The 64964-nt window shown below is 46.6% G+C and overlaps 1 protein-coding gene and 2 long non-coding RNA genes across 4 annotated transcripts; 2 read left to right on the top strand and 1 right to left on the bottom strand.

Annotated features, from left to right (window-relative positions):
• Window positions 1-9126: 9126 nt before the first annotated feature.
• On the bottom strand, window positions 9127-12612 carry FOXI3 (forkhead box I3). Its single transcript, XM_055797780.1, has 2 exons — window positions 11842-12612; window positions 9127-10683 (listed from the first exon to the last, which is right to left on the bottom strand). The coding sequence occupies exons 1-2, from the start codon at window positions 12542-12544 to the stop codon at window positions 10094-10096; spliced, it is 1293 nt and encodes a 430-aa protein (XP_055653755.1). The 5' UTR covers window positions 12545-12612; the 3' UTR covers window positions 9127-10093.
• On the top strand, window positions 12093-35063 carry LOC129783942 (uncharacterized). Of its 2 annotated transcripts, XR_008746133.1 has the most exons (8): window positions 12093-12235; window positions 14222-14352; window positions 14473-14679; window positions 15055-15142; window positions 30422-30542; window positions 31286-31335; window positions 32495-32754; window positions 32870-35063. It is a non-coding gene; the product is annotated as an uncharacterized LOC129783942 (long non-coding RNA). The 2 variants fall into 2 exon arrangements; XR_008746132.1 differs by lacking the exon at window positions 14473-14679 and having other exon boundaries at window positions 32495-35063.
• A 1428-nt stretch (window positions 35064-36491) lies between these two features.
• On the top strand, window positions 36492-45245 carry LOC114013080 (uncharacterized). Its single transcript, XR_003555926.2, has 5 exons — window positions 36492-36626; window positions 36718-36840; window positions 38695-38842; window positions 40371-41612; window positions 42525-45245. It is a non-coding gene; the product is annotated as an uncharacterized LOC114013080 (long non-coding RNA).
• Window positions 45246-64964: the final 19719 nt, after the last annotated feature.

Below are 64964 nucleotides of genomic sequence, written 5' to 3'. Positions count from 1 at the left end.
ATTTGAGATTAACACATACAGTACATTTCAATACAGGTGGTGGGACAATTAGAAATGTAGTTAATCTTTGGATAATCTTTATAAACCTGGAAATGATTTAAGTCTGAGTGTGATTTGGTGGGCTCAGCCCTGATTTTTCTAGACGAGCCAAGTGTTGGAAACACAGTGTGAAAGCATGGTTAGGGGGCTCTTCTTCCACTTTGTTGAAAACCTTGAGGAGAGGGAAACAGAGGGCGCTGCCCCCAGTGGCCCCTGGAAAGCATGAAGGGAGATTTTCCCTTTACCTCCTGGGAATGGTGGTGATGGACTCCAAGCAGCAATGCTGGTGGAAAGCCTGCACAGGTCAGAATGTAAACCTGCCTGTGTCCTGCCGGTGAAACACAACTAGAGCGACTCACTGGTTAGGGGGGGCCCATGCAAGCTGTTTCTTTTCACTGCCTGAGTGGCATTTAACAATCAGAGCTATTGAATTCTATTTCTCAGTGTCAGTCAGTCAACCTGGGCCCAGCGTGGCTCCCTGTGCTGCTTGCAGAGCAAATGAAGTTGTCTGTACTGTGAATAGCAGGATGCATCCAGGGGAATTTACATCAGAAGAGGGACTTGGCCTCACTCCTTCAACAATCTGAGAAACACAGTAGTTTCTCTGGGTGTTAGAGCAAAAGAAAAAAAGACCTCTTCCAAGGGCAGTGAAACAAATTAATAGTTCCTGATGAGTTTGTCTTATCTTGCTTAACCCCTCTCTCATTCCATATCTCCCACCGGCATGGTCAGAAGGCCAGGGCTGATGAATTATAACTGTTTCCCTGGGGAAGGCACTAATTTGGGTCTCTTCCCTCCATGGCCTTGATGGCTTTCATGATATTTGCAGTACAGTGGGGAGGGAATTGATCCGACCAAAGCAGATCTACCCCTCTCCATTTGCAGTAGAGATCTGGGGACCAATTTACCCATTCCTGAAGGAGACCTAAGAAAAAAAGAAAAAAAAAGGAGAAAAAAAAAAAAGCAGGTGCATCACTCCAATTTCTCTACTTCAGCCCAAAAGGGAGACAAGGGTGATTAGCTCAGTTGTAGGCATCTGTGCTGGAAACACCTGAAGGTGGTGAAACTGATCCCACTCTTAGAAAGAGTTGATGAGTTTTGGTGAGGATCTGACAGCCAGACATGTAGGTGGGCAGAGAGGGCAAGACGCAGCTTGCAGCTAAGACACTGAATTGTATGTGTCTGCAGGTGGGCGTCTATAAGTGAGCAAGGTGTCCAAGTCCTGTAAGAAGCAGGGGAAATACACTCTGTACAGTCAGAGAAGTCTAGGGAGTGAGTCACGCAGTGAAATGTCTGACGCAAAGTGAGCTGTGGCAATTCCTCTGCTGCAAATTGACATGCGTTTCTAGACTTATTGAACCAATACCTCCGAATAGCTGAGGATCTAGTCGTGGTGGCTTGGCTAGTTCAAGGCCACTTCTAAGGTCAGCTCAGAAGTCATCCTTCCTCCTGGTTCCAGCACCCTCCCCACAAAGGCACTGAGCATCACTTTCTCCTGGTGGAAACAGATTGCCAGGAGCAAGGGGGAAAGCAGCATTCCTGCATCCAAAGTGTTTCATGAAACCAGAGGTCAGGAACTCATCTGTCCACAAAAAACTGGGGAAAAAACTTCCCCCACTCCCAGGAACAGGGAGAGCAGATGTTCTCAGTGCATTTCGGCAGCTACATGGAGGTGCACCAGTGCAAGCAGCACGTGTTACACGGGGAGCAAGGCTGCTACTTGGAGAGAGCTCAAACTGGGTGGAATCAGATCCATATCACTCCTGGATGCAAACACCATTGCACTGGGGGTAGAGAAGGGACCTGAACTCCTGTAATTAGATTATCAGATCTTGAAAGCAGGATTCAACTCATAACACATTTTAACCCTTTCTTTTAAGATTGTGGCATTCAAACTAAACGTTCCTACTATAAAACCATTTGTAATGCATGGAAATGGATCACAAGTTTCAGGTCAATGTGGCTCCCAGCTGCTGGTATTATTTCTGGCAAGTTAAGCACATTTCCAGTTGTCCTGTGGTTAAGAACAGGTCTTACACACTATGAAAATCCCTTGGGAGAGAACCAGTCCCTGGCTGCAAGGGTGACTTGTGGTGTTTGGAGGGAGCAAGTTTAAATGCTACTGGATTCCCTAGGCAGGACCAGCATTTCCCTAGCAGCGCTCATGCTCCTGTGTAAAGCAGCTGTAGGTAAGATTTGGGTAAGCAACGTTGTGATCCATTGTGCTTTCCTCTAAGAGTGCCAAGGAAGGGTGAGTTTGCAGCCATGCTAGAATGTGTCAGGCTGACTCAGCAGGGACAGTTATGTGTGGGAGGCATTGGGAAGTATGGATTTGACACCTAACTTTGCTATAGTACTGTGTGACCTTTAGCAAATCACTTTCCCATGATGTTCCTTGACTCCTTGCAGTAAAACAGGGCCAGTAACACTTCCTCAGTCATACTTGTCTCTTTGGATTGTCACCTTTCCAGGGTAGGGAATGAGGTTTCACACTGTGACGAGCAGCTGCTGTCTGGAAAGAAACAGCATTCAGAGTTATGATAAATGACCTTAACATTCATGACATGCTCGTTGCTCTAGTCTTCCCACTACTCAACTATTCCCTGACAGGGACAGTGAAAATAAATACAGTCTGTTGTTCAATTATAATAAACACATTCCTTGATTCTTTGACAGGTCTCCTTGGTTTCTTGTCAGGTCTGCTTCCCTGCCATGCTGCCAAGGATAAGCTGCAAATGTTGGAGAGGAAGAAGGCATTAATTTTTTCTCCACCAAAGTATGAAAGCTCTTATTGTCTTTTGACAACATGTATCTCCATTTAGGCACAGGCTGCCTTAGCTACCGAACCCAGCTGCTCTTCATTAGCTTGTATGGGTTTACATGCAGCCAGTTCCCGTGAGCTGAGAGCTCTGTCTGACAAGGCTAGGGTTTGTTTTCACTTGGTAACTTGTGGGAAATCCACAAACTCACATCGTCTTCCCTAGGATGTAAATCCATTCCCCTGAACTTGAAGATGAGCTCTGGTCTAATGAAGGACCCTGATGAAGCTTCATCAGTGCAAGACCAGGGTGTCTTGCCCTAGCTCTGTCACGAGTGTTGCTCTCCTGTTGGCCAGCAGAGGTTGTCCAACTGGCTGCCACTGAGACATCTGATAGTTTTGATGCTACTGATCAAATAATGATTTGTGCTCAAAACTTTAAAACTGCTGCCCCAGGTGCTGGGGACAGCTTAGGGTGTGGTGGAGCTGCAATTCTTGGTGCACCACAAATCTTACCTCCTTCCTTCTCCAGCAAGGCTGCCCTTTGCAAAGAGCTTTTTCTACAAGAAAAGCAGAGCAGCCTGGACATCTAGGAAACAATATTCCCCTGCAAAACCATAAGCTTTACTCTTCATGAGCAATTTTTGCAGGAAAGAGAGAATACATATGACATATTGATCATGCTGCACTGCTGGAAAGTGCCTACACTGATTAGGGCAGTATGTGAACAAGAATACAGTGTGTAAAAAAGCTCATCAAACCTTTCTGCACCACCTCAATGAAATTCTCTGGCTCTTTGCAGAACCGAATGAACCAAAGCAAGGCTGAGATGCTGCTGTGTCAGAGAAAGAAAGGCTATGCAGGAGTTTTCTTCTCATGTACCTCTCCTATAACTAAGTAGGCTGACCTATGGATTAGGTTTGTGTCTTGCTTTGAAACCTTCTTGGACTTCTCCATCTCTGGTGGCCATGGTACTAATCTGTAACCAGATGTAAGACCACACATGACAGATGCCCCATACCTCCAGATAACCAAGCACTCCTGCCCTGAGGGAGATCTAAAAGCTTGGCCTAAATTCGCTCTCTAGGCTTCCTCTGCATGGCATGGAGAGAAGCAGGCACCTGCAGAGAGCAACTCATCTGCTCTAACTTAGCCAGCTTTCATTTAGAGTGAGAACTGCTGCAGCAAGCTGAGTGTCTTCAGTGCTCGTGAAAATCAATAGGATGGGCCAGAGCTCTGCATCAGCCTGTACTAAGATGGAAACTTGAAATGATGCTTTTAACTACACTACTATAAATACAGGAACATAAAAGGGCTCTGTTGCATCAGACTGTCAAACTCACCATCCTGCCTCACAGTGCCAAAAGGTGGTTGCCTAGGGAAGGCTATCCCATACAGTGGTACTTTCCCAAAATATATTTCCATGTGCCAACACTTTGCAGTTCAGGAACTTTCTACCTAAAGGTGGGGGTCTTTGCATTTCCTTAACCCCTGCTGCATTTCCTTTCTATGAATGTGCCCTTCCATCCTCCTGAAGTAAGGAGATCCCCAGGGCATCTCTACAACCAGTGAGGCACCTCCACCTCCTCTGGTCTGTTTTTGAACCTGTTGCCTGGTAGCTTCACTGGATGTCCTCTGTCTAGGTTAGAAGAACACTTACATGGGTGTAAATATCATTTCCCCACACATGCAATATAATCTGGCCCCATGTGAGCATCATTTGCTTTGCTGAAGGAAGTCCAAGCTTGGTTCTGCCTAGGTGTTAGCTTTGAGTCCTTCTGCTTTCTTGGAGTTGAGGCACTAACCCTGTGTGTTTCAGGATCACTACTTGTGGTGGACCCAAAGAGGCAGGTTCTGCCACCCTCCGAACTGGCTTGGGAAGGAAATGGCAGAGCTCAGCTCCACTATTTACTTTAATTAGATAAAAAATCAGCGCCACTTGAAGGGTCCAAGGGCAGATTAACCATCAGTCCTGACCTGATTTGTCACTGTTTATTGCAAACGTGGACTGGCCGCATGGTGAGAGCTTTGCGTTGCCAATAAATCCCGGACACAATGGACTGCATGGAAAGCGAAAATGATCCGAGGAGCCCAGGCGGATGGGGGAGAGAGCTCCCACTCTCCTATGGCAACCAATTGCCTGGATCAGGCCTATGATGTTTAATTCACAAATCTGCAATCTTTAGCTCCTTTCACGTGTCCCCAGGCAGTCTCGTAGACACCACCTGAGGTATATGAGAGGCTGGCTGATTATGGGTCTGCTCCAAAGCCCTCTGAAGTCAGTGGGAGTCTTTCCCCTGACTTCACTATGTTTGGGGCAGGCCCTGGATGAATATCCCTCAGGTTAGACAGTTTAATCATCCATTCAGCAGTACACAAAGCACATCACATACACTTTTAGCCTGCATTGTATGGTGTTATGAAACGAGAAGATTATTTGATATGATTCAGAGATAGCTCAAGTATAAGGTAAAAAAACCCCACACCTTTGATGTTTTACATTACACTTCAGTTATTCCTTGAGGGGCAAATTCTCATCATCTTACCCAGGTGAATATTGCACTTGGTAATTTGGTCAAAAACATTCCATCAGCCTTCTTTTTAATAGAAAATGTTCCGGGGGGTGGGGGGGCTGGGGGCGGAGTTCAGCTTGATGGAGATTTCTGCAAAAGAGAAGGGAAAAGAAAAGGTAAATCCATGTTTTTCTTCTTTCAATAATTGGAATAATTTCAATAATTGGAAATAAAAACCTGTTTTGGAGGGATTTTCTGACAGGACAATAAAACTGGTCTTTTTTTTTTTTTCCAAAGTCTAAGGAGAAACAACAATTTCCCAACAATTGCAGTCTCCATCTGGCAGAGGCAGAGGTCTATCTAGCTGAAGCATCAGCCATCCATGTACCATAAGCTAGGCCTGATTCTCATCTTAGATCAAGCTACAAGATGAGGTTTTGTCCCTCCTATTTTGTGTGCTATCAAAACAAGACTGACAGGACCACCTTCCATAAATGAGCAGGGAAGAACTGAGATACATCACACTGAATGTCAGGCGAGACCTGTGGGGCTTGTGGGGTCTTATCTCAAGAAGTCTGATGAAGGTTTTCCATTACTAGAAATACAGAGAGGGCAAGGGCAGGATATCTGCAGTTTCCTTGAATGCTACTATATTTTTTAACTATTCCTAAAGATTTCACAGAAAAATCACCCTCAACAGGGCAAATCAAAAGCTGCCTCCTTCAGAGGAGATGCAAACCACAGTCCATGGCCAGTGGCAGTAATTGAAGCCCTATTTCCAAAAGAGTTGGCGGGCGATGAAACCCAGCGCGGGTGGCTGTGTTCTGCCTCTTGAATCCCCTCCCACCACCCCGCAATACATTCGGTGTTGCTGGGGGTGGGGGCTTTAACTTTACTGGCACAAGAGTTTCCTTTGTTGATGGGAGCTGGGTCTCCTTTAGGGGACTGGGCTGATCCAGCTGTACTGGCAAAGCCTTTGTACTGTGGAGTAGCTCAAGTGCAGACCTGCAGTGGGTGCCTGCCTGAACCTTTGCTGGCATGTCGATAAGGCCAGCGCTGAGCAAAATTAAACGACCCCATCCTGGAGAAGTGCCACATGTAGGAGCCAGCAAGCATCTGTGTTACCGATCCAACGTGTCTCTTGAAATGCCTTTGGACTGTACTTCTTTTCAAGGAGGGACTGCCTTTTTTAGTAGTTGTGTGTGCTGGAAGAGCCACAGTCCCTGGCTGGGAGTGTTGGAGGGTACGGGCAGCACAGGGCAGAGGTACCAGGCAGCTTTGCCTGCAGTCATCAGCATGACCGTGGTTTCACATTGAGTACCACTGCACTGCGTCAGCCTTGCCCGGTTGAGGTGGCATCTTTCTAGAAAGAGTGGAGAAAAGAAGATGAGACTTGCTGCAACACTTAGCTTTAGGGTCCAGCAGCTGGGATCTGCGGGCTCCCAACTACCCTCCATGAGAACACTGCTCCCTCGAAGATGTCACTTTACAAGGGGATTCCGATGGCTGCCAGAGCAGAGAGGATGGAGTCCTGAAGTTGGAGCTTCTCTCCAAGGGAAGGACATTTCTCCACTGACTTCCTTGGGAGCAGGCTATGCCCTGGGCTGCTGGGCTACTGCCTGACCCAGGCTGGGAAGAGGCTCATTGTCATGGAGAATCCATCCCAGGCACGGCCTTGGCATTTGGAGGGGAGCAGGGGCTCTCAGGGTGGGACCAGCAGGCTAATTGCCTTTGTTTTATCCCTCCTTCAATGGAGGAATCACAGCAAACCCCCAAAGCCCATGACAATAGCCCTGCTGCTTTTAAGTGCCTTTCATTAAACTCAATCTTCTTGCCCTCCCTCTCCCAAGATTTGCTAAAAGAAGTGTCTCTTTTAATGACAAAAGGAAACCTAAAAGGCTGCCATTAGCTCATTCACTTGGCTCCTCCCTGCAGACTGGGTGTCTATTTGCTGAAACCTGCTCTCAGGTGTCCCTTTGGCAGAATGCTTTAACTGGAGCACACCAGCCTTTGGGGTGGTTGTGTCCGCAGCAGGGACCATGGGACCTGCTTCTAGTGAAGGGCTCACTTTCCCTGGAGGGAGCAGGATCTGGCGCTAATGGCAGGAAAGGTGCAACTGGGGACAGCTAGATGTGCCAAAACCTCCCCAAAGCCCACCACCATTGCTCAGGAGCAGGGCTGGAGCACTGCGGTGGGTGAATCCCCTCCCTGGCTGTGCTCTGGTAGGTTCTGGCTATGCTACCACCCAGCTGATGTGGCTTGAGAACGTTTATTGAGCCATGGGATATTTGCTGAGGACATGCTGCCAGAGGCAGAGCACACAGCAACACCGATCTGCCAGTGACTTGGGATCCTCAGGAGCAAACATGGGTACTGTCTGTAGTAACACACAGCTGATGGAAGTGGCAGAGGATAAATCCTGAAACAAATCCAGGTGGAAGAACATGAACTGGACACATGCAAGTGTCCCACATTGGCCCACTGCTTGCTAAGGTCTGACAACAGGCTGGTGGAGCAGACAAGGGGTGCAAGGGCCGCTTAGACGCCTGAGTAAGCAGTTCCTGGCTTACTTGAGGACTGGCTCTAAATCTTTTAAAGGTGTTGGGAATCCCTCTGCCCCTTTTAGATCAAACTCGGCAGTCTGAAATCCAAATAAAGCTATTCCACACCTGGTGCAGGACAAGACTGCCCACCTTGCCTTTTTGCTAGTGGCAGTCTGCCTTTTCCCTTCCATTATCACTACCACTGCATCACCTGAGTCACAATCAAAAATCAAGACATGGAGGAATTACCCCTAAAGCCAAAAAGATGTTATCTGTGCTGGGAAGGGGTGAGCGAGAGGGGGATGAGGCAGGAGTTGCCACCCACCCACTGGTCTCTGCTATTGCATAAATGGCGGTTGGCCAGGGCTGGGGCAAGTACTTGGTCCCACTCCCAAGCGCATGGAAGTCATCTGATGTTTCGTCACATCTTCATTGTATTTTAGATCAGGCCAGTGGTTTGTCTTGCATCACTACCCTGTATGTTATGCAGGTAGCCAGTGAAGAAGCACTGCCAACAATTTTGTTTTCTGAATAGCCTGCAGGGATGGCCTTACATCATGGCAGATGCATATATGTTAAACAGCTGCGATTTCATGCTTAACTTCATTATTGATGCTACATTACTCATGAAGACATACATATTTACGCTCTACCCACACACAGTGCCCAACAAACAGCTTATGCAAAGGGCAAGAATTGGGAGTTGATCGTTTGGCATAATGGCTGCTGTAGGACAGATTCTCCTTTCCTAGCAGCATGAATCAGGGAGGATTCTCAGGAGCACCTGTTTATAGCGCCTGACCCACTAGCTCACAGGTCCAACTTCTCGACTAGCCTGCCATTTTAAGCAGGTGCAATCCTATTAGAAAAACTGATTTGCAAAATGGATCGAGCCAACAGTCAAGCTCAGACTTCATATCTCCTGCTAGCTGGCACCACGCTGGAACCAGCCCCGCTTCTTTTACTTTTGGAAGCTTTTTTTCCCCTCCTCCCACCAAAGCAGGCTGAAAAAGGAAAGCTGTAATTCAGGCCATTGACAAAAACAAACAAAAAAGCCCAGAGTGCCCACTCCGCACAGTGAGACAATGAGAGGCTGCAAATCAGCTCAGATGTGTCTCCTTTGGGCCCAGAGCAGGTTTTTTTCTGTCCTACTGCGCAGATGAAATTGTTCATAAATCTTTGCACCTTTTATCCCAAACCATGTGAAAGCAAAACCTGTCTCCCACAGAGTTTTAAACTACCTCAAACATACTGAGGAACAACCAAGCAAAAATCTAACAATTGTTAACATTTTATTCCCAACAGCTGTTCAGCCTGAAAAGTTTCACTAATACACTAACAAAACCAAAACCAACAAAAAAATAAAAACAAATAAAAAAAAAAACAAAAAAGAAGAGGAACAAAGTAAAATAAACTTTAACAAAGTTTAAAACACATTATAAATAAGTACAGCTCCAGAGCATAATTTACAAATATAAAACCACATAGAAACATATGTACAGGAGAGTTACATTACATACAAATATGTATAAAAATACCCCAGTGTTTATTCTCGTGCTAAAGCTGCATGGCTAGAGTTATCTTTGGTACTAAGCTCAGGGAAAAAGATCGTTTTACAAGACACGGCCCTGGCTGTACAATATGTCATACACAGGAAGACCAGAGCAAACTTCCGTGGATTTCGAGGAGGTTTTGGGTGGGTGTTTACCCACAGCATCTCCCCCTGTGCATTACATATTGCAGGATCAGGGCAGAAAGCAAGGGCTTACAGAGGCAATTGCTGGCAGAACAGTTTTTTAATACATTGTACAAGGCACTTCATAAGAAATCTCTTCATTTTTTTTTCCTGTTCTCTTCTAAGACTCACTGGATGTCTACACTCGGCTCTTGCTGATACCGCTTTGTGGTTATAGTTCTAAAACTTCTTACTCTACATTCAGGATTAGAAACCTCTCGAAACATTGATTCAGTTTGCTTTCATCTGCAGAACCTAGATGGAAAGCCACCTAAACCACCTAACATTTTCCAGGACGGGGAAAAGACTTTGCATCTGCCTTCTGCTGGTGCTTAAGGGGTTGTTCTTATTTTGAAAGGTGAGAAGATCTGTCTTCCTGGAAAAACTCCTGGGAAGTGTCCACATTGAAATGCTGTTCGCAAAAGCATATGGTCCTCCGTGCTGCCAGATACACCTGCAACTCCCATTCCCTTTGCAGTGGTCACCAGCCAACTGCCCCAGCATCCTACACCTCCGTTCCATCCCGGGTGTAGATGAGGCTATTAACCGTGAAGTTGTAGTAGTGATTGTACTGGGCTCCCTGGCTGCTGCTGTTGGGATGGAAGGAGCTGTAGTAGGCAGGGGAAGGTCCTGCAACCCGCTGCAGCTGGTCTGGTGAAGGCACCTCCTGAGAAGAGCTGCTGGAAGGGGTGAAAGTGCCACTGCTCAGCTGTCCAGCAGAGAAGTTCCTGTGATGCAGGTCACTGCCAAGACCCCCTGTCAGCCGGCTGCCTCCACCGCTTAGGGAGCTCATGCCACTGAAGAAGGTGCTGAGGCAGCTAGGGGTGGATGAAATGATACTGGAGGGAGAGGAGCTTTTGGGATGGTCCCTGGCAGAAGGCGAGGGGTCCAGCTCTGGGGGTGGGCTGTTTCCACAGGGTTTGCCTGCAGCTGGGATGGGTCGCTCTTCCTCAGCCTTCAGGCCCCCCAGAGAGGAGGCTGCAGACACAGTCGCGGGGGTGTTGGGCTCAGAGCGCCGTTTGCGTTTGCGACGGAAGTTCCCATTGTCAAACATCTTCTCACAGTTGGGATCTAAGGTCCAGTAGTTTCCCTTCCCTGGTGGAAAACGGGAGAAACAAGAAAGTAAGTCAACTTTGGTGACAGACAGCCCCACCGCACACAGATGAGCAATATCTACATCTTGTCTGATCGGCACAGAAGGCACATCTCCCCTACACTTGTTCCTCCTCTATCTGTTGTTCAGTACAAAGACACAAAACCTGGCTCTGGGACATCATCACCTCCACCCCTTCAATGCTCAAATGAAGGCCACCCAGAGAAGAACCTCCCCATCACAGAGTGTGAACCTCCCTGGAGGATCTGCACTTCTGCCTCAGACCTGGCCGAAGGAAATGTGAAGCAGGGCAGCAGTCTCAGCAGTAGGTGACACGACAGTGCCTCTGCCATGGCTTTTCTTAGAGGGGCTGAGGGAAAGGCGGGCTGGTGCACCCAGGTAGGCTGAGGGGCCAGCAGCGCTGAGTGCTGGGGGCTGCAGACAGGCTGCCCCACACCCAAGGATTAGCATGAGGGGGCTGCGGTGGCACTAGCTGTCCCCTGCCCATGCCCGGGCCTGACAGAGGCAGTGGCCCCACCATGTCCGCTCCCCGCCGGGCCGGGCCGGCACTGTCCGGGCGCGCCTCCGCCCACTCCCGCGCACCGGCTGTGCCCCGCGGCCAGGCCGGCAAGCGCCGGGCAGGGAGGGGCGCCGTGAATCACGGGCGAAGGAGCCGGGTCTTGCACAACCGGCCTGCTCGGGGAGGGGGTAAGGGCTGGGGCCGGCCGCCCCTCGCCCACACCTCCCGCGGGGGCCAGAGCCGGGCCAGGCTGGGGCGAAGGGGGACGGTCGCCTGACAGCGGCCGGCCTGAGGGGACGACGAGGCAGCCCGGTCCGTCTCCTCACGGCGCCGGGCCCGAGGGTGGCGAAGGGGGACGGTCTCCTCACAGCGGCGGCCCCGAGGGGACAATGCAGCCCGGTCTCCTCACAGCGGCGGGCCTGGCTGGGGCGAAGGGGGGCAGCTCTCCTCACAGCGCCCGGCCTGAGGGGCCAAGGCAGCCCGGTCCCGCACAGCACCCGGCCTGAGAGGACCAGGGACCCACCGGACGAGGGCACCGCTGCCGCCCGCTCTCCTCACGGTGGTGCCGGCGGCCCCGCGGGCCCCGCGTCCGCCGCCCCCCCGGCCCAGCCCACCCTCCCGCTCGGCGCGGCGGCCTCACCGGGGTCGTCCTCGTCGCGGGGCACCTTGCGGAAGCAGTCGTTGAGGCTGAGGTTGTGGCGGATGCTGTTCTGCCATCCCGCCTTGCTGCGCTTGTAGAAGGGGAAGTTCTCGGCCACGTACTGGTAGATGTGGCTGAGGGTGAGCTTCCTCTCGGGGGCGCTCTGGATGGCCATGGCGATCAGCGCCGAGTAGGAGTAGGGCGGCCGCACCAGCTTCAGCAGCTCCTCCTGGCTGGCCAGGCTCAGCCAGCTCAGCTCCGCGCCGCCCGCCGACGGCGAGCCGGGCGCCGAGGGCGAGCCCACCAGCTGCCCGCCCCGCGAGCAGCCGTACGAGGCCGGCGGCAAGAAGGGCGCGGCGGCGGCGGCGGCGGCGGAGCCGGGCGGGCCCTGCAGGTAGGGCGCCGGGCTGTTCATGCCCCACAGGTAGCCGGCGTTGGCGGGCGCCCCGTAGTCCCCCAGCGCGTACCCGCCCGCCCGCTGCCCCGAGGAAGCGGCGGCGGCGGCGGCGGCGGCGGCGGCAGCGGCGGCGGCGGCCGCGGCGCCGGGCGGGTGGAGGCTGGGCTGGGGGTAGACGCTGAAGTTCTCGCTGCAGTACACCGCCATGTCGGGGGCTTCCTGGGCGCTGCGGGGCTGCGGGGGCGCAGGGGCGGCTGCCGGCGCCGAGGCTCTGGGCTGCGCCTGCTGCAACTCACCGGCGCTCATAATCCCTGGCCATGCAGGGCGGCCGGCGCTCCCCCCCCCCGCTCCCGTCCTCTCCCGCGGACAGGATCCCCCCCCCCCCGCGGCCCCAGTGGCCCCAGACCAAAAAATCCCGGGGGATGCGGCGCGGTGCCCTTATAGGCGCTGCTGTGCGCCCGGCCTCCCCGCCCGCGGCCGGGGCTGGGCGGGCGGCGGCGGCGCGCAGGGAGCAGCCAGTAGCGCGGCTCCGCGCCGGGGCGGGAGGCGGAGGGGGGCAAGGCCGGGCCCCAAAAGCGGCCATGGGGGAGGGACCGGCGGGGGGAGCTGCGGGCGGCGCCAGAGATTTGGCTGCCGGCACGGCGGGGATAGCATCCCCGAGCCTGCCGGCCCCCCCTAGCCCTGGCTGCGCCCCCGTCCCGGGGGGGGGGGGGGGGGGGGGGAGCTCTCCGCGCTGCCCCGGCGCCCTCCGCCCCGGGCGCCCCCTCACCGGGGCTCCCCGCGCTGACCCAGCTCTCAGGGATCCGATCCCCCTTTCCCACGATCGTCGCTGATCCCTTAAACCGGCCCCGAAATTGAGGGCTGGAGGAGATTAGCATCGCTGCGGTTGCCCCGACGGGAACGCGAAGGCTGAAATTCGCTTGAACGTATTTATGTGTAATTTTGCCGCCCGTCTCACACGGCCGGGGCTGAGATCGCAGTTAATTAGCTTCGGATAAGGGAATTGTCCGAAATTAAACAACCAACCAACATCGGCATGTTCGCTCCTAACTGCGGGAGGGAAGGGCTGACAGTCGCGGGGCGCGATTTAATGAATAAAAGTTGATTTTCGCCTTGGTGCTTCGGGGGAGCTTGAGGGCAGGCGCATCCTTGTGCCGAGCAAAAGCTCTCGGTGTTTGTCACGATCGCGACACCCCGGGGCTTCTAGGGCGACCCGCTCCGGCAATTCCTTTTCCTCCGGGGCAGAGCACTCGGTCGGACCCACACGTGTAACAAGAAAAATACGGTTAAAGGTGCGGGACAATTTGGAGAGTCTTTGTCAGTCGCTCAGGAGACGTAAATCCCCGGGTCTTAAAGGGAATTGTTGCTCAGTTTTTTCCTGGTAAAAATGCCTAAAAATTCCCTTTCCAGGTACAGACGCGAAGTGCTCTCCCCGGGGTTGCAAGCGCCGGGCGTCTTTGTTTGACATGGGGATTCGGGGGAGAGAGGAGCCTTTGGGAACAGTCTTGGTGTTTTATGTCTTCGATAAAATAATGCACATATAAATTAGTGAAGCTGAATCGGGGCAGCTTTCCCAGACTACCTCCAATCCCAGGTTTTCATCCCACTTGTGATCTAAGCAGGGATGTAATGACTGGAAGATTGTCACCATTATATTTCGTTTTAAAACAAGTGTCAGATAATTTGGAGTCAGAACACTTAGAAGTGAGTGTGATAAAGAATTAATATTTTGGGTTTCCTCCTTTCATCATAAGGGGAGGTTTTGGGGTTTTTCTTTTTTGGGGTTTTGGGGGGATTGGTGGTGGGTTTTTTTCCTGTTGTTATTTTGTTTCTGTCACTATTGCTGCTGATTATTTTATTTTGTGTCTTTTGGGGCAAGAGCTTACTGTGTGTATTTGGATAGCCAGAACAACAGGACAAAAAATATATATTATGTTTTGCAAGGTGACTTTTCCCTTCTCATCTTCCTTGCCTCTATAACAGCTGTGCATCTCTTTCGAGGAGGGTGGCACTGGAAGATGCTGATTTGAAGTCTGACTGGACAACAGGCATCTAAAACAAGCAGTCTGAGGGGAAATCACAGCTGGAAAGGACATTTAAAGGACAAGAAGCAGGTAGATTTTTAAAAAGCAGGTTCCCTCTCTGTTTGAAGAGCTAAGCCGAAAATGTTATTCTCTAAAATTACAACAAATCTGTGTTTATCCGTTTGCTCAAAAAACCCACATTCGTTGCAGGAGGGAGAGGAGCAGTCAGTGGTATTGCCTTATCGCTCGAAATTGCTATTTTTGCTGGCGTGATTTGCTGTATTTGGGCAAAGGCAGAGCCATCTAGAGGAACAGTCCAGCTACGGCGAGGCGGGGAAGGCAGTTTCCCTCAGAGGCATGGTATGCTGCCTTCGAGTTTTCTTTAGTTGATTTCTCCTCTTCCAACAAAGGAAAAGGGTGAGAAAATAATGCTGAATTAGCTCTAATAAAAACGCGTGTCCTCAGAAAACTCGTTTGCTTTACCAAATAGTAAGGAACGTGAAACAAAAATAGCTTTTACAGAGGTTATTGCATAGCTGGGACGGCACGAATATGCAAACCAACACCTAATTCAAAGAGCAGAGAGAATAAAGCTTTGATGGTGTGACAGCTGTAAAAATGTTTAATTTTCTTAATGCATTTATCCTGCAAGTAGCATGCAGTGTTGCCTCAAAACATCATCAGCTCTCACTACAAACCTGTTGCTGCTCCCTTCTGCCGAGGCATGAGGAGAGCAGTGTGAACAGATCCAGCACTCTGCCTGTCCGCTTTCTAAATGCTGCTTTTTTCCAGAGAGCTCCGGGAAACATCTGCCTTTCAGAAACGCACCAAGAAGCTGGCAAGTGAGGTGCCAAAACGCAAAACTGAAATCAGTTTCAAGGTAAGAGTCTGAGGCTCCTGTCCATCACTGCAAGCAGATTTGGGGTTGGGCTTGGGCAAAGCTGTGAAATTACTCTGTTATTACTGAGTTGCTGGGACATTCCTTAGCATTGGCATTGCGAATGTGGTAGCGATGTCTGCTGGTAGAGGAGCCCATGGCACCCGGGAGTTGGGGTTGAACCATATCCCCAGCCAGCTGCGATTATGTGCAAACCTCTCCAGCCAGCTGCCCTGGAAAGTGTTTCAAGGCTTCCTGAGGAAAAGTGCTGCAGTTAAGCAAGGTCCTCCTCATCCTTGCCTTGTGCTAACCACATCATTCACATTGGTGTTGTGCTTGTCCTTGTCGTGCATGTGGCAGGCACTTTTCTGCCTCCTAGGAAGACACTGTCTTTGCCTCTAAGGCCCTGCTCCTCTGAACATGTAGGTACAGGCTTAACTTTCCTGTTGCGAATCTCAGGTGTGTACGGCTGAACACGGAAACCTGAAAATGCTTCAGACCTGAGTTCCCAGACTCGCAGTGGGAACCAATACCTGCAGCCACCTGGGTCTCTCTCCGTTTCCTGAGGATGCTGAGTTCTAGGCACAGGGAATGTGCTGGAGAATTGGATGTAATAGCCCATATTGGCTTGTACTGACTTTGCCAGTAGGAGAGACTAGGATCCCTTCAATGGGCTCCAAACTGCTGCAGTGAAGCAGGTTTGTTTTGTTTTGACTGCATTTGCAATGTAAGTCTCCCTTTTTCCCCAGGGGTGGCAAGAGGCAAGACAGTAACTCTGTGGCCCCCATACAATCTGCACGTGAATTCTTTTATGTCTTTCTCCAGAGTAATCAATGAAATGGAGAATGAGTTCTTCATCCCCAGGGACAAGATGGGAGAATTATCTTTTCGCTTGCAGTGGTCCAGTACTGTGGCTCCACTCTTGAGAATATCAAGGAATTGACTAAGAACAGCTCAAATTAAGTTTAAACTCTAGTACCACTCCCTTATTTACAGCTAAACCTATTCCTTCTTAGACTGGGCACTTTCCATCTATTAATATGCTCTAAGAAAGGCTTTCTTTTTGCTCAACCTCTGATTTGTCCTGCAAATGGGTAACAGAGAATTCCTGATGCTGTGCAACAGATACTTCAGTGCCATGAATTTGGGAAGGGTGTTCTGTGTACGTATATACAGGTTGAAGTAATTTTTATCCCTTAGCTAAGAAGAATAATGTATATTCCTCCCTACCTGTATCTAGTTATCTATTGGACTGAAGTTCTGGCAATCAAATTTTGCCAACTTACCTTAAGATAAGATCAGAGGTTTTCAAACCTTTCTTGAATTTTCAGACCCTACGACATTTCCTGGGGAGGTGTCCTCATTCCACGATTTTCAGGCTTCCGACAACAGTCTTTGTTTGGTTTTGTTTCTAGTTCGTGGTCTCTGGAAAAACACTGCAAGGCTGCAAACTGAAGGTTAGCATTTTGGAATAGCAAATATTTCCCCAGTGTGTTTATATGGTGCTGAGCGTGGTGGAGCCCCTGGACTCTGCCACAAAGCAAGGAATAAATCATAGTTTATCACAAGCTGTAGTTACTCCAGCACTTTAGGCTGTCATGAGTGAACACCATCGCTGAAAGAAGCAGTTCTGTTCTGTGTCCACTCCTGGCTGCTTTTTCTGGCTGCTATGCTTGCACAAGTGTTTCTGTGGCTGTGGACTGGGGCACTGATCCAAGTTGAGAGGAACACCTCTTCTCAGTCCTATTTTTTTTCCTTTTTTCCTTCTTTTTACCCCCTCAGGTTAGTTTTAGCCTGGACCTGCCTAGCCCCTTCCTGAACGAGAGCTTGTTAGCAACTGATTAGCTGAGGTTTTCATAAAAGCTTCATTGTCTGTAACCTCTGTAAACTACCCGGAGCTGTGCTCCTAATAGAAGTGGGATTAAATAGACACCTTGGGAGTAAGGCCGTTGCAAGTGGGAATTTTAGAGTTTTAGGGGGACAACGGGATGTGGCCAGGCTTCAGTAACTGCATATCAGAAGTGATTTTACCAAAACTGGGAAAGAAGTCTGACTTTTGGATTTTGGAGGAATGAGGAGCCTGGTGGGAGACAGAAGGAAGTCAACTGTTTGCAGGTGGATTAAGCACACACTCCGGGTGTTTGGAAACACATTTTCAGAAGCTCTCAGTGCCCTGCATTCCTCCTGCCTCTCCTTGGGCTTAAGATTCATAAGAAGTGTTTAAATATCCCCACTCTGATCCCACAGATTTAATCCTTCCTCATTTTATTTTTGCAGCGATAAAAAAGTCCACCTGACAATGAGGTGTGACTAACTTGGTGCTATCGGATAGTGTCTTTGGGAAAGGGGTTAAGCAGGGGGCTTCATCCCGCCCGCTTAAAGCCACAAGCTGATCTGGGCTGAAATAAAACAACATCTTTGTGGTTTTTACGTGTTTTTGATGTGTAATGGAGTATTTGAAATGGAGCTTGTTGCTCTGGGCTGGTTGCCCTGTAGTGATTGCTCCTATAGAATAAGGTAAAGGCCAATGTCTTTTGGTCTTAATTAATCTGAATAGGCCACCTCTGCCCCGGAATGAGTAATGGAAGTAGAAAAAGCATAAAGATAAGTTTATGGTCAACGAAGGTGAAAATAATCTATACTAGGAGTAGATAAAGTCAGTAGCTGCCATCACCACCACCACAAGGAAACAGAGGAGTATTAAATTAATATTTCTTTCCTATGTTTGTCTGGAGGACAAAATCAGATAGTGTATTAGTATCAGGTTCTGGTGAAAGAGCATTTTTGGCTCCATTAATAACTATGAATTATGTTAAATAACAACCACATGAATTAAATACTATCAGCCAGTCCTGGTAATTCACAGCCAAGAGTTTCAGAACTCTCGAAACCAGGAACATATCTTGTGGGCCGTTAATGCTGACTTTTCGTTTTGGGACACTAGAAAGATTTTAGAAGACTAAGAAAGCTGATATTGGCTGATTATTTAAAAAGATTGGGCAAATGATTTGGGTAATATTAAGACTGGCAGACTGTCACTGTTAAAGACAAGAAATAGTGGGCACATCACTTAGTTAATGAATTCTTAAAGGAAGGCAATGAAATTAATGCAAATGAGTGTGCTTGTATAGAAAATAGGCCTTGTCAAATCAATTTGCTGTTGTTCTTCAGTAAGAATTAGCAACTCTTGATATAACTGATTTCTGAAGGTATTCGGTTAATACTGTCTTGGAGATGAAATTTTTAAAAATTCTGTAAAATCAACATGGTGCAAATTAAATGGCTCTAACTGGTTAAACAGAGATCCCAGGATGTCACTGTGAAAAATAAATCCTTGAGTCTCTTTGCAGAGAAATCCTGTAGAAAATAGTTCATTATTCTGTTTCTGTCATTGATTTGGGGGTAAAGAATCATTCTCTACCAAATGTATAAGAGTGTAAAAGTGGGGCTATGGAGTGTTAAATAATGAAGAGAACGGTTCACTGTCACAGAGCTACCTCAATCGCTGCATGGGAACTGGGAGCAAATGGGCAGGGTGTATTTTGATATGGAGAAGCAAAAGGATACATTCAGGACAAAAATCTGAGATTATTGAGTTGATGGAGTCCTTCTCAGAAATTTAGATTTTAAAAAAAATTGTTTGGGTTCTTGTGAATATTCAGCTGTTCCTTGTTGTGATCTTGGGGTGAAAGAGGTATAAGAATAAGGAATTATGATAATGTCATATTAGTACTGTATCAAATTACGATAGCACCTATAAAACTGTGAGTAGTAGGGTAGAGTAACAGGGATGAAGTTTGCTATCCAGTCAAATACAAGAGCTACAGGACACCAAATAAAACTGGTAGAAACCACGTTCCTGAGAAGATGCCACTGAACACAACTTGCAGCTATGCCTTGAAGCTTCTCAAGGAACTCTCTTTGATTACTTATGGGAAGGAAATATTGTTTGCAGTCTGTAAATATCTATGCAAGAGCAGAAGCATGAGGATAAAGAACGAAGTCAGAACAGGAATCAGTGGCCGAAATTGGAGCAGGTCAGGTAGAAGAGGCTCAATTCATCTGCTCACACAGGGCTAGCTAGGGCTAGTTGAGGTGCTTTGCAGTCTCCAGTGGTCTCCCGCTGGTAATGTTTCAAATATGTCACCTCAGATATCCTAGGGAACATCAGAGAGCTTTAAACACCCTGGTGTACAACTGAATTAAGTACAAAGTATTATTTTTACTGTCCTGCGTAATTACCGGAACAACTTACCAGGACTTACCGGGGATTCTCCACCAGCTTTAAAATCAAGATGAGACTTTTTTTTCTAATACATACTTGAAAAAAGACAGCTACTAAGAGAAACCTTCACCTGGATCCTTCTGCATGCATGTGGGCTGTCCACAGTGGTCTCCCATGTTCCCGTTTCCCACCAGCAGTCCTACCTTGAACACTGCACACTCCATACTCAAAGTTTTCCTCAGTTGGTTTGCTGTGTTTGCACTGTGCTTAATTTTACCCAGTACAGACAAGTTCAGTGATATGTCTGCTCAGGTTTTATTGCCCACCCAGGCAGCTGATTTTGGTAGTCCAGATACTGCTATGATGCCTCAGTAAGAATTGCTCTCTGTTGGAAGTATGACTCTTATGAGAAGGGCTGAGGACCTTGTTATCACCTAAGCCAAAAACCCACTCACAAGAAGTGCTCAAAAGATGCAGAGCAATATGTGCTGAGCCCCACAGGGCCATGTCTGCCATGAAGGCTACTGGCAAGAAACGTTTTGAGGTCTGTTCAGTCTTCTCGGACATGTAGATGCTATGTGATATCTGTAACTTGGCCAGCATATAATGAGGGGAAGTGGTCCAACAAAAGGAAGGATTGGTGCTAATGGAAGCTTGGCCAGGAGAAACAGGAATCTGATATCACTTTGGGTAAAATCTCACTGCTAATGAGCAAGTTAGAGATCTACCAGCATGATACTGTATGGCTTTTGAAAATCAGGTGGACAGACAAGGTAGTGATGCCATATGGGGAAACCTTGTTTTCAGGCAGTGATGCAAAACACAGGAGAGGCATCAGCAGGATTCACAGTAGTAAGAAGAAAAACGTGGTCATCTTGAGATTTGTCACTTTTCAGAAATCGGCCCTTCCATTTAGGGCTGTGGAATGGGTTCTGTAGCACTTCTAGATGTATGGGCTCCTATGACAGATACCAAGGAAGAATTTCCTTGATTTCTTTGAAGAATTTGAAGTGATTCTGCTACCAGTCAAGACATGCCTAAGCTCTACCTCAGGAGTGAACCATTCATGTACCCAGTGGCTGATGTTCGTGACTGACACACTCTAAAGATTGGCAAAGACAATAGTAATCAGGAGCAAATATGGCAAGTGCCTGCAAGCTTTCATAGGGCTCTACAAACTCTACTTATGCAGAAAGAGGTGCAAGTGCAAACTAAACAGGCAACAGAGCTGAAAAGCTCTGACTGGCATTTAGGAAGACCAAAATTAGCAAGTAGGGGAAGAGCAAGCACTGGGTATCCCCTGGAGCAGTGGTCTTGTGCTGTTATAACCTCATCATTTGTCTCAGCTATTTATTTTACATAGCTTGGTGACAAAGAAAGCAGGCAACCACTGAGCCTGGGTGTTGGAAGACATTCTCTACCTGGCCAGCGCTAAGCAGAATGCAAAGGTGAAAAGACATACCCTGAGCAGGCGTATCCAGAGCTGGGAAAAAGTCAGATAGCAAAGGCACTCAAGGAAAATCGGTTTAAAAAGCAAGGCAGCATTAAAACATTCTTGTGAAAGTCCAGAAAGAACTAGTGTATCCTCCACAACATTAACGTTGAAGAGAGCTCCCTGCTTTCAGAGAAAGACAAGCTGAAGAGATGGGTGAAATATTGCCAGAGTTTTTACAGACCACCAATCAAGAGATGAAGAGATTCTCAGGGTTTGGGAGATTATAATGCTTCAGGAGCAGTATGACGAGAGGAATCTTGCATGCAGAGGCTGCAGAGAAGATTCAGTGGTCTGAAAAAATCTGAGGGGCTGAGAATGGATCGATGGGGCTGTAGGAAGGGTTATTGACCCTGAACAGGCAGTTGCATGTTATCAGGAAAGAAAAGATCCCCTAAACAAAGACAAGTGGATCCTAGTAAGTGAATTCCCCCAATGGTGACCTTCCAAATTCTGTGTTTCCTGATACCTAAGCAAATTCCGCAGTGTGTTCCTTGCTGGAGGATTCAGAAGGTAGATTCAGTTTCCACAAAGCAAGAGGGACAGTATAGCAAAAGCAGTGCAAGAGACTGGTCACTGACAAGTTCAGATATATCAAGAAGAACTTCAGTTGCACAATTTCAAAAAGTCATTTGACCCGGTGTGTTGCAATAGGTGTGTGGAGTGTCCTAGGGCTATATGATATGTGTAAGAAGCTGCTGAAAAACATCATGAAGAGGTGAGGTCAGCAGTCCTGGTCAAGAGCAAGCTGAACAACTGGTTCAACACAATGACTGGTAGCAGATGGGGTGACTGGATAATTTGCAGCAGCTTCTGGAGCTACCTGTAGAAAGTGAATGATGGAGTTACAGTCACCAAAGACTTTGGGCAAAGTCAGACAGGGAGATCAAAAGCCTGAGGATGATCACATCTTCAGTGGTGGTGCCAGTTCATCAGATGTGCCAAGTCAGGTTGCTGTGTCCGATGGAGAATGATGCAGATCAAACATTGACATGAGCCAGAAAAAGACCAGGAGGAAAGGGAGGAAAGATGAGAACTGTCCAGGCAGGTAGCAGCCGGGTGGACAAGATGGACACCCCCATTTATCTGAGAAGTTTCACCACACAGAACAGCAACAGATCCCTCTACAGAGATCTGAAGGAGGATGTAGCTGGCACATGTGGGCATAGGTCATGTGAGAGTCATGAAAAGACGCGGACAAATAATGGAAGCAAAAACCAGGCTACTCAGTAGGTCCCTGTCCTTGCTCTATGTGCAAATAAATGGATTGTCAGGAAGGCAGAAGAGAAGAAGACAGCTGGTCTTTTCAATGAAAAGTTACAGATTGTGAGGCCATGCTAGAAATGGGACAGTCAGCAGTAGGATGTACAAAAGGGACAGTCATCTGTGAGAGGAAACTGACTGCTGGCTAGCTGGATAATCACTTTCAAGGTACCATGTTCTTTGTTCTGGTAAAGGGGAAAAGATTAAGATCCTGATGGTAGGAGAAATGAGATTACTGGGTTTCATCTTGATTTTTTTTGTTTGTTTTACAATTTTCTCAACAGAAGTGTAGACCCCTAAGTACTGAATTTACACCTGCCTCTCCAAGCTGCTACTTCTTAACCTTCCTTCATAGACCCTTTGGGTCTGCAGTCCATGGATTGAAGGGGTGGATGTCATAAGACAATGAGTCTGCATTTGCTGAACACAATGGAGCACTTGAGAATGACTTCTAACTGTCCTTTACGGTCATTGGTCCACAGGACAAAAAAATAAAGGGCAAACCTCTCTGAAAATGGAGATGGTAAAGGCAAGAGAGCTGAGAGGGAAAAGGGGCAAAAAGAAGATTGTTGCATGCAGCAGTTTCAAGTTCATCCTCGAGGAATGAAGCCACTTTGAGTTTCCAAACACTGGACCTATGACACCAGATCACTGTAATGGGCCAGGCAGACAGCCCTGCCAAACAGCAACCAGCACCAAGAGTGCAGAAGAACAGGCAAAATCCAACTCAAGTTTCTACACTCTCCTCTTGAAGGATAATGTGGCACTTTACAAGTCAGGAGGTTTCTAGCAGAGTGGTGAATTCACATTGCATAGTCCCAAAGTTTTGGATAGGATCCCTAAAACATGAAATAAAATAAAATGTGCAGGATAGAGAGAACCAGATGATTTAGTCTGGGTTGTAGGAAGGGTGAGTGAGATGGAGGTGATTGAGCAGCATCAAAGGGTGACAATCAATTTGAATTTTCCCAGAAGTGATGTTGATGCCTGTGTTGCTTCTCTCTGTGCTTTTTCTTTAATTAAATACCAAATGTTCCATTAGTAGTTGGAATAACACACTGTTCTTGGGGAAAAGAAAACCCAAGTAATCCCTTTATCTGCTAAAATAGATGATTTCTAGTAGATTAAACAATGGCCTTTCAGCTAGCAGAGCATAGTTCAGGCCATAATTGAAGTCATCTCCTTGGCCTCTCCTCGGTTCCTCGCAGCCAGTAGTCCGTAGAGCCCCATCATCAGAGATAACCTCGGTGACTCTTGTCTGCAGTGAGTGTTTCTTAGATGAGGAGATTAGTCAGAGATAAAGCATATTACCTGAAAATAATAAGTGATTATGGTCCCGGACTGTCTCTCCACATTCATTTCACGCTGGTTAACCCTTGCAAAACTGGCTGCTGGTAGGGTTTAGGTCTTTAAAGAGGAGGGAGGGTGAAGGAAGGTTTCCCATGTCTGAGCGGAAAAGGAGAAATTTTGCCTTCTCTTTTCTGTTTCTTGCCCTGGGTGGGTATTTCTGGGCTTGGCAGGAGGCATCTGGCTCCTGGCATTGCTGCAGCTGGTGGTCCATGGAGGAGCCAGAACTGTGCCTTGCAGTGTTCTTGCGGGATGCTATCAGCCTCTGCCTCCCCATGCTAGTCAGCATGAAGCTGTGAGGTCTTAAAACTCCCTTAAAAGTCATCTGACATTTACTTGATAGCAACATAGAAAAATACTGGATGTGCCGTAGGTACATGCTGGCTGTATTTCCATTTCTGTATTAAACAGGACCAGGTTGTGGGCCCAGCCACTGACCGGCAGTAATCCATGCTGTTAAATTATTAGCATGGACCAGGCATGTTTTGGGGTTAGCAGTACTCTCCCATGCCCAGGCATGGCTCAGAGGCTATAAACGTCTCAGCTGGGAGTTTCCATGGGACCAGTCTGCTAAGGGGAGTGCTGGCTGGGCTGTGTGATGTGAGCTCAAGGCTAAGAACAGTCCCTGGTATTTTTTCCAGCATGGATGTAGCTACTTTGACTTGACAACACAAAACCATTTGTGGCTTTCATTTTCATCATCAACAGGAGATCCAGAGAAATACGAGAATCTAGCAAGGTTTTTATAGCAAATTACCGACATGTCTAGGAGAAAAAAGTTAACATATTGTGTGGTCTTCTAGAAATTCAGGTTGGCCACCTAGGTAGGATGGAGAGAAGAAATGTAAAAGAAAATTCAGGTTGAAGAAATGCCTTGAAATCTGGTTATGGGGCATTGCTGTTGTTATCACTGCTGGGAATGAGCTCCTGTGCTGCAGAAAGCAAGTGTCCTGATGGGAAGATCTTTCCCTTGGTCTCCCTGCAAATACAGGTTAAATCCTGGCCCTTTTCAAGTCACCGGGAGTTTTGTTAATGACTTCATTAGGACCACTGCTGCTTCATTCATAAAAGGCATCTTCCCAGCTCTCTGTGCCATTACTACATCTTCTGTCTGTTGTCAGACTGGTCTCCACGAGTGAGGGACGAGCGGGTTCATCCTTCTTCCTCTAAATGCCTCATCAGCCCTCCCTTGAAAACTGTAAATAAAGGCCGCTGGGGATAGCTTTTCTGCTTGACCCCTCACCTGAAATGAAAATAAAGGTGCCTGAATTTCATCCTGATGCGGAGCTCCTTCCTGGGATGGCTCTTTCCCGTAGCTGTTGACAGTTACCTGCCAAGCCCCATGGTTACCTTTGATTTTGCCGTAATGACATCTCAGTACTTAGGATGGCTCTGGGACTGTAATCCTCTCTGCAGCCTTAACCAATTTATGGGGTAACCTGAGACCAGGCTCTCACTTCCCTGTGATTTGGCCTCTTGTTAGCACTCACTGAAGGCATCAACAAGCTAAATGCAGAGCATTTATTTTATTGTATGCCCAGGGCTGGCAAATATCTCCATGCATGCATGCTGTAAACCTCTGCTTTTAGAAGGTAGCTGCATGTGCTTGCCACATTACAACTGCACAGTTTTTCATTTCCCCAAAGTGTGCTGCTAAAACAAATGCTTTGTTAGTGAAAACCAGGCAGGGCTCCAAGGGACTGTTAAGAGCAGAAGCAAGGATTCAGTGAAGTGGGATTTGTGCACAGTTTTGCCACAGATTTTCAGTATGATTTGTAGCTTTCTTTGTCCAGGGTGCTTCGTCTTTAAAATCCTTCAATTCGTAGTCCTTTGTCTGTCTCCTGTGTTTAGACTGTAAGCTCTTCAGGGCCAGGGCTTTTTTGTTTGCATAACAGCTTTTATAATAACTCTCCCCTGATCTTTAGAGGACCTACCTGTGCGTGTATAATACACTTATAAAAGAGCAGTTGCAGTTTCATAGTGGTGAACAACGCTGGCGTAAGAAGAGGACATGAGTCCTGATCCCTGCTCCCTAACCTGTATTAATTTGCTTTTCTAAAGGAAATTTCAGGGCAGATGATTTACGTGGCAGCGGAAGCAGGAGGGGGATCCCCGGGGAAAGCAAACACTTGAGTCTTCAAGGTGGGATGACTTTGGTGGCACACTTCTCTAATGACCATCTGATCCAGGAGGTGCCCGCTTCCTAAGCACAGATCAAAGACAAAAGGTGACTTTTGAAATGACATGCAACCACCTTTCACATTGTTTAAATTCTCTCCTCCTGCTAGCGTTTGATCTCACTTTACTTTTCCTGTCACTAGAAGCAGGTGGTTGCTTTATTCTCCCCCACAAGTTTGTGTCAGCTGAACAGCTAATGGCTGCAATGGGAAAATTTTCCAGTTGCATACCCAGTCCAAACCTCGGTGCGGTCAATGGGAAGACTCCTCTTCACTGTAGTCAGTTGTGGATGAGGTCTAGATGAGCTGATTTGGAGTGGTTTTTATCCTGCCAAAGTTGGCTTTAAGAAGTAGATGTGATTGTATTGTGAGGTGAGACTCAAGGAAATTCCAGCTGGCTGAAACCCATGAGCTCCTCCAGACGTGGGCATATGGCTTGAGGATTTTCCATGATGTGCTATAGATGCACGTTTCTCCTATATTTATTGCTAGCAAAGGCTTGTGCTTGTTATTCTGGGCTCTCAGCTCTATTTGGTGGCTCTACTGGCTGCTGGTGAAAATGGCAGGCTCTTGGCTACCATGAGGTCTGTGATGAATGTGGTTGCAAGTGACAGGCTTAAGTCAAACCAATGCCATATTATAACCAGAGTTAATGTTAGTTCAAGAGCCTCCCTGAGACCTGGGTTACTTGCATGGGCTGCAAGAATTTCATCTGTTATTCCTATTTGTCCATAATGCAAGGTGCTATTCTGCTGTACTCATGTAAGCCTATCGCTAATTTTAACGAACTCCTTCCAAGGAGAAAGAGAAGTACAATTTACCTAGCAGGCAAGCTCTTAACAAAGCCTTGGATATCTGATACACATAATGGTCCCAGAGGCATGTTTACTTTGGACTGAATGAGTGAGTGAAAACCATTTTGGAAGGACTTTTTCACCTCTAGCGACTTAACCTAACGAGGAAAAAAGTGATGTGGTTAAAGGGCTATTTAAACAACTGCATTAATGAGCAGATTTAAGTTCTCCAAGAATACCTGTATGTATTTGCCTTACACAGGTGCATAAATATGCATTGATTTGTATCACAGGACACATTGTATAGACAGTGATGAGATTTCAGCTGTCCTCTGCTGATGGATGCTTTTTTGGCGTGAACTATGAGCAAAAGGCTGATTGATTTAGCAAGCTACAGCAGAACTGCCCCAAGATTTGGAACACCATTGAGTTCACCAGCTGCCCTTGTCTTCTGTGGGGAGGAGTGGCTATGCAACAAAGAGTTTGACTTTGAGGACTCAGTCCTGTAAGTGATTTAGGTGCCTGGAAGAGAGCTACAGATGCCTCAGATTTAGGCTGAAGGATGGTACTTATTTCTGACCACAAGATGCCATAAATGCCCCCACCAATTTACCAAGAAAACTGGAGAGAAGCATGAAAGAAATAACTCCATGGTAAACCTTCCCATGCTGGACTGCTGCAGTGACAAAAGTTCATGTTTTTAGCCCCAAATGGATGACTGACCTCATGCTGACAGAATGGGCTGTCAACACTTGTCCCTTGAAGAAGAGTCTCCTCTTTGCGCTTTGTCTCCTCGTGTTGATAACCTAAATGGAGATTCACAGATTACGCCCTGCCTTTTTCACGCGATGGGGGTCCTGCTTACTGATCACTTCCCTCTTTCAACATTCTCACAGGGGCAATGAATCTTATTTCTGGCCCAAAGAGCACCTGTCAAGAGCTGGGTTGACAGGGAGGTGTGTCCTCCTTGACCACGTTTTCTTGCATAGCATTAATTAATAGCTGAGATGGTTCACCTGAGCCCTGCTGGTACCCAGTGCAGTGCTTTGCACAAGACCAATACAGGCTTAGATAGCACCGTTGCCATTTCATGAGTGGAAAAAGACAGCAAATATAGGAAGTTAGGGCCAAATTGAGGTGAAATTCATATCTGTGTCACGTCCTATATACCACCGCAGTCTTACTGAGGCTATGAGATCGACTTTCCAGAGGTACGTAAGTACCTCTAAGCACAGGGAAATGTCCAGCAGGGTGTCAGGAAGGAGCTGCACAGATCAGGTACACAAATGTCACTGTTTTACATTATAATTGAGGGCCTTGGCTTTAATTTAAACCCTTCCCATCTGATTTTAAATGATGTGAACTCAGCTATCACACATTTGGGCCCATTGGAAATTCTCCCAAGTTGCTACTAAAACAGAATTTTCTGCTACTCTCCCAAGTTGCTACTAAAACACAGACTTCTGCCAAGTCTGGTCCTGGCTGGTTTGTTGTAATTTCCTTGTATTCATGCACATAGCATGATGTGGAGAGGTCAAAAGCACCACTGCCCTCTGAAAACCTCCCTGGATGTTTGGGGTGATCATTGTCTTGAGAAACAGGGGCGCTTCCATTCAGGTACATGATTTAGGCTCCTGGCCTTGGGAATCTCAGCAGTCACCTCCCTGGAGGATTGTGAAAATAAACCAATTATTTAAGAGCAATTTTCTCCTGCAGGTGTTTACAGCACAGTGTTTGTCTTCATTAACTTATGTCTTAGAGATGTGCAGACAGCTGCACAGATGGCATCTGTGCCGAGTACAGCGAGAGTACAGAGTACGCTCTTCAGTGAACTGCTCCTAGGGCAGGAAGCTTTAGAAAAAACATATAGGCAGTATTTAGGTGGGGGAAGGTGAGGAGGAAAAGGCGTAGGGAAAGTGGCCTGGTCAAAAAAAATGCTGACAAAGTACCCCCATAGCTGAGATTCACAAGTAACACTGAAGTGTCCAGCGCTGCTTTGTGTAGCCCAGCAGAGTTTGGATGATCATGCAGTGATTAGTGGTGTAGGGAAGGGACAATGCCTGCTTATGTGAAGCCAACATGCTATTTCCATTTACTCCAGTTGGATGTCTCCCTACTGGTGCTTCTCGTGTGCAGCCCGTGCTGAGTGCTGTGGCGGGGGGGTGCCAGGATCTGACACACAGGAACATCCTTCTGCTGAGTTTCTGCATATCGAGGGGTTCAAGGGAAGTCTGAGCCCATTGCAGGGAACTGGTATCGCAGGAGAGATAATGGCCCTGCAGCTGAGCAGTGTCTGAGAAGGAAGTTTAAAAAAAGTCTGATTGTATAAAAACACTTAAAAAAAACCAAAGGCATTTGGCTGGTTTACTTTTTCTTCATATCTGAATTAGCAACGAGGAGGCAGATAAGCTGTCCCAGAGGTAGAGGAAGATGAGACCTGGGAGTTTGGTTCCTACCCACTTCTAATTGGGATGATGTTGGCAATTATCAGCCCCATCATTTGGTATTTGGGAAGGAGAAATGGGAAGCTGAACAGCAATAGTGGGCTGCTTCTGCATGAATTATCCTGGCAAAGTGCCTTTTAATTTCATGTGAGCTGTGCCTGCAAGAAGATGGAAGGATCAGCCATCATCAAGGAAGGTTAGGATTTGGAGCCAGGTTTTGGAAATTGTCTCCTATCTCAGTAATGAATCATACACCTTAGGTGAAATTTGGATCCTACTGAATAAGCATTTTGGGTTTTGAGTTTAGCAAGGCCAGAATTTCACCCCTAACTTCAAATGTATCCAGACACTTCTGTGCCTGCAGCTTGAAACTGGCTACCAATGTTACACCCTAAAATCGTATCTCTTTTATATTAGTCTTAGGTCCTGATTCTGCTCCCCCTATAACTGATGGGGGTTCCAATGCTGAGTTCAAGATAACAGGACTGTCCCTCCTTTACCATGCTGCTTTATAGAATTATGATATTTTAAAAGTCAGTTTTCTTAATTTGTATTATTCCTGATAATTCTAGAATGCAGACTTGGTTTCATTTGCATCAGAAATAGGATCCATTTTCCCTGCCCTGGAAGGAAGACACTCTCAAGAGCTTACTGATATTTGTGTGTTTGACTTTAAGGCAGAAGTTTGTTTCTAATTAATTGAATAAGTGCTTTAATCCCTGGCCTGAGGGCTTCCCATAGAGCATTAGCTGTATTAAGAAGGAAATGGAGTGTAATCCCTTTAATATAAGCACAGAAGAACATGAGAGTTTCATATTTCTGGAAATAATTTCTTTCCTTGTTGCATCATTTACTCTAATATTGATTTGCATAAAATACTGTGGGGACAAAGAGTTTCTCTTTTTGCCTGACTCCAGCGCTGAGCTATTAGCAGCACATGACCTTTGCCCAGAGCGTTAGCATCCCTGGCCTCCAGTTATACACTGGTGCCTAACAATGTGCAAAGAGAAGTAACTCTGGAATTCCAATGGTGCCTGTGAACACAGGTCCGTGACCGGCTGTGTTCTGTGAAGGATCCTGGAGCTGAGATGTCATCTTTCTGACTCATGCATTGTCACCAGCATTTACTACTATTTGCATTACTGTAGTGCCAGAGAATCTCGTTCCTGAACCGATAGCCAGGCTCATGTGTAGCTACAGAAATTGGACTCTTGGGTGAGATTCAGCTTGCCAAACCCAGGCTTTCTGAGAAAGCAGTTGATTTCATCCCTGAGTGTGTATCTATCTACATTGGTCACATGAATTGGGCTAAATGAGCCAGGAAGCCGCTAAAGATCAGCTCAGAGGGAGACGTCCTCTTTGTGGACATATAAATTAGGTGAGATTAGTCTTGGATGAGGTGCCTGCAAACCTGGTTAATGCTTGACATTTTTTAAAGAGTAAATACTGCTTTGTGGATCTGGTCTGGTGTTCCTGCCCATTTGTGGGACAGGAGACTAAATCTGAGCATCCCCTGCTGTGTTACATTTCACATCATCAGAGGAAGAGAACTGCAGCATCTGGATGGGACAGTTCAGCTGTACTCAGCCGACCTCCAAGACCAAGTGGAGATCCCTGCCTGCCTTACTTCTGCAGTGTCTCCCACCCTTCCATGCAATGAGGTAAGGATGCTGTTTTCTTCTGCTCAATGCACCCACAAAATAAGTCCTTTCCTCCCCAGTTTCCCCATCTTTTGCTCCCATCTTTATCTTTAGCAGGAGCTGGGGATGCTTCAAAAGCTCATGAAGGGCAGGCTTTGTCCCTCTCCTGGCTATGTGTCCCCAGCATCACTGGCTGCAGCTGAAGGGGTGGGTAGCATCTCCCCAGCTATGACTGTAGGATGGATTCTCCTCCAAGAAGCACTCACCCCGCACCTTCAGGGGCCACCCTCCTCCCCAAGGCCTCCAAATTTCTGGAGTACAGGTGTCTCACAAAGGGATAGATTTTTCCATTGTCTCTGGAAACACTGTGGCCACAGAGGTGCTAGTCGGTCCCATCGCACACGTACCCTCTCCCAGGAGGGGACACCCGTTTTTAACCCCTGGATGGCTCTGGGGCTGCTGGTAGTGGGGTGCCACCATTTCTTCCCTGCTGGGTCCCACCAGACTGTATCTCCTGAGGTGTCTGGCTCCATATGTGCTGGTTGCTGGGCTGGATGGGTATATTTTGCATTGCTGAAGCTGGATGAAGTCAATCGTGCTCTAACTGCCAATCTGGGGGGCACAGGAGTCTGACAGCACCAGCAAATCCTCTTCCTCCTGACAAGTACCCATCTCCAGGTCTCCAGATCCCTTTATCCCTTAGGGCACTGTGGAGGAGAGGATCTGGTTTGCTGTTTGTTAACTGACCGACTTTTCTGGTCCAGGTTCCTGGTTCACTATGGTGGATACAATGAGGAAAACAGTGCACTTGAAGGTGAAGTACGCACAGGATTCTCATCCTCACCGGTGTTTGAGTAATGGTTTTGCAGGGTCCACCAGACTGGGAAGATAATAGGAGCTGGTGACAATGAGGTTCTGGGTCCTGGCCAAAGGCAGACACTAGTCTGGAAAGCCCAGAGGGGAAAAAAGGGTGAAATGTTAGAAAAAAAGGGTGAGAATGTAAAATGTATTCTTGCCCATAATGGGTGATGTTGTTGGCAAGTCACGAGGAGCCCTCCCTAAGGTGCTGTGTGCTGGTGCAGTTAGTGGTTCCCTTTTATCACACGGATGTGGGAGCGCAGACCTGTTGTGCCTTGGCCAGCCCAGCCACCCCTGTGTGGTGGATGTGTTTGTGCAGCCATGGAGATCCAAGTAACACCTTCAATTACGGCACAACAGCTCATCTCCCCCAGCCCTCTGCCCTGCATTGACGAGTTAGCATATTTAATGCTTTAGCACAAAAGCAGCTCTCAGGCCAGTCTGAAGGCGCACCTCACCTGATTTTCCTGGCTCCAGCAGTGCCTGTGGTGGATGCTAAGGGAGAAGACACATACAGCGCTTTCTCCCTAAAATCCTCTTCCCATCTCCAGAAGTTTGCACTGTGGTGATTTGCAGTGTTAGGGCAGGTGTCACTGGCTTAATATCCTTTGGCAGAGTTTTCCTTCATAATTTCTCCAGTCGCTTTGCAGAATGAGTATTGACATTAGCTGGCACTTAACTTTAAATGAGTGATAAGCACATGGGAAATAGAAGACCAAAGCACATGCTTATTTAACCTGGGTGACACAGGACCTCAGAAGCTGATCAAAGTATTTTGGCAGCTTTATGTCAGTGCTCTGCTGAGAGGTGTCTGAGCAGTCAGAGGAGGCTTGAGAAAGGCAGGAGGAGGGTGTTGCAAGGGACAGCCTGGGACAAAAAGAGCCCCAGAGCCAAAAGAGCATAGGGCTTTCCTGGCCACCCTGCTCAGAGCTCAACTGAGCAAGGGGTTGTCCCTGTTGGACTGGCCCCAGGTGGCCCAGGGGACAGAGGCTGTGCCCAGAAGAGCAGCTTATCCTCTCCTGAACTACAAGGGAGTATTTTGGGTTTGTATTACCACTTCTGAAAGCTCCCATCAAGTCTTAGCAGCTCCTTATGTTTGCCTTCTCTCATTTCAGCCACCTGTGTCACTGGGCACGTACGGGAGTTTGTAGAAGAGAGAATACCAGTGGTGCAAGGAGTACAAGCCATTCAATGAGGAGAATGTGCAGGTACCATGGGCTTTTCCTTGCTTGGCTCTTTAGCCCATGGTGCCAGCCTCCCTCTCGGGGCTACAGGACAGCCAGGGACCAGGTCGGTGCCAGGGGGGCAGCCGGCACCGGTGCTGTTTCCACCGCCAGGGTCTGCTCTGGTCCCCACCGCCATGACCCACCAGCAGGTCACATCATGCCAAAATGCCCTTGGCTTGTGTCCCCATCCCTTCTGTGGGAAATCCCCTTTGTGCCCTCTGGTAAAGCTGTTTGGGGCGGGCGATGCTAATTACATTCATTAAGTCAGGGCACTAATGACTGCTTGCTGAACCGGTGCCTAAGCCTTGGACTCCTGTTGCTTCCCGTGGGGCTGATGGAGTGCATCAGGATTAGACCCATCCCAGTACTGCCTTGAGGAGGGGGATTGCATTTGGGATGGAGATGGCACCTTGCCCTGACACGGGCCTGAGAAGATTTCTGCCGAGAAGCTGAGGTTGGTTTTTTTCTAATCTCCTTGCAGTGTGAGTGACCCCCTGAGCTATTTAATCTGATTTGCCTCGCTCCGCCTCCCCTGGCTTAATTGCTTGTGGCAGCCCAGTGGGGACAGCTGCAGTTTGCACTGGGCCACTGCAGAGAAGTGGCGGGGGGCATGTTCAGTTGCTAAAGTGCTTTGGGCTCATACATTCACGAGAGCGGGGGAAAAAAATGTTCAGGCTGGGGAGGAAAACAGGGGGGACAACAACAGAGAAATCATTGTGTGAAGGTGCCCACTGGGGCAGAGGGGCTGTCTGTGGCCACCGTTGCCATGCTTGCCTGGGCAGCAGCTTGAGGAGCCCTCTCCTCTCCCCTCCTCCTGCCCCAGGGAGCGCCCCTGCTGCCAGGAGCCTTCATTAACAGTCCTGCTTGGGGCTCCCACTGTTCTCCAGGGCTGGCAAGTGCTTCCTGGGCAGCCCCAGCCTCAGGTAGCTGCTCCACTTCCAGGAGCTGAGATCCTAACTGGGAGGGCAGGGTTTAATCCCTGTGCATCTCAGTTTCTTTTTCTTTTCTGTGTTTCCATTTCTGTATTTATTTATTTGTAATTTTATTTTCTTTTATTTTTGGAAGTCTGCACACTTCCTGTGGAGGTCCTGATGTAATTTGGGAGATAAGAAGGGAGGGAGCACCTAAGGTATGGCTGCTTTCCTTGAGTTGCTGTCCCACTGGGTAGCATGATGATGAGGTACCCAGGAGGCACAGGTTTCCCTCTTAGCCCTGCTAGGATATGGGATTTTTTAAGAGGATAAAACTGCTGTAATGTTCTTATCTGTGGAGTTTTGGATGGTAGGCTACTTCCAAGGGGAAGGTGGGGAGCTCCTTGGGTTAAGGCAGAAAGCACTGGCTGGTGAGCCATCCCCACCATGGGCTCCTGGAGGCTCCTGTCCCTCTGGAGATGCCTCATGAGGAGCTCTGGCCATCCTTGGTGGGGAAAGTCCCCAGATACAGGTAGTTCCTGTAGCTCTGCAACCTCCACCTGCCTTCCTGTCAGCATGGTGAAGCAGAAGCCACCCTGGGGAAAGCCCTGAGGACCTTGGAGGTTGAGGGACAAACAGAAACCCGTGTTGATTCAAAACAACAATGAAAAAACTCTGTGAGGATGGTTCTTGCTGGCCCCAGCAGCCTGGCAGTGCTCACAACAGAAGAGTCTCTTTCAGAGTCCCTAGAAAGGAGCAACTGGCTTGTGACAAGAGCTGTAGTGTGCATCTGAAGGGGCTGGAGCCAGCAGACACCCCCCAGACCAGCCATGCCAACAGCCCCATTAGCCTTTCCCCAACATGAACCCTGGATCCATTCTCTCTTCCACCGTCAAACTGCTGCTTGTGCCGGGGCTCCCTCCCTCCCTCCTACTGTCCACGTGGGGCACAGCAGAGTCCCAAGCCAGAAGATGGGCAGAAAGAGGAAGCCCTGATGGTCTGTGTGTCTTTAATGACAGGTATGGAGCTGCTTTGTGGCCGTTGTACCCCCAGGGGTGCTGACCCCACCAACACCCAGGCTTTGCCGTGGGCAGGTAGCTTGATGATGCTTTGGCAACTGTCCTTCCCACTCCCAGCCCCTCCATTCGATGAGACTTCTTTCTGCAGAAGCTGCAGGTTGCAGACTCCCAGCTAAAAGCCGAGGAATTTGCTGTACCCCGGGAGGAGCAGGCGATGACCTACAGCGACAGCATTGTCAGGGAGAGGAGGGAAGTCATCCCAGCGTGGAGCATCAAAGCCAGCAGTTGTGCTGATGATGCAGAAGGGAGGAAGCCAGAAGGCAGCACCCCTCGCCCCAAAGCCTTGCAGCAGAGAACACACTTCGCTCCTTCCTCTTGCAGAAAGCTACCTACCAAACTACTACCCTGCCACCAAACTGGCAGCAACCCAGGCAGAGAAATTGGAGGGGCTGCAGGCTCTTGCTGAGCTGGAGAAGGGGCTGTCTTATCACCAGCGTCTTCCAGCTGCTGCTCAGACTGCTGCAACAGCAGGGAACCCCCGATGCCGGCGCCGCCTGCTTGCAAAGAGCTGACCAGCCATATCCAGCTACCCTAGGGGCTGTCTGCCTGGGCCTTTGCCAGCTGAGCCCCCCTGCCTGTGCTCCATGCTGGCTGGACACGTGCAGATGGCAGCATCCTGATGAAGCATCGGTGCCAGGCTCAGCCTGGCAATGATTAGCAGCATGGGCACAGCACCCTGTCACCATGAATATGCAGCTCCTAGGCCAGCTCAAAGTGCAGATGTAGTGAGCTGCAGTCTTCGAAACATCTGCAGAGCCATGCTCGTGAAGAGCCCCTGCTAGTAAGGCATCAGCACTGCAACATCTCTAAGGGTTTTATCCTCACAGCTCCTTTGGGATAGAGGGAGATGCAGTTAACCCTATGTTGCAGGTTGCGAACAGGAGCAAGGGAGGCAAAAGCACTCTGTGACTGAGCATGTTGGGACTTGGGTGGTTCAAACCAGCAGCTTGTAGGGCCCTTCTGCTAGAGATACCTGTCTGGCAGCAAGTGCAGCAAAGGAGCTGGTAGCCAGCCCTTAGCCACGCCATTTAACAGCTTGCTCGCATGGATTAAAATGCTGATGGAAGTCAGGAAAACAAAGTAGTCACCAAATATCACCCAGCCATGCTCAACCTTTCCAAAGCAGTGGAGATCTCCCTCTGAGTTCCTGCGTGAGCGGGAAGAGGGCAGCATTGCTCAGCAATGCTCGAGAATCAAACAGGATGGCATGAGCCGGGATTTCTTCTCTGTTCCCTGAGCTCACCTCTCCCAGCATGGTCTGTCTGTGTATGGATCATTTCATAGTCAGTGAGGAGAAAGACAGGGAGCCATCTCCTGTAGCTTAAATGCCACCTTGAAGATGAGGTGAAGTAAGCCCTGGCAGGTTTTCTTTCTCTACTCACTAGAAGGAGAGTTTGGAGGAGGAGCTCACATGAACATGTGTCTATTTGGACAGTCTGTCTAGACTCAACATCTGAAAGCTTCAAGCATCTCCTTGTCAAGCCCACCTGAATCTGTCTTGTGTTAATGACAAAACTACTGTGGGCTTTTCCCTTCCTGCTCTGCCCCTGTGTAGCCCAGCAGTGCAGTATTTACCTCAAAGTCTTTCCCTTTCATACATGAACCTCCTGCAGAGGGTCTCAGCTCCTGTTTAGCACTCCAGGGCAATGTGGAGACAGCATGGCTCCTTCCAGTTGCTTGGCATCATAAATCCTTCCCCTACTGGCTTCATGAACCAAATCAATGCAAAATTGATGCACCTCAGCAAAGATCTGCTGAAGTGCACCAGTCTCCCCTGATTTATGCAAGCTGAGGCTCCATCTTGTCACTGTTTGCTTGTTCCCACCCAGGGACAGTTTGGGTGAGTAATTGATGGTGCTTCCCACTAATGCACCCTCTTCTCCTATCTCTCAGGGATGTTGCTGCACAGGCAGAAGCTGGCCCTGGGCTGGGCCACCTACCAGCAATCCATCCAGGAGATGTGCTGGGCAAGGCAGCGTGATGCTCAGCAGAACAGGAGCATGATCCTGGGCTTATCTGTTTTGGCAGAAGGTACTGACCTACTAATGGAGATTGTGGCAGCTGCCTCATGCAGGTGACTTACGGCCCTCAGCCTGGCTTTCATTTTTTTAATTTAATTCAGACAGAGACCGGGGACGGTGAAGAGAAGGTGAATGACACAGGAAGGATCCACAAAGGCCCTGTAACCATCTGCCCATCAGTGGGGAGAAGCAGGACAGAGAAAAACAATTATCTTCCAGAAAAGGTTGGAGTGTTGTAAATAATATTTCTTTCATCCCAGTTTCCGTATGGGCCACCCCATGCAGCACAGCCCTGCTTGATGTGGCCTTCCTGGAAATAATGTCACAGCACGGGAACTGCTGCTGTGGCTGCTCGGGTTGCATGAACAGCTTTGACATGGTCATGCACGTGTGAAATACCTGTAAGCTCAGCATCAATGAAAGCAACGAAAATACTTCACTAATGACTCATTACATGAATGTGTCATTTTTTAAATACACAGAAAATCCAAAATGTTTTCAATTGGCAGCTCTTCTTTGTGCATCCTCCCTGCTTTGTTGTGAGGTGGCAGCACGTTTCTCCGCGAGCAGATCTGCTCAGTCAGAGGGACACACATTCAGGCTATTAACATATAGATGGGGCATCTCTGGAGAATAGGATAGGATATGGCACCCCTTCAGACCAGCTCCTACAGGGATTTCTGGGGACAATTGCACAGCAAATGTGATGGTCCTCACCTGGGAGTTAAGTAGACCCTGGATCTCTTCCCTGGTTTAGTCTCTGATTAAATAAAGTGGAGACACATTGCTCTGGCATGATGACAGAGAAAATCTGTACAGTAGGGGAAAATATACACCAGCTGACAAGTCAGTGTCCAGAAGGGAAGAGCACAAGATACCATTTCCAGATCTGCCTTGCGTGACTTCCTTCATACATAAAAGGCTGAAGAATCTTGTCTAAAAGACCTTATCTACACCAGAGGAGTGCTTCTTGCATGTTCCCTTGGCGAACCCTTCGATTGTGGTAGCTCAGACAAGAGCACTGAAAGTATTAACAGCCAGTGGAGCTCAGGAGAGGGAGCACTCAGACTGTGAGATACAAGATATAGAGACCAAAAAAAGTCTTTTATTTAGACTCTCTTTCACTAGGCTACTTTGACCCTGACTGGAGAAGTACCTACAACACAGATTTCCAGCACTGGCCAGGTGTCCATGCTGGATACTGCACAGCAAATAAGAGCCTTTCTCATGTTTTTGCTGAAGATGACCACTTAAGCCAGTAAGGGAGAGGTGGGCTGGCGGGAGAGGGGAGCTGGTGGAAGTGGGAACAGGGTAAAAGTAAAGCAGGGAGGTTTTGGGGCTGGCTGGGATTGGAAAGTGTTTCTCAAGCATATTTCTCTGTGTCCATGTTATGCAACAAGCTCAAGTGAATTCCCTCAGGGCCAAATCCTTTCTCAAAGCCTGCTCAGCCTTTTCTTGAAGTTTTGCATGGGGTTGATGGGAGCAGGGAGTCTTCTGGGACAGCCTCATCCCCAGGCAAAGAAGATACTGAGTTCCCTGTGTGGCTGGGGGCAGGAGGCACATCTCTACATTCCCAAGCCTGGGCTTCCCCTGGGAAAGGGCTCTTAAATCAGACGGGGCAGGAGCTGTTTGCAACGTGACTCATCCGCACACTATGAACAAGCAGGCATAAACTGCTCCTGAGCTCTCGTTTCTCACCGGAAAGGCAATTCCACCCTGCTGCCTCACCCCCCCACCTCCCCCTAACACACACATATATTTCAGCTCTGTGTTGAAGTCTCGATTTTGATCTACGATCCTAGAGTGATGTGTGGGCTGGAGCCTGAGCCTGTGTAATGGTTGATCTAGGTGGGAGATTTGTCTCAATGGCAGCTATGTGTGTTGCAGCATCTGTGCCACTCCTGATGGGAGACAGGCTGTTCCCCTTCTCTCTAGTGCCATCGGCATGTGCTTTCATTTGCTCTACACAGTTTCCCAGCTGGGTGGTCAACTGCTGCAGAAGGGGAGGCAGGTCCCCTGTCCTGATGCACATTAGAAGAGGAGTCTTCTGCTAATCCCCTTCTCCATGTTCTCTGCAGGAACTGCTGGGTATCTGAGCACAAAGACAGCCACAGCATCTTCTTGCAGAGGCTGAACTGGTCATCTCAAATCTCTGCTGCAGGGCTGTCCTCTGAGAAAGTGATTGTGATGGACACAGCCCAGTGAGTGGTGCTACAGGTGGCCATGGTAAGTACCAGGATGATTACCTATTTTGCACTGAGAGCTGGGAGTAAAGGTGGGATTTCAGGGACTGAGGCAGTGGAAAAAACTATAAACAGTCGTGAGACCTGGTGCATACTATCATGAGACCCGAGACAAAATGGGCAGAGTTTTGCTGCTGGAATATTCTTCTGAGTAGCAGCATTTGTCCCTGCTCGTTGCAGGAGGTTGGACTAGATGACCTTCAAAGATCCCTTCTCTGACTTTCTGGCTTCCTAGAAAGTGATTTCCAACCAGATCTTACTAGGAGGATATTTTTCACCATGAGGGTGTTCAAACACTGTCTGGAGACCACAGAGGTGGGGGAATCTTAGGGAGGTGTTCATGAGGTGACGAGACAAGGTCTGAGGCAACCCCATCTAAGCTGGCCCTGCTGGGCCAGGACACCTACATTATTCCATGATTTTCTGATTTATTTTAGGATGTGTTACCTATGCTGTTCTGTGATTACAGCTCCTCAGCCCTCCAAGCTGTCTATGTGATATTGTCCATCAGAGACCTTGAAAGCCTGGAAACCTCCTCTCTTCCAAACCCACCACTGTGTCTATCAAATGTGAAATGTTTGGCAGAGACCTTTTTAAACACGTATTATCATTAAAACCTCCCAATAACCTGAGCTTTTATCATTGTCAGAAAAAGGCTTTTTTGCGGACAGTGAAGGCTACAAAGCTAAAATCACTCAGGCAGTTTCAATTTATATACTTTAAAGAAAACTTGCCCACAAACTTTGTCTCACAGCAAAAAGTAGTGTGTGTTAAAACAGCATTGCTTGTGTCAATTTACTCTCTAAAGCCTTTAGTCTCTAAACACTTGCAGGGAGGGAAATACCCCTGTTATCCAGGGCAGCCGAGTACCAGCCTTGCAGAGCTTCCTCCCCTCCTTTGTATTTAACACCTTTTTCCAGGGTTTGGCCGCCAATTTCAACTAGTGCTGGGTAAGCTGGAATTGAGTTTGCTGTGTTTGTTCGGGAGATGTCTAGGATTTCTGGAAGGAGCAAGGCTGCTCCCAGCCTGAAGATGGCAATGCAGAGCCACCAGTCTGAGACCTGGGAAGGGCTGATGTCCCCGGGCCGGGCAGTGCCCATCACAGCCTTTCTGCTCAGCCCAGTGGCTTTAGTGGTCTGACTTTGGGTCTTCTGAATCGATGCCGAAATTAGCCCGGAGTAGATCGTGTAGAGAACTCTCTCCTAGTGCCTGAAAGGTATGACTTTTAATGAGACATCCTTGCAACATTCAGGGATAAGCAAGAAATTCGTTAGAGATACAGCCAAAATATCAAAAGATAATAATAATGACAACAAATAACTTATTCTACAGTAATATCAAGCACACCTAGACCCGATGGTGACAGGGACTGTGTAGACAGAGCAGCACGATTGTCCCTGCCCTAAGGAGTTTGAGATCAAAGGGAATCACCTCTCCTGCTTCTATACTCTGCAGGTGTTTCAACCCACCACCACTTTCCCATGGTGAATTTAACATTTATCTTGCTGCAGGACCTTAGGAAAGTCACGTGCATGGCTGCATTTCCCTGCAAGAAGAGAAGTGCTGGGGGATTTAGCAAAACGACATCTGGCAAGGCCAAGCTCCAAACAGGTACAAGGGTCCAGTTATTCTGCAAAGCTGCCCCCTCTCCCAGTTCTGGCATGGGACACTGCTGATCACAGCCTGTGCAGTGTTTGGTTGGTATAGGCTATTTCCACTGTAGCCAAGTGTAGTGGACTAGTGGCTGCAGAATTTGGAGGGTAGAAATAAGGAAAATGCCTTTAACAAAAATAGGGAAAAAATACTTGCTTGTATGAGAGGCTCCGGAGGAGACAAAGTTTGGTTTCTTTGGGGAACGAGACCATGAGAATAGAGAAGTTCTTAATGGGACGTGTACTTTCGCACCATCTAAAATTAACCCCATAGCCTCATCAATATCTTCTCTTTTGAAAAGACATCATTATCCTGCCTCCCCATGCTGGAGACAGGCTCCTCAAGCTGATTTTGACATTGCTGTGCTACAACCGTTTGTTACACTGACAAGGGCTGTGTCTAGATGAATGCTTGGGGCACATATACAAGGTAATTTCAAGGCATCTTCACTAGGAAAGACACATTGCTAAATGCTAATCAAAATGGGCAGCCATGGTGGAAACAAATGCCTGATTCAGAATATCTGGTTGTGATACACCCCGTCAGGCACACTAATGAGGATATTCAATCAGGCAGACAGATGCTGGGTTTGCTAACCTGGTCCTTAACCATGTGCCAGGGAGAAGGAAGGAAGCTGCTGATTTTGAAGACAAATGTCCTTCCTGGGTATTCTGGCAGTATGCTTGTTCAGGCACTTTCCAGCTTTGGAGACCAGACTTGGAGATAGGGCTCTTAAAACCTGCACTCACATGTTGCAGCCCACATGCCCAGGATCCAGCCTGTTGCATCCCCATCTCCTGCCATTTCTCTTCCCAAAATTTTCTCTAGCCCTCATTGCCCCTTCCCAATATTGGCCTGTTATCTGACATGCAGTGCTTGCTGTTAATGCTTTTTTTCGCCCCCCAACTCCCTGCTGTGAAAATTAATGGGGGACATCTGAGCTGCCTGCTAATACTTCCAGATGACAGAAGGGAGCAGCCGCAGAGTCAGCCTCCCTATTTCCCTGGTGCCTCCAGTGATGCTGCTGTTTTTCGGTGGATGGAGCTTCTTCATGTGAGTGACATAGGCTTAACATGGAAGACTGCTGGGGTGAAAAAGAGGTGAGAAGCTCTAGATAATACTGGCATTACCTCAACACCATCCCTTTTCCGTCCTTTTTCTGGACCACCTGGCTCATGGCACATGGTAACACCCGCTGTGAGCTCAACAGAATTCAAAAAGGGATGCAACATTTGTATGGACAGCATCAGGTTTTACACTAGCAACAAAGTCCACGGGAAAAATAAACAACCCAGTGCAGAGAAATAAGCTGGGCATGAGTCAAACTGTGGCTGACTGTGGCTAGTGGAGGTTAGGAGTTGTTTTCCAGGACCTTGTCGCCTCTCTATTGCTATGGTTGACCCTAGGCATATTTCTTTAAAGCATTCAGTGCTGCCCTATGTCCGAAACAGAGGGACATCCCTGGATGAAGGCTGCTCTGATCCACCAGTTCTCTCTGGTGGGAAACTCAGTGGATCCATGAGAAGGACAATCCACTTCAAATCCGAGTGATAGTATCCACAGATCAGTCAGAAACATGTTTCCTTTTAGGACACTCAGTTGGTCCCATCACAAGGTGCACAACCCAGTGAATGCAAATTGTGCAGGTTTTCTCCCCCCCACACAACTTCAGGGAAAACAGGTTTTCCGTAAGGCTGGAGCGATGCTTTTTGTGTGAGTGCCTTAGTGCCATCTCCCGGGTGGAAGGGGAAATTCTCATTTTGGAGGTGCAACGTGTGGTCTGAACACCCCTGGCTGTGCAGGTTTAGTCATTCAGCCACCGGGTGTATGAGTGTGACATCAGGATAGCACACTGCCTCATCCTGCTAAATGGCTAAATAAATGTCATCCTTAGGATGTATAATGGAGACGTCTGTTCAGGGAAAAGGATGCTCTGGATTTCATCCCTCATCATCACCGTGAATTTGCAATGAATGTTTTCCATCTTTAATCTTGTCTTTTATATTTCCCAGCATGGAAGAACAGACTGAATGCTGAACTTACTTGGTGCATACTTTATGGGAGAATTCATTCTAAAATGATCAGAAGTCAATCCAATGATGACTATTTATCTACTTTGAGGCTTTCTAGATCTCTCTGCAAATTATCTCATTGGACATTAGAGGTGTAAAACCTCCTTGCTGAATAGTTTAATGAATTACACAGTGCTGAAAGACAGGCTAAAACATGTCTGTGGCCATGCTGGTCCCCACTACAGAACACCCACTTCACCGAAGAGTGATCGAACCCTCAAATGTGTTGGATGCTGTCTGAAGCTTGCATGGGAACAGGCAGAATTCCCACTGCAATAACTTCCATGGAAGAGCACGGTTAAGAAGAACTAGTGGTTTATGACAGAACGGGCATAAATTTTCAGAGGTATTTGTACAAATGTAATTAGAAGCTGAATTTAGCCCAACAGGGTCAAAACATTGGTGCTTGGGATCTCATTAGCATAGTGTGAAATTTGTAAAAGAAAAGCACCTGCAGGAACACCGCTTGGACACCTGCACTGCTCTGCAAACAGCATTGCTTGCTGAACACCAGCATTTCTTGGAAGCCTGCAAGGACATTCAAGGGCTGATCCTTAGCCCCATCACAGAGCAATTGACTTTTCCTTCTGTTTTGAAAAAAATTCTTCCCATGGCTACCACCCAGCCCGCAATGATGCAATAAATAATTCAGCATGTGCTTAACATTAATCCTTATAAATAGTCCCACTACCCTGTTAGGTGCTTATGTTAGAGCAGAACAGCTCTGAACACATCTGTAGTCACACCACTTCGGTGGGCTGAAAAGCAGAGTTCCCATGGATCACCGTGGAGCAGTGATTCCCTGAAGAGGACTCCATCAGTGCAGCATCTCTGATCTCTTCATCACAAGACAACTAACCATGTGCTTAAAGCGATTGTGTGTTTACGAGTTTTGTTGGAACAGGTTTTTCATGTAATGTTTTATAATATAGCGGTGATGGAGAGGGTGAGAAATGCCCTTCTTCAGAGGGGGCTGAAGGAGCAAGACTTAAAGATCAAAACCACCATCTGCTGCAGCCAGATCTCCTCTGGTAAGTCCTGCCCATGGCTCAGCCACCAACCTGAGCAGAAATCATAAGCAGAAGGAAAGAATCTGTCAATTAACATATTTCACCAAACTATGATTTTTGTCAAGGGATGATGATTAAACAAAGTTTTGGGAGTAGTATAGTTTTAATGAAACTTTCATGGGCTAAGGGCAGATTTGAAAAGAGATAGAGAGAAAGAGAGAGAAGCGAGAAAGGCTTATTGTGAAGTAACCGATAGCTTGGCAGTTGAGAACAAAAGCAACTGCCGACCACTCCTCCCGGTTTTCCTAAAATCAAGTATTTTGCTTTCCAACCAGGCTTGCCTGGCCTCATGCCTGTTTCCGTGTTGTTTCTGTGTGGCAGCTCAGGTTCTGTTAGTGTTTGGGACCACGTCTGCTGGGCTGAAGTGTGGGACGCTACCTTCATAGAAACTCATAAGCACTGAAGTGGTCTTCACTGCCTTTATTTGATCGTGCTTAAATGAAGAGAGGTTCTTTGGCTTGGTTAAAAACTACATGAATCATCCAGTAGGAAATGAAAGAGAATGTATTACTGAGATGTAATGATTCCATTTATGGTATACAGATCTCCCCGATGCTGCCACAAGATAAAAATGAATTTGCAGTTGTAAACGACTACATGATGATGACAAGTCCTCTACATGCTTGGCCTGCGCTCAGCTCAGGGGCAGGTACCATATGCTTGCCTCAGTTCTCCCTCTTTTGGAAGAAAACAGGCATGCCTGCTCTTGGGCTTGGCACTCCTGCACACTGCATGGTCAGCTGGCACATTTCTTGCTGGATTTGCCTCCAGCAGATATAAGCCACATTGGTAAAGCTGTTGGAATTTTCCACTGTTTTTTTTTTTTAAATGGAAAGAACATATTGTGTAATACTAATGCTTTGATTTTGCCCATATTTTTCAGTTCTCCTTTAGTGAGATCAAAATGAAATGTTTCAACCAAAGGTTGAGCTGACCCCAATGTTTTACTTTCCTCTTTAGCTTCTCAGTCACTGGACCTTGGGAAAGTTGTCCTGTGCGTGGCCTGAGCCTTCCCTTTACCTTGCAGGTCATACTGGTGCAGAGGACACATCTCAGGTACTTGGGGACCACATGGTTTTTGTAATACCTAAGCACTGTCACACTCCCAGTGAATGGTGGTTCCATCCAGCCAGGTCTGTCCTCCTAAGGAGGAGACAATCTTACGTGGAACTAAGCCTATATGAAACATCTCCTTTTTTTTCTTTTAACATTGTCAAATGGAAATGTGCTATAAGATTTGCAAATTTAATTCTCATCCTTCCGTGGCCAGCTGGAGACATACAGCTGTATATATCAGCAGTAAAATGAGATGCCAAAGCAACAGATTTTATTTCTCCATAGGCTGCATATCTGGAGAAGATATTCCCACAAATGATACATGGCTCCTGGCTGGTTTGCTGATAATGAGACAGTTAATTAAATAGGTCAGCAGGGCAAACAGTCACATCAGAAAGCTCCTGCTCTAATCAACCTGTGAGACTCTTCCAGCCTGGCTATGCCAGCTGCTGGCGCTTTCAATCTCAGTTCACAGTACAAAATGTCACTGTATTTACCCCTGGAATGTGCATATAAAAGACATAAATAAATATGAAAAGTGAAAACAAGCACTTCAGTGGTTTATGTCAATCAAGCTGTCTTGAGTCTCATGTAGAAGAGCAGATACAGGCTGTGATTTGCTACTGTGTATAATTACCTACACCCTCTTCAATTCAGCTGTGACACATTCTAGCAAAAAAACTCATTTACCTGGAGGGCCAGATCAGCCGCATTGCGCCACAGGTGACGGAGAATCTCCCAAAATCAGATTACCTTTCTCATTCTGGCATGATCACCCTTGTGCATTCTTGCTGAGAACTTGGGCTCGTGTACCCTGAAAGCTGCATCCAAAGGCTATTGAATTCCCTGGAAAAGTATCTGTTTATTTCAAGAGGCTTAGCCTTTATAGCAGTTGAATAAAAATTAGTAAGAGGAGCCCCTGCCATGGCTCTTTGCTTGCAGTCCCATGGCTGAATGAGCTCACCCTCCCCATCGCCCTTCCTTGCCCTGGTGCCTGCAGCGGTTACAGCTCCCTGCCATAAAACCAGTAAAACCAATATTGCTGTTACTAGTCCCAGCCTGCAGGTTTTAGGCTAACTCTGCCTCATGCTAGCTTTGCAAGGCACTGGTGCTGAGTTAGGTTAGTTTACATGATCATGCTGCACAGACTGGTGCTGGGTACTATATGTGATGGGGCACTTAAAAATAGTGGTTCTGGCTCAAAAAGAGCCCCTAAAGCTACAAACACCCCCTTCAGAGGGTTTTTGACCTAATTTGATCACCCACCTTTTCCAGGGCAGAGTCAGCTGCCCTTACAGTCACCCTCATCCTAACCATGCCAGCACATGGTGCTGGGTGAAACCCACCTGGCTTTTTAAATGGCTTTGTGGCCCAAGCGGTTTTTCACTCTGAAGGAACACTGCATTGAGTGGGACCCTCCCTTCCCCCCAAATTTCACCTCTGGGAAGGAGAAGGAAAGTACCTCAGTGTGAGCCCCAGACTCCCATGCCTGCACCTGCTGGGGAGGGAAGGACTGGCTGGGTTGGGGAGTGGATGGACGGGGATGCTCCTGGGGATGGGGCTTGTGCGACAGGACAGAAATCTCAGAGGCTGGAGATGAAATGCTCCGTCTGAGTCACCTCAGCTCTGCAATGCAGGTGCTTTCCCATCACTGTATTCCCGACTGTTTTGACCACTCTTCTGGGGATGACCAATATCTGAGTCATTCCCTTATAAAGCTGCTTCTGGATTCACATTTTCCACGGTTGCTGCACATCCTGTAAATGATGTTTTCCTATTCAAGTACCAGTTTTTCTTCCCCTTGGAGATGGCAAGAATCCTGTCCTCTGTCCCTTGATCACTCAAAACCTTGACCAATATGAATAATTAATAGTCTTATCTGGGGGATGACATTGAAAACTTGGTTTTTTGTTTATTTCCACATTTAAACAAACCATGGAGAACGGGTTTAAAAGGAATCCTGAAGGCACATCTATGCTGCTAAATGAGTGGGCCAGGGAAATCAGCTGAAGCACTGGACCACTGTGGTCCACACAGCTGTATTGGCTTACTCCACAGCTCTCCAAGACAACCCTGCTATAGAGGACTAGCCTCAAATAGTGTGGATGAAAGTCAGCTATGGCTGCTCAGTCTTGTGGCCAGAGTTTGGTCTTGACCATTTCTTCTTTAGCCCTGTGTCTGTATACATCTCTGTGAATGTATCTATAAATATGTGTGTGTCTCGACCTAATTGTATGCACAGTACTGTATTTGCAGGAAATGTAGCACGCTCACCCCTTGCTCCAGATGTCTGGCATCCGAAGTGTCCAAGTTACAGCTCCTCTTAATCAGTCCCTTGTGCATCATACTGTACCTCCCGCACCCAGTTGCCATCTGCCATTTATCTATCATGAACCATTCATTCACACAAGTCTTTTATTGTCATGTTAAGCACCCAGGCAAGCTGCAGCAATCATCAGCTTTGCGAGTTCAAGTTTTAATGCCCTACTTGGATATTCCCCGGCTGCACACCGTCCTCCATACAGCACCACTTACTGAGGGCCAACCTTTGCTCATCTTGTGACACTGTAAAGATATTTATTGAGATGTGCAACAACAATCAACATTCAACTCTTCTAGCTTGTGTCAGGTGCTGTCATCGTGTAGTTTTTCCGGCAGCAACGATTGCAGAGAGCTGAAAACGGATGGTTACATATCTGACGCAGCTGAGAGGGAAGCATGTTTAACTGCCAGATCACAAATGGTAAGTGGTAATATCCATTAGTGCCAGAAGCATTGTGGTAGTCCCTGCGTGCCCTTCACCTCCAGGTTAGCACTAATTGCATTGCCAGGCTTGGCCATACAGCGCAACACACAGTGACAACTAAAATCGCTTTTCCTGTGAAGAAAGCTCAGAGATAGTAACCAACTGACTATAAATCTCCACTGGCAACTAATGAAAAATCTGCATTTTTCCTTCCCATTCTGTGGCCAGAAATACAGCACCCGTACACTGCTGAAGCCTATTATGGGTTAGTGGGCATTTTGCAATAATAAGGTGGGGTAGGCACTTGCTTCAGTCAGTCTATTGTGCCAAGGGCAAGATGAAACCTCAGCTTTTCATGTTGTGAATAAAATATTAAGCTCCTGGCGTTTTGGTTTGTTTTGTGAGCAATGAATAACAAGAGAATTGGTGTGGTCTGACACTGAGCTGGAAACTTCAGCACAGCTCAGACTAGATTATCTTCAGCCTTTTTCTGACCTTTAGCCTCAGACTTTTTTTTTTTTTTTTTTTACTGCAGAAGAACTTGCTCCCAAGTGCGGACCACTGATGACTACTAACACAGGTGTGTGTCATCGCTGTGGGGTTTTGCGTTCAAATGATCGTACTGTAGCAGTGATACAGTTTTTTGGAACTGTAAACTGGAATTTGGAAAGACAGCAGCAGATCACCAGTCAGAGTCTCATGGAGCAGAGTCTGAAAACCAGTACAGCCATAGATCTCACTGGGGCCTTTGGCTTATATCAGGAGTCTCAAGAACAGAACAGGAAAGAGTGCTGTAAGTAGGTTTAAATCCTTGATGCATCCCTGTTCAGACTCATGGCTTGTTTTCCTCTAGGTATTTCCAAGCTGCAGTGAGCACTTTGGCCATTGCTTGCAAGGCTGCCCATAGGATGCGCTGTATAGGGCACCATAGTCTATGCCACAAGCAGACTGAACATGCCACAGAGGACACAGAGGAGCGGGTATTCCTCTGTGGGAGGGCTCAGAAAGCTGTAGGTCAGTCCTACTGTGGAGCTCTGTGTTGTTTTCATGAACAGATCTCTGAGTGCCTACAGGAGCCCTGCAGACTCCAGAAAATTCCTCCCCCATATTTGTTCATCCCCACCTGACATCCCAGCTGACCAGGCTTGGCAGACACTGTCTGATGCACTTGCTAAAGGATTCCTGTAGGCAAAAAGGAAAACTAAACTTCTGACTTTTTTTTTTTTCAACATTGAAAATGTGTTTTTGAAATGCGAGTCACTTCCCAAAGAGTCCCAATGACTTAGAGGTCGATGGCTGTGCCATAAAGGGACTTAAGTACACAAGCCCAAATGTATGGCTTTGAAAGCTGTACCTAGGCAGCACTGGAAGCCCGTGTGTCCCTGTGCTTTTAGTAGGAAGGGTCTTTAGGGAGCTCATCATCTAACAAAGAAAGAGGATCCTAATAGTTTTTCAGTGGTGGTCTAATCCAATTCATGTTTGGGTTATCATTTGGAACTGATGCTCAAACCTTTCAAGCAGGACTTCACCTTATACACCTGCTGAGAAGGGAGAGTCTGGGGAGCCAGGCTGGGATGGGGGATGCTCTCCAAACCCTTCTGCTTTGGTGCGGTTCCTGTTCACACCGAGTTCCCATCACTCATCATGGCTGGCAGGGACCTGCGGGTCCGTGGGTCCAGGTGCTTGCAGAACACTGGAAAATTGCTGAGTATGGTAACAAGGTGCTTTTCAGCAAGGGTGCCCAGGAACACTCAGAGCATTCATCTCACAGTGCTGTTATCCTCTTTCAGGCACTCTTCTGTCTGAGTTTGGTGCCTTTAAACCCACTGTGATGCAAAGGGAGACCTGGGCATGTGGGAAATGTGATCCAGAAACAGCTGGGAATGGGAAGCTGCTGGACATAACCATGGAGTGATGTTGAGCCCAACCCTTCTCTGGGAAATCAGGCAACTTCCCCCACTTTGAGGAGGAAAGAAAAAAACGTCTCCTGCTGTTCATGGCCTTTTCCATGAGGCTTAGCCAGGAATGCCTCCTTATGTGGGGATCTGGTGGTAAGAGCTGTGGCTGGGAGGAGATGACACTCAGATAGCTGTGGAAGAGCATCTGAAAAAGCTTACTCTGTTCCTCTGTTCACCAAAACTAGTTTCTACCTACTATTGGATAAAAAAATTAAAACATTTGTTTCTCAGTTTAGAAAAAATAAGTCTTTGGGTTTCCCATTTCCCAGTGGTTTTGCCAACCAATAGGCCCCATCTAAAGAGATAAAGAATGCTGAACAGGAAATTAAATCTTTACAAAGCAGGCTTTTTTTTTGCTTAAACACAGAACTGGGAAGGTAAAGTTAAAATCCAAGCACCACACAGTCAAAACAGGCTGGTTTTCATGTGTCAGAGTTTGAAATTAAAAATATAGATTGATTCCAGCCACAGCTTTTTTATACCACATTTATCCTTGATAGAGATGAGGGTGAGTTGTGGGAGAAGGATGCCACTGCAGAAGTGTAGTGGAATGAAGCTGGGTTAATTAGCATTGATAATATACAGCTGGGGGCTGGTTTCAGTGGCAGCGGGTTGGCCGATGTAGACAAGGTGCAGGTGTGGCTGGTTCTGTTAAGGGAGCCAATGAAGAGAGAGCAGCCGAGGAAGAAGAGGAGAGAGAGGAAGAAGCAAGAGAGACAGAATGCATGCCCTGGATAAGAGGAAGGCAGCAGAGGGACTGGCATGAAGAGTATGCTGACACGAGATGGTAAAAGACATTGTTGCAGCTTGATAGTCTGGAGAGTGCTGCCACACAGAAGGAATAGCCAAGTGGGACATTGTTGCTAGTAACCTATAAATTATACACAGAGAATTGCTGCTTGTTTAATCTTACACTTAAAGCCAATCAATACATTTTCTAGTCTGCACTGATGGAAGCTCACGGGCTTGCCTGGGTAACCTGGCAGCATGTTTTGGGTGAGCATTGTCTCTTGCTAATTCCTTACCTCTGATGAGCCACTTCTGCCTCTGCAATGAATTCTCACATTGCTGTGGTAACATATTTTTGTTATTTTATGTTACACCAGAAGCCAGTGAAGAAGCACTCCTAGGTACCTCCACCTAAGGAGTTTAGAAAGGGTATTTTTCTTCTTTGAAAAGATATGAGCACTGGGTTTTCTTTTTATTGCTTTCACATAGATTCAGTCTTACAGAAAAGCAATTTCACCTGAGATTAATTTATCCTTATAAAATAACCCTGTCTCCACTTTAGAAGTGGTTGGTTTTCACTGTATGTGGCTTATTTTTCAACCAAACTAAAAATATTTTTGCTTTTTAGTGGGATTTTTCATTTTCTTACTAAATGCAATAAAGTTTATGAAGAGTCAGAAATAAGTTTCCCTTTTCCCCACTATCAAGCATGAAATACTGGGTTTCAGACTCATCCTCCTAACAGAAATGTTTTCTGTAACCTGCTATCCCACTGCAATGGGATTTTTTTTTTGTTTTGAGTAAGCATAAACCAATAAGTAGACTGAAGTCTTTTTTTAAAATCAACATCATCAGCCACCTCATCTGGACACCAAATGTCTAAAGATCCTCTCAAGATGTTGTACAGAGGAGACAGTAACGCTTTCTTTTATCATGCCTTTCTTTTATGGTTCTATTCAGGCATTTTTTGCCAGGCTTATTCTAGTTTTTGAGACCAATCTGGTTAAAACAAGTATTATCATTCAAGTGGCAGAGGATGCTGGCACAGATCAATTACTGAACACGCTCTTGCTTTAACAGCCTAGCTGCAGAATTGCATATATTGGCTTTGCAATCCACAGAAGCACGGCGCCCACAACTGAAATGCTGCTTATTTTTTAAATGACAGCCTTTCTATCAGAGGAACCTGGGGAATATGGTCAATACATAAATCAACACATTGGGAAAAAGAAATCAAGTTGCAGGGTTCTGCTCTGAGATCTTCAATTTTGTGAGTCATGCAATTCACAAGCAAAGGTTAAAAATGTTCTTGGGCTTTAATTTGTCGTAACATAGGGGTTGCCACACTTTACTGACTTCTGTGTCTCTTAATAAAAATATGGAGAAATTTCATATGCAAATTCTCTTTCTAATGCATGTTTAATTAGAAACTTAATTGACTCGAGCTAAGTATTTCTGAACTCTGGTAAAGAAAATGAACATTTAAAGTTCCCTTAAGGCCATCATACCAAGCACTAGCCAGAAAAATAGCATTTTGTTTTACCAAAATTAAAGGCTTTAACATGACACTATGTGAGACCAAGACCTGTCAAACATCCAAAGGGGCAGCGGGTAGGACAGCTGGGTCCAAACTGGGCAGAGTGGGGAGACCCTAGACTGTTGCAGGTTTTTTTCTTTTACCAGAAACTCTGTTTTGCTTTCTGTTCCCCAATAATTCTTTTTATGGTTTTTTTTGTTGGTTTGGTTTTTTTTTTGGGTGGGTGGGGAGGGTCTCTATTTCTATAATATTTTTGCTTCTTTTTAATGAAGTATTTGCTTCTTTTTAATGAAGCATTTCCCAAGCAGTCACCTCACTGGAAAGTGCTTGAATTGCTCTAATTAAAGCAGCCCTTGAGGACATCTTGTGTTTTCATTAAAAAAGGAACAGGATATGATACTCTCCATTACTGCTCTGTGCAACGTGAACTCTAAAAAAAAATAAAAAATCCAATTATCAGAAAAATCATCTTCATATACCTTTTAATATTCTGCAATAAATTAGAAAAAAAGTCTGATGGCCTAAGATCTGATGACCCATCAAAGGGACCTGTTCCCCAGGATGAAGCTTTGGGAAATGCGCGTTCAAGGCTTGTGTTTGGGGAGTTGACTTGTAGCTAAATCTCTGCAAATGTACAAGAGCAAAACCTGCACTACAGAGACTGAACTGGGCAGCTCACAGCTTCGGGAGCACCAGGAACTCAGGCAAACATCATCATGCAAGCTGCTTTTTCAACTAAGGAGACTTTTGAATCAGCTTGAGGAAGCTGAGATAAAGCAAGCCCACAGGTCCTCTTCCAAACTAAGCTCTCCTTGTAGGGGTCTTGCTGAAGTTCAAGCATGCTGGTGTTCTGCCCAGCGAGAGGAGGGCAGGACCTCGGTGCACAGCGAGGCTTTCTTTGGGTTGGCTCTCCTGGCTCCAAAAGCAGAGAGTTGCACAGCCTGAGTGGTGCGATGCAAAGAGTAAAGCTTTGCTTCAGGTAGCGTCAGCTGTTGGACTCAAACCTGACAGTGCCTCCCACTAATGTCCTGGAAAACCTGAAGGTCACTCTGTCTTTAATCTGCTTTTCTAGAGGTGCCTGATTTGGGAAATACCAGCTTTGTGGCTATGGATGGTGTCACCTTAGATCTATGGAATAAATGACAACTTCATCATCATAATCAGAAAAAGGTAGTTCTGCAAAGAAAAGAAAAGATGTCAGAACATCTAACCTGTGTTCTTGTTTATATCTGGTTCCTTTTCTATATTCAGATTTTTCTTATCTAACTTGATTAAAACTGATTTACTAAAACTAAATAAATAGTCTGAATACCAATTCTTTGAATCTGATCTATATTTATCTAGCATAAATCATATTTATCTAGCGTAAGTCAGGGTCAAATAAACCAACACAGGCTTGTATGAAGAAATATTGTCCCTGCCTTTTGCACTGTCCAGCTGGATTAAAAGGGGACATCTCTGTAACCACCTTTGGAGAGAGAAGAGGGATACCTCTCACCAGCTGCTGAGCACCCCTCATCTGCCAGAGCCTGCTCTTCCCCCCTCTCCAACTGAGCTATCTGTGGAGCTTCCTAGGCATCTCAGTCAAAATTACCCAGGTCAGCTTAAATGTAGCCGACAGGTTTGTCTCTAGCAGCTGAATTTGACTAAAATAAGCGTTAGTGTGTGCACACAGGCAGTACTCTGGCAAAGCAGCAAGAGATGTGGGGGCAGGGTCATGGGGCTCTGATCCTGTGCAACCCAGCATGGGCATCATTCCCTTAGTGCCTCTGCTGCAAATATGTGCAAAGCCTTCAGGCAAATACCTTCTCTGAGCAATAAAAGAGGCTTTATTTAGAGCCTGATCTAGCAGCTTCACTAGACTTTGGAGCAGATCCATTGACAAAGAGTTAAAGTGCAGCTTTAGAAGAATTAAAGTGTTTAAGTGCAATAGACCCAGTATTAAAACAAGCAGCCAAAATGTAAAGAGGGCCAGGTACCTGAGATGTCAAAGACAACTGTCCCAGGGAATTTCTATAAAGAGAACTTGCTTAGAGACCTAAAATCCTCCTGAGTGCACCTAGAGGAGCACATGATAGCTTTGGGTAAACACCTAGCTACTTATCTCTAGACTGATGCTGCCTGGGAATTCATAAGTAAGGCAAACCTGTGCTTAAAACCTATCAGAATCACATACAGCACAGCTAGGATGCACAGAGAGGAGGGAACAGCTGACATTTGGCTAATAATAGTAATAATTCCATTCAACAAGTGCAAAGTCCTGCACCTGGGGAGGAGCAACTCTATATGCTGGGGGTTATCCGGCTGGAAAGCAGCTTGGCAGAAAAGGGTCTGGAGGTCCTGGTGAACACCCGGTTGGACATGAGCCAGCAACTTGCCCTTGCATGCAAGAAGACCAGAGGCTTTCCGCTGGGTGCAGACAGCATGATCTGAGTGTAGCACAGCCACAGAGCTAATACAGACCCTAAACTCTACAGACTGTTCCTCCAGCACCGTGCTCTCCAAAGGATGGGGATAGAATTCATGGAAAAAAAGCAGAAAAGGAGGAATATTTATCCTTTTATTATAGAAATATTAACTTCTGCTCTGTAATGTTGAATCCCAGTTTCCCATGAAAGCAGTCCTTTGAGTGAAAAATAGGATGTAGCCACCCTGCTTTTGTTAAGTACAGAGTTTTCTTAGTGTGTGCACACACATATACATAAATATATATCACAGCTTTGAATATTCCATCTTAGATATGTCAGTGACAGAAACTCAGACACCAAAAGCATGTAAAATGGAAATGGGAGAAAAGTACCTGTTGCCTCACTGAGATGACAAAGGCATTCAGCAGAATTAAAGATTTCCAAACTCTATGGAGATCAGATTGCCAGAGCCGAAGCCAGCTATGAAAAACAGAATAACCAAAAAGTAGGCAAATCTGTGTTTTAATATTCCAGATCAGGCAGTGGAAAGCAGATAGATTATTAGTATTTTAAAGGAGGTCTTTGGGGGTCCTTAGGGTTCAGCCTGACACAGTTGGCAACAGAAATATTTTTTTGGACTTTGTTCATAAATTATTGGCTAGATAAAGCAATTTGTGTTATAGATCCACACAGAGACAGCACCTGGTGCACTGCTTTCTGTGAATGCCTGGGAGAGAATTAGCAAGCTGGATGTTCAGGGGGAAAGGGGAAAAACAAATATGAGAAAGCAAAGAGCTGATACAGAGGTCTGCTGGGCAGGTACAGTTCATTGGCAAGGCAATGTACACACTCACACACATATCCCCCCGCCCCGCCCCGCCCCCACCCCCGCCCCCACCCCCCCAGTTTCTGTTGTCCTTATCAATGATGCAAGTTTTTCATTCCCTTCCCCACTTTCTTTATGTTTGTTTCTGGAAAGGACAAGGGTTTGATGAGATGGAGTTTTGTCCTGCTACTAACGAGCTATGTATTCCAGCTCATAGGAGTTCATCTTCTTAGCAGACAAGATGGAATCAGCCGCTTTTATATCATAACCTCTTAAATGAAGTTTCCCTCTCTCCTGCTCCTTCTGAGACCCAGCAGATGCAATTGTGCAGTGGCAGATGGCACAGCTGGACAGAGGTGCCAGGAGCTGCTGGTGCTTTGCATGCAAGCCCGTAACAACCCACCAACATGTGCAATGATGCTCGCTGGCTCCCAAACTGTTTCATTTTTTATCTTCCTTCACTGACCTCTCATTTATATTTAAGCCCTTCTCTTGCCATCCAGATTTTATGGCCAAGTAAGATAAGCACATCCTAAAAAAAAATAAAAAAAAAATCCTTAGAGTATAACATCTAATTTCCAACACATGCTCCTTTAATCTCCCCAGGGCTTACTTAACTTTGGAGCAAAATACCCTTGCCAGAGTTTGATTTCCCATCACCTTGAAGCAGCATGTTTCTCATCCTGCTAGTTTAAACATATCCTGTTTCTACAAACACTTCCATATATATTCAGATCAGGTGCGTATTCTCAGCACAACCGTGGGCAATTATCCCACACTTTCCGGTGGAACAGCAGCGCTTTAACTGCTCCATTCAACTTTCCACCCATGGAGCTGCAAGGCATATTGCAGCATTAGTTAAGCTTAAAAAGACAGGTGATGGTATGGTTTCTGTATGTGAATGCTCTATGGATTTAGCATCACCAAGTTACTAAAGGTAGTAAAGGGTTTTTTCTGTATTGGCAAAGGAATTAAGTTATACAGCTCTAAAGCATTTTCTAACCATATTTGTGATTTTATTGCAATGTACTTGGGGGGAATTATGTTCTTTAAAAAAAAAAGGGTATTTGCTGCAAAAAATTGTGTGTAGACAGGCTTTGAGGTTTGTAAATATTTTGAGATTCTTGCGTGAAAATATGAAATACCAACCTTGCCAGACAACATTTTATTCTTCAGCTATGAATCACATCAGTAAACAAGTCTCTCCTGGATTCGAGATGAAATGTCTGGGAAATAAGATTATTAGTTTGCTGTTGGCTGCACTCTTCAGTGTAAGCTATGGTCTGTGTTATTTTGTATTTACGTCCATTCCACTTGATCTGGGTGGGCAGTGATAAGATTTGAAAGGAGATATTAAATTAAAGCTAAAAATAAACGACAGTTGTATTTGCCCAAAGACAAAAACATCACGCAGCTGTTTGTAGAGCAGAGCACAATGCCTCAGCACAGCATGGGATGGTCTGAGATTTAAACAGTCTAGAGCTTTTTTTTTAAAAAAAAAATTTACACAGTTTCTGTCTGCCAGAGTATTTCTTTCTGATTTGTAATTTTCTACGTGAATCTTCTCTGAAGTTCAGGCACCACCATCCAGACATCACCCAGCAAGATAAAGCCTTTGCTCCAGGTACGTCAGAAGGAGCCAGCAGAGTGGAAGCGCGGATGCTGCACAGCTCGGCAGCAGCCTTGGTTCAAACCACGCGGGGAATGCCGTGCGTGTGAATGGGACCGAGCGCTGGGCTCCCCGGATGGGAAACTCAACAACCAGGGCATGCGTGTTCAAATGGGGTTGTAAAATCAAAATGAGAATGGCTCCTGTTGAACAGAGAGGTCCTGGCACCAGGGTCCGTGCCAGCACATAAGTGCCATGGCAGCTGAGGAAGAGTATTTAAGAAACATTGTGTTTCAGAAATACACTGTCCACCAGGCTGTGAAGGGATGGATTTCTTCAAAGTTCTCCAGGGTTTCAGAAGTAACTTTGAGGGTTTATCTATTTATTTATTTACTTATTTATTTTTACAAGCTTATCTATAGCAGATTCATTGTGTCTGGTGCTCTGAGACTGACACCTACTCTTTTGGCCCCATCTTCTACTCAGCCCAGTGTGCTTCTCTGTATCTGTGGTTGCCCCCCCAGTGCAGTCCCAGGGCAGAGGAGAAGCTGTGCTGTATGACCCTGCAGGACCCCAGTCTTCCAGTGAGGTCTGTGAGGAAGTAAAATGTATTTGCCATGCAGCAGCGCCTGCAGCTGTGTGAGAGGCACACTGCAGTGAGGATGGCCGGGGGTCTCACCATGGTGTACTGGAAACCCTCGGCCCCACCACTTGGTCCGGAGCAGGGCTTTCAGGCATCAACCTCACCCCTACGCAGGAGGTGGCTGTGAAGATGTAATCCAGAGAGGGGTCCACTTTTTGTTTTAAATCGGGAGGCCCACATTACGGTTTCACAGCCTTTTATTTTTGATGCGAGGCTAAATGTGACTTCTTGGGTTAGAACCAGACAGCCTGATTCAGGGGCAGCCCCAGAGAAGCCCTCTGCTTTTGTTTGTGATGCAGATGTAGCTTGTGGTCACATTCAGCACACTTCCCAAAGTCTATCTGGGGCAAGAAGTTCAAGTTATGACAGCAGAGACTCAATAGGATTAGGTTTGGACTTTGTTTTCAGTGGCTGCTGCAGTAGCAGGGTGCACGAGAAGAAAGCCAGTCCCAGGGCATGGTTGTGTTCACGACGTTGTTCTTAGGTGTTGCCCAGTGCGGGTGTCTTCTCCTTGGACAATGCTCTGTTTCTTCGTATCTTCTGGGCTCTACAAACCATGGCGCCCTGTGATGGGGGTTGCCATTGAAGGCACTAGGTTGTCTTTCAGTGGTTTATCTTCTGCAGTGTTTCTAGCACACAATAATCCCAGATGCTCAGTGAAATCTTCCTCCCATTTTCTCCCAATTACTCAGCCTAATCCTTGCCAGACTGTAATCAAGGCAAGCAGCCTTGTGAGACACTAATCCGTTTCGTGGTTGTAGTTGGCTTGCCAGCATTTATGACATTTGGAAAGACAGTGGTGAGTCATGCGAGACAAATGGTTAGTGCCGTCTATTTTTTTTATGTATGTATATAATTAGATTTCGCAGCACAAGAGAAAACAGCCCCTGTCCAACTTGTCAGGAAAACAGTAAAAAGAGAAAAGAAAATCTTCTTTGGCAACTTTTTTCAGCCTGATAAGTGGTTTTGATGGTAAGTTTCTTAGATGACTTTTTTTTCCCCAGAGTTATAAAATAATTTCAGTGCTGTTGCTAGAAATACATGATAGAGCCAGGAGATGGAATTGTTGGAAGCAAGTGCAAGTATGGCAGCTGTTCAAACAAATACTGTGTCCTGATACAGGGTGTATATCCTGACACAGGACATACTGCCTTTTGTCCTCTGGAGGCTTTGTCTGTGGGCATTTAGTGCTCTTCTCCCTTTCAGGACACTGTTTCATGTATCACGGTGCCCACAGGTGGTCTTTTCTTCCAAGGTCTTTGGATGAGAACCTTTGCAACTCCCCTTAGTGGTCTCTGCAACAGAGCTCTACTGTCAACTCAGTGAGATTTCTGACTACATTTGTATTTTTCTCCCTCCCTCACATCAGACATGGTCTAATAGTTAACTCCCAGAACTCAGGGATTTTGTTTTAGACCGTGACGTTGAGTCATTGTGCAGTTTTTGGCAAGCAATAGAGGCTTACCAAAATGTCCACTCATTTCTGATGACTCAGTTTGAGCATCTTCATACCTCGTGGGCTTGAATTTTCTGGTCTTTGTGAACTCAAAGCATACACAAGACTCAGTTACACCACCCTGCTGCAAACCCAGCAGAGGTATCCTAATCTGGATGCTTAGGTATGGAGGTGCCCGTAATTAGCGAGCACTTTGGGGAATGTCAATCTTACTGGGTTTTGGTTTATTCCTCATTAACATAAGGGTAAAAATACCAAGGCTCCTCCGTGACAATAGGCTTTTGTTTTCAAAACACAGCGCTCCTCAGTGAAAGTGCAGTGGTGTAAACAAGGGAAAGGAGCGTGCCCATGGTGAAAACCTGACCATCTGATAACTAGGACATGCCCTTTTACAGGCAAAAATATTTTGCTTAGATGTACCATCAAATTTTTGCAGAAATCTCCCACACAAATATAAGGCATCTGCCCAGCAGCTACAAAGAGATAAACAAGCCACTTCAGAGATGTGAACAAGCAGCTTCATTAGAATATATAGCAGATGCATACACACTTCAATGCAAGCTAACCAAAGTTCTCGGAAAGTCTCCTGATATGTAACATATGCTCGTCCTACTGTAAAAATCATGATTGCTTTCATGTAAACCCAGGGATCTTTTCCCGCCAGCCTTCGACACCTCTACATGAATTATAGGATATCTCAGGCATAACTATGGCTGTTGGATTATCAGTCAGTGTGAAAGGGCTATGATCTGGCAGCATCAGATCTGTCATCCCTCTGTGGGGTAAAATGCCCAAGGTCTCCTCAAGGCGTGATGAAGATTCAGCTGGAGCTGCTCGCTGCTGTGGGGAACCACGCCAGAATGTGGCTGAAATGGAGCCACAATGAACAATTCAAACATGAATGAGTATTCAGGAATTGTCACTGTTACAAGCCACGGGGCAGTGCTTTGCCATTTCTGCTTCTGAACACACTTTTGCAGCTTACCTGCCTCAGACTCTTCTCTAGTTCAAGGGAGAATCCATAATAGAGCAGAATTTGGACACATAACTCCATATATGCATTAACTTAGTTCCTTACCTACGGCCCTGCACTTGAGGGGTCATGAGCAGAGGTGTGTGTGGGGGTAACCACAGTTTGCTTGTTTGTACCAATGAGAAACTCATGTAGAATAACAGGAAAAGGATTTTTAAACTCATTAGCGTGAACATACAGCTATGAAGGGTACGCCGTCCTCTCAGAGCATGACTCTCAGGAGTTCCCCTGCAGAACAGCCCTCTTCTTTGCCCTGATCCCTACTGCAGGTGTCCAGCCCTGCTCTTGGTCAGAGACTGTATCTGCATTCCCAACAGCAAGACAGACTAGGTTGGATCAACACTTGGATGGGAGACTTCTACTGCATTTTAGAGTTCAGGGTTTGCAGTTTTTAAATTAAAATTGCTCTTCTTCCTCCCCAAGTGGGATTGACCAATGACCAAAAATTGCCCATAAAACCAACACCATGGAATATTGTCATAAAAACCTCCTGATGCTTACGAACACTTGCTGTCTTGAGACAGCTTAAATTTTGAGGATTGTTTTCCTTTTATTCTTTCTATAATTCCATAACTATATATCCATCTTCCTGCCTTGAATTAATGGGTGCTGTGATAATAATAGATTTCTGATAAACCCTATCCCAGGCTCCAGTAATTCCCATGGATTTTTCAGGGGATGCTTTGGGGTTTTCTAGTTTCCTTGAAACCAGGAGAACCCTAATTTTTCAATGGAATGGCACAGGCTGCAGTTCAGCTAAGGCATGTGCAGAGATGTGGAGGTATTTGCAGGGTTAGAAGTGTACAGAGAGAAACATTACTGGAAGCTGAATATGGGAGGTAGTGGGAGTATCTGTACTATTTACTTCCAGAATACAAATTAAATACAATGGAAAAAAGAAAAGTTAGGAATGTATATCCCCCTACACTGTGGAAAAGTGAGATCAGTTTGGGGGTCAGAGAGGCAAGTGGAAGCAGCATAGAATAGTTGAGCTGAGTGCCTGCAGCCCACCATAGGAGTAATGCCTCGGTGTTCATCTTAGGAGTGAATATGTTAAGGTAGAAAGATTACAAATCCCACCCAAAAAATAAAATATAAATAGATGTAGTCTGATGTGGGAAAATTGAAAGGGAAATTGTCAGATAGAATTCATCAAGTACAAGAAATGTCTCAGACACTAGAGCACATAAGATATTAAAAAAAGCACAATCAGGGAGCACAGCAGGTTCATGTGTCAAAGGAACTTCATTGCTTGAGCTGATGACTAACACCATTTATACAGAAATCAAGCGTAGCATGCCAATGCAACCTGACAGAAAGCACATCTCAGAGGCATCTGTCTCTGATCCATGGTGCTGCTAGAAAAGCAGTGGTTAGCACACGTCTTTGGTGGCTTCTGTTCAGAAACCTTGTCAATCAGCAGAGTTATTTAACAGTAGAGACAACTGTTTGTACAGTTTCACACCTGGCAAAATCAAAACTGATAGGAAAAGCAAATGCTCATTTCTTCCTTCTATTTTTCATGCAGCTGCCCTAAGAAAGGTGCTGAACAAGGGACAGGCTTCCCCTCAAAAGACAAAGGAAGAGAAAAGCCAAAACCAAACCTGCCACTCCTATAGGCCTATTTACCCAACACTATGTGATTTACAAGCCTTTCTTATTTATTATCCTCTGTGCATCGGGCAAATCTCCTTGTGTGATAGGGTTATAGTATGGCAGTATTCCCACTGTTGAAGCCTTGATGTCTAAAGACCACCAAGGAAAATGTTTTCTGGTGTCCTTTCACTTGGAAATGTAACACATTCATCTGAGATCCTTCCCTCATTCCCAGGGATTTTAACAATGGTTTCCAAGTGGGTACCAAGTGTAAATGAAGCCTCAAAGCATACCGGGAGTATGAGTATTCCACACCCTATACCCTTTTGTATGGCAGTTTAAGAAGATTCGTTGCATTCTACCTTTGGTTGTACCTCAGTGCCTGCATGAACACAGCCGTCCGTACCAGTGTTCAGATTTTCTGCGATCAAGCTGCTTGTGATATGTGAAAGACTCCAGAATGTACATTTCCTGTTACTCTTCCTGTTGCAACCGAAAATCTATTAAATTCTATTTTTCCCTTTCCCTTTACAGATAGCTTTGCATATAATGTGAAAACAAACTCCCAGCAACCCATGAGACAACATCCTAGAAATTCCTGATTGACAATATCCTAGAAACTCCAATAGATATTAAATTGTGCCATGGGTTTTTTTTGATGGCTTGTGACATGCTGACAGGTAACGTTGATCACAGATTATGTTGATACAAGTGGTTGACACAGCATTCACAGCACTTTGCCCAAAACTCTTTCTTCTTATTATTCTTCTTGTGTTCTTCATTATCGATCTTCTTTGTCAGTTTTTGGGGATCTTGAAGATCTGCAGGCCTTTACTACTATTCTCTACTCTGTACATCTCCATTATTGGGGTGGGAATCCTGCCCAGGTTACATGAGGCAGGGGACAGGCGATGGGAGCGAGGCGGCGCGGTGCCCGGCACCACGGACAGTGCCCACCACCCCTGGAGGGCCATGGGCCACCAGCTCTGGTGTAGGGACACAGGTGACGTCTTTTGGTGTGTGTGTGTGAGAACCATTTTTGCACAATAAATTCAAGGGAAATAGAGGAGGAGAAAAAGAAGGGTTCAAAAAGGCCAAGTGCAAGGTCCTGCACCCAGGTCAGGGCAACCCCTGCTATGGATACTGGGTGGGGAATGAGAGGATTGAGGGCAGCCCTGCCAAGGAGAACTTGGAGGGGGTGATGGATGAAAAGCTGGACATGACCCAGCAATGTGTGCTTATAGCCCAGAAGCAAACTGTATCCTGGGCTGCATCGCAAGAAGTGTGGCCAGCAGGTCAAGGGAGGTGATTTCCCCCCTCTACTCCACTCTGGTGAGACCCTCCCTGCAGTACTGTGTCCAGCTCTGGGGCCTCCAACATATGAAGGACATGGACCTGTCGGAGCAAGTCCAGAGCAGGGCTGTGAAGATGCTCAGAGGGCTGGGGCAGCTCTTCTATGAAGACAGGCTGAGAGAGTTGCGGTTGTTCAACCTGAAGATGAGAAGGCTCTGGGGAGACCATATAGCCACCTTCCAGTGCCTGAAGGGGGCTTATAAGAAAGAGGGAGAGGGACTCTTTTAGTAGGGCCTGTAGCGATAGGACAAGGACAGTAACAGTGGTGAAACACTGGCACCGGTTGCCCAGAGAGGTGGTAGATGCCCCATCCTTGGAAACATTCAAGGTCAGGCTGGATGGGGCTCTGAGCAACCTGATCTGGCTAAAGATGTCCCTGCTCATTGCAGGGGGTTGGACTAGGTGGCCTTTTTAAAGGTCCCTTCCAGCCCAAACTCTCCTGTGATTCTGTGATTCTATGAAAAAGCGTGCTGTAGGAAGGTTTCCTAAAAATAAAATAAAATAAAATAAAAAAATTAGCCATTATTTAAAATGATAAGGCTTTTCTTTTTTTCTGTAATTTTTATATATATTATGTATGAAAAAAATTATAAAAATAGTATGTAACTTAATATGATATGATATAACATAAATTATAGTATTATACATAGAATAGAATAGAACAGAATAGAATAGAATAGAATGGAATAGAATATCTAATTTATATATTATATACATATATATAATTTAATTCTATTTGTTGATGTTTGGTTGTCAGCACTGGAGAAACAACAGAATTTCGTACAAGCTCTTTAATAAAATACTAAATCCAGAAATTAGTTTTATTGTGACTTCTTTCTCTTTGCTTGTCTTCCTTGGTCAGGTGCTCCTGTCTGGCTCAGTGGCAGTAATGGTGTGACGAAGGAGGTCAGAAAGTGGCTTCAAGAGCTCAGCTTGTAAAGAGGATTGGCGAACAGTACATGAAAGCTTTACTTCAGGTTTTAAAAATGTTCTTTTTGGTGAGAAATAAAATACTTTACTCAAATTTCAAGTTTTATAAAAGCCTTTTAAAAAATTAAATGTAAACTAGAAGATAACTTCAAAAACAATAATGTCAAGTCAGAAAACTGACTTTTTCAGAAACACACAGAAATTTGACTAAAATAATGAAATCTAGATTCACAAAATACTCTGATCCACCCATTACTTATTTCTCCACCTTTATAGAAAGTATGTTATCCTTATTAAAGGAAAATACAGAGGTATGATATAAATTCCTTCCCTCCTTCCTCCCTTTCTTTCCTTTCTTTTTTCTCATTCCTGGAGTGGAAAAGCATAATTTAAAGTAGGTGTTATTATTTTTAAAGGGTAATCTGCTATTTCTGAAGCAATAACTATGGCACAAAATGTTCCAAACATGTTCATCCACCACAGTTTGATTGTTAATGTCAAACACAAGTTTGAAACCTGGAAGGTCAACTGCCAACCAAGACCTGAGCTATTCCAGGGAGAGGAGAATAAATCTGGGTTTCTTTTATTTATTTATTTTTTCCCACCAACCCTGCCCCAGAGGTGTTCTCTCAGACTCAATGAGAAAATTCACCAAGGGCAATTTTGGTAATGGGTGAAGCCACGGTCCAAACCCTTAGCAACTCTCTTTGGAAAACAAGTGGGAAAGGAGGTGGACTTTTTGGTGACAGTAAGCAGGTGTGAAGAGTTGATGCATTTGAGTGTGGTCTGGGGGGCTGGTTTAGAACAGGAGTTATGGCCAAGGTTTACACACTCCCAGCTTCATGTGTGACACTCACCCAAACACTCAAAGAACCAGATTTTTATGCCTTTTGGTACCAAGTTAATTTCTTGCCAGACAATTGAGCTGAGCCAGCTCCCTGGGGAGTCCGAGAGGTGCCAGTCACTCCTTCAAGCCCAGACCTGCGGCTGGGAGGAGGAACTCTCCTTTCCAAGCAGCCAATTTAGCCATTTTCCCCAGGGACATGCCTAAACCACCCAGTGCCCCGTTTCCAACCTGGCCAGCTCTGCTCCAAGACCCGACAGCCACCATCCTGTCACACCGAGCCCGACTCAGCCTCCCGAGCCAGGCGAGGCAGGTGACATCTCACCACCACCAAGGCTGGCAGGTTCCTTAGCGTCTGGGCGTTTTTAGCAGCTTGGTTCTTTTTATGAACACAGCTCCTCTTTGCTATTAGCCATAGAGCGTCCCGTTTACGCCTTTTTTTTTTTTTTTTAAATTTTTTATCCAGTTGCGCGGCGGCCGTGCCTGCGCAGCCGCTGCGCGTGCGGCAGAACCGCTTTGCGCGCAGGAAAAAGCACCGTTTCCACCAGGGGCCGCGGCGCCCGCAGGGGTGAAACGCGCCCGGCTG

This window comes from Falco peregrinus, chromosome 2, assembly GCF_023634155.1.
Source record: "Falco peregrinus isolate bFalPer1 chromosome 2, bFalPer1.pri, whole genome shotgun sequence".
NCBI classification, from domain to species: Eukaryota; Metazoa; Chordata; class Aves; order Falconiformes; family Falconidae; genus Falco; species Falco peregrinus.
This window is presented reverse-complemented; position numbering and strand designations above follow the sequence as displayed.

Excerpts from the sequence above, each read along its gene's own strand:
- FOXI3 (XM_055797780.1), bottom strand. The coding sequence starts at position 12,544 with ATGAGCGCCGGTGAGTTGCAGCAGGCGCAGCCCAGAGCCTCGGCGCCG. Across the intron at positions 10,684-11,841 it reads CCGCGACGAGGACGACCCCG|GGAAGGGAAACTACTGGACC; the intron begins GTGAGGCCGCCG and ends GTTTTCCACCAG.